Below are 72089 nucleotides of genomic sequence, written 5' to 3'. Positions count from 1 at the left end.
CCTGTGTATTTTTTGTTTTTGTTGTCCTGTTTCTATCTTAAAATGTTCAAAGCCTTCTATTCACTGTTTTATGGCCTCTGTGAATATCTTACATAGCATTGCCTGCTCTAGCCCTGTGCTAATTGGCTAATTACTCAGTATGACCAATTGGTGCTGGTCTATAGCAGACATTTCATTTCAAATATATTCAGCTCCGGCTCAGGATAGCACGCGTGCTGGGTCACGCGTGCAATAGATTTTAAGTACAATCTTTTAAAGTGCAGTTATACAATGGCATGAAGCTGATAATCCACTCTCCTCTCTTCTTCTTCTTCACACAGGTATTTAATTCATCCATCCGTTTGTGTGCTGTCTGATAAGTGTGAACAGAGTCATATTCTCTAGCAACATTTTTCAATGGTATTTAATTCATCCATCCGTTTGTGTGCTGTCTGATAAGTGTGAACAGAGTCATATTCTCTAGCAACATTTTTCAATGGTATTTAATTCATCCATCCATTTGTGTGCTGTCTGATAAGTGTTAACATAGTCATATTCTCTAGAAACATTTTTCAATGGTATTTAATTCATCCATCCGTTTGTGTTCTGTCTGATAATTGTGAACAGAGTCATATTCTCTAGCAACATTTTTCAATGGTATTTAATTCCTTGGTCCTGTGTATTTTTTGTTTTTGTTGTCCTGTTTCTATCTTAAAATGTTCAAAGCCTTCTATTCACTGTTTTATGGCCTCTGTGTTTATCTTACATAGCATTGCCTGCTCTAGCCCTGTGCTAATTGGCTAATTACTCAGTATGACCAATTGGTGCTGGTCTATAGCAGACATTTCATTTCATATATATTCAGCTCTGGCTCAGGATAGCACGCGTGCTGGGTCACGCGTGCAATAGATTTTAAGTACAATCTTTTAAAGTGCAGTTATACAATGGCACGAAGCTGATAATCCACTCTCCTCTCTTCTTCTTCTTCACACAGGTATTTAATTCATCCATCCGTTTGTGTGCTGTCTGATAAGTGTGAACAGAGTCATATTCTCTAGCAACATTTTTCAATGGTATTTAATTCATCCATCCGTTTGTGTGCTGTCTGATAAGTGTTAACATAGTCATATTCTCTAGCAACATTTTTCAATGGTATTTAATTCATCCATCCGTTTGTGTGCTGTCTGATAAGTGTTAACATAGTCATATTCTCTAGCAACATTTTTCAATGGTATTTAATTCATCCATCCGTTTGTGTGCTGTCTGATAAGTGTGAACAGAGTCATATTATCTAGCAACAATTTTCAATGGTATTTAATTCCTTGGTCCTGTGTATTTTTTGTTTTTGTTGTCCTGTTTCTATCTTAAAATGTTCAAAGCCTTCTATTCACTGTTTTATGGCCTCTGTGTATATCTTACATAGCATTGCCTGCTCTAGCCCTGTGCTAATGGCTAATTACTCAGTATGACCAATTGGTGCAGGTCTATAGCAGACATTTCATTTCATACATATTCAGCTCTGGCTCAGGATAGCACGCGTGCTGGGTCACGTGCAATAGATTTTAAGTGCAATCTTTTAAAGTGCAGTTATACAATGGCACGAAGCTGATAATCCACTCTCCTCTCGTCTTCTTCTTCACACAGGTATTTAATTTATCCATCCGTTTGTGTGCTGTCTGATAAGTGTGAACAGAGTCATATTCTCTAGCAACATTTTTCAATAGGATTTAATTCATCCATCCGTTTGTGTGCTGTCTGATAAGTGTGAACAGAGTCATATTCTCTAGCAACATTTTTCAATGGTATTTAATTCATCCATCCGTTTGTGTGCTGTCTGATAATTGTGAACAGAGTCATATTCTCTAGCAACATTTTTCAATGGTATTTAATTCATCCATCTGTTTGTGTGCTGTCTGATAAGTATGAACAGAGTCATATTCTCTAGCAACATTTTTCAATGGTATTTAATTCCTTGGTCATGTGTATTTTTGGTTTTTGTTGTCCTGTTTCTATCTTAAAATGTTCAAAGCCTTCTATTCACTGTTTTATGGCCTCTGTGTTTATCTTACATAGCATTGCCTGCTCTAGCCCTGTGCTAATTGGCTAATTACTCAGTATGACCAATTGGTGCTGGTCTATAGCAGACATTTCATTTCATGTATATTCAGCTCTGGCTCAGGATAGCACGCGTGCTGGGTCACGTGTGCAATAGATTTTAAGTGCAATCTATTAAAGTGCAGTTATACAATGGCACGAAGCTGATAATCCACTCTCCTTTTTTCTGCTTCTTCTTCTTCACACAGGTATTTAATTCATCCATCCGTTTATGTGCTGTCTGATAAGTGTGAACAGAGTCATATTCTCTAGCAACAATTTTCAATGGTATTTAATTCCTTGGTCCTGTGTATTTTTTGTTTTTGTTGTCCTGTTTCTATCTTAAAATGTTCAAAGCCTTCTATTCACTGTTTTATGGCCTCTGTGTATATCTTACATAGCATTGCCTGCTCTAGCCCTGTGCTAATTGGCTAATTACTCAGTATGACCAATTGGTGCTGGTCTATAGCAGACATTTCATTTCATATATATTCAGCTCTGGCTCAGGATAGCACGTGTGCTGGGTCACGCGTGCAATAGATTTTAAGTGCAATCTTTTAAAGTGCAGTTATACAATGGCATAAAGCTGATAATCCACTCTCCTCTCTTCTTCTTCTTCACACAGGTATTTAATTCATCCATCCGTTTGTGTGCTGTCTGTTAAGTGTTAACAGAGTCATATTCTCTAGCAACATTTTTCAATGGTATTTAATTCATCCATCCGTTTGTGTGCTGTCTGATAAGTGTGAACAGAGTCATATTCTCTAGCAACATTTTTCAATGGTATTTAATTCATCCATCCATTTGTGTGCTGTCTGATAATTGTGAACATAGTCATATTCTCTAGCAACATTTTTCAATAGGATTTAATTCATCCATCCGTTTGTGTGCTGTCTGATAAGTGTGAACAGAGTCATATTCTCTAGCAACATTTTTCAATGGTATTTAATTCATCCATCCGTTTGTGTGCTGTCTGATAAGTGTGAACAGAGTCATATTCTCTAGCAACAATTTTCAATGGTATTTAATTCCTTGGTCCTGTGTATTTTTTGTTTTTGTTGTCCTGTTTCTATCTTAAAATGTTCAAAGCCTTCTATTCACTGTTTTATGGCCTCTGTGTATATATTACAAGCATTCCCTGCTCTAGCCCTGTGCTAATTGGCTAATTACTCAGTATGACCAATTGGTGCTGGTCTATAGCAGACATTTCATTTCAAATATATTCAGCTCTGGCTCAGGATAGCACGCGTGCTGGGTCACGCGTGCAATAGATTTTAAGTACAATCTTTTAAAGTGCAGTTATACAATGGCACAAAGCTGATAATCCACTCTCCTCTCTTCTTCTTCACACAGGTATTTAATTCATCCATCCGTTTGTGTGCTGTCTGATAAGTGTGAACAGAGTCATATTCTCTAGCAACATTTTTCAATGGTATTTAATTCATCCATCCGTTTGTGTGCTGTCTGATAAATGTGAACAGAGTCATATTCTCTATCAACATTTTTCAATGGTATTTAATTCATCCATCCGTTTGTGTGCTGTCTGATAAGTGTGAACAGAGTCATATTCTCTAGCAACATTTTTCAATGGTATTTAATTCCTTGGTCCTGTGTATTTTTGGTTTTGCTGTCCTGTTTCTATCTTAAAATGTTCAAAGCCTTCTATTCACTGTTTTATGGCCTCTGTGTTTATCTTACATAGCATTGCCTGCTCTAGCCCTGTGCTAATTGGCTAATTACTCAGTATGACCAATTGGTGCTGGTCTATAGCAGACATTTCATTTCATATATATTCAGCTCTGGCTCAGGATAGCACGTGTGCTGGGTCACGCGTGCAATAGATTTTAAGTGCAATCTTTTAAAGTGCAGTTATACAATGGCAGTTGGACAGTGCAGGAGACAGGTAAGGTGCATGAGATATTCATACAAACATGCTTCTCGGTCAGTCACATTGCATTATGCATTTGTCTTAACAATCTGCTTTTTATTTGTTTCCACTTCTGCTTTCTCACAACTCACCCGCCCTTCAACACATTCTGTGCACTCACTCTATATCAGCCCCTCCTTTCTCCCCTCTCCCATGTATAACTCTAAGGCTCTACTGACATTCCTCACCCACTACAAACCATACTCTATACAGCACTCAAAACGTTCATACAAATCATTAGACCACCTGCTCTTTCTCTTCTTTCTCCTTTTACTAGTCGCACCCGACATCTCCCCCAACCCTGGGCCCCCCTCCACTAGCATACATTACTCTCCTCCAGCTGCATATAGAAACCCTGCTAATCTTATTAACGTTCAGTGCGTGCCCTCCCCTATTGATTTCCATTGTGCTCTCTGGAACGCACGGTCTGTGTGTAACAAACTAACTTACATCCATGATTTTTTCCTCTCTAATTCCCTTAACCTTCTTTCTATCACAGAAACCTGGATTCAGCAGCCAGACACCACTGCTGCTGCTGCTCTCTCGTTTGGTGGGCTGAAATTTTCACATACCGCCAGACCTGGCAACAGACAGGGTGGAGGTGTTGGTCTGCTCCTTTCCTCACAATGTGCTTTCCAGGTCATCCCCCCGGTTCCCTCACTTTTGTTTCCTTCCTTTGAAGTCCACACCGTCAGACTCTTTAAACCCTTCTCCCTGCGAGTGGCAGTTGTGTATCGCCCTCCAGGCTCCTCCCGCCAGTTCTTGGATCACTTTGCCACCTGGCTTCCTCACTTTCTATCCTCTGACGTCCCCACCCTCATCATGGGCGACTTTAACATCCCCATCGATGATCCCCTCTCCCAATCTGCCTCTCATCTACTTTCTCTAACTTCTTCATTCCGTCTCTCACAGTATACTAATTCTCCTACCCATGAAGACGGGAATACTCTGGACCTGTTTTTTTCCAGTCTCTGCTCGCTGGATGACTTTACCAACTCCCCTCTCCCGCTCTTGGACCACAACCTTCTTTCCTTCTCTGTTAAGAATTGTCTCCTCACCGGGGACACCCCCACTTACCACACTTATAGGAACACACGTACCATTAATACCCAGCAGCTTATGGACAATCTCCACACATCTTTAGCTCCCATCTCCTCCCTCTCCTGTCCAGACTTAGCATTGTCACACTACAATAATACACTGAAGAGTGCCCTAGATGAAGCTGCTCCTTCTACTCACAGAAAGACCCGACACAGACAATGGCAGCCCTGGCACACGATGCAAACACGTTTTCTTCAACGTTGCTCAAGGTGTGCTGAGCGTCAGTGGAGAAAATCTCTTTTAGCAGAAGACTTCATCCACTATAAATTCATGCTCAAAAGCTATAACTTTGCCCTTCATCTAGCCAAACAATCCTACTTCACCACCCTCATCATGTCAATGTCCAACAATCCAATACGACTTTTCGAAACCTTAAACTCCCTCCTGAAACCTAAAGCACAGGCCCCCACCACCAACCTCAGCGGGGAGGATTTGGCCTCTTATTTCTTTGAAAAAATCAACCACATCCATCAGGACATCTCAGCCCAATCTCCTCAGTGCCTGGATCCCCTTCCCTGCCGCACTTCAAGCTCACTTGCCATCTTTGAGCCTGTCACAGCAGAAGAAGTTACCCAGCTCCTCGCTTCTTCTCGGCCTACAACCTGCAACAGTGACCCCATTCCTTCACATCTCCTGCAGTCCCTCTCACCGGTGGTCACCACTCACGTGACTAAAATATTTAACCTCTCTCTTTCTTCAGGTATCTTTCCCTCCTCATTTAAACATGCCTTCATAACCCCTTTACTTAAAAAGCCATCCCTGGACCAGAACTGCCCTGCTAACTACAGACCTATCTCTAATCTTCCTTTCATCTCTAAACTCCTGGAACGCTTGGTCCACTCCGGTCTAATCCGCTATCTCTCAGATAACTCTCTCCTCGACCCTCTACAATCTGGTTTCCGCTCTTTACACTCCACTGAAACTGCCCTCACTAAAGTCTCTAATGATCTACTAACAGCCAAATACAAAGGTCACTGCTCCCTGCTGATTCTCCTAGATCTCTCTGCAGCATTTGACACTGTGGATCACCAGCTCCTCCTCACTATGCTCCGCTCTATAGGCCTCAAGACACCGTTCTCTCCTGGTTCTCCTCCTACCTCTCTGACCGCTCCTTCACTGTATCTTTTGTCGGCTCCTCTTCCTCTCCTCATCCCCTTACTATCCTGGTTCTGCAGGGCTCAGTCCTAGGCCCCCTCCTCTTCTCTCTATACACTGCCCCTATTGGACAAACAATCAGCAGATTTGGGTTCCAGTATCATCCTTATGCTGACGACACCCAATTATACACTTCTTCCCCTGACATCACCCCTACCCTAATACAAAATACCAAGGATTGTTTGTCTGCTGTGTCTCGCATCATGTCCTCCCTCTATCTTATACTGAATCTCTCCAAAACTGAACTTCTTGTGTTTCCCCTCACTACTAACCTAACTCTACCTAACATCGAAATTACCTTGGAGGGTTCAACCATAACTCCCAAGCAGCACGCCCGCTGCCTTGGGGTCATATTCGACACTAACCTTTCCTTTACTCCCTATATCCGATCACTCACTCGCTCTTGTCACCTGCATCTTAAAAACATCTCCAGAATCCGATCTTTTCTCACTTTTGAAACTGCTAAAACTCTTACTGTCGCTCTTATTCACTCTCGTCTGGACTACTGCAACTCTCTCCTGATCGGTCTCCCCCTTACCAAAATTTCCCCTCTCCAATCTGTCCTGAATGCGGCAGCCAGGGTCATATTTCTGACCAGCCGCTTCACCGATTCCTCCACCTTGTGCCAGTCATTACACTGGTTACTCATTCGCTACAGGGTCCAATATAAACTCATTGCTCTCACCCACAAAGCTCTCCACAGTTCTACACCACCTTATATCTCCTCTCTCATCTCAGTCTATCGTCCTACACGTGCCCTCCATTCCACAAATGAACTAAGACTAACATTCCCCATAATCCGAACCTCGCACCTCCGTCTCCAAGACTTCTCTCGTGCTGCACCAGTTCTCTGGAATGCTCTACCCCAGAAGATCCGATTGATGCCTAGCCCCGATGTCTTCAAGCGCGCTTTAAAAACCCATCTCTTTAAACAAGCCTACCTCCTCAGATACCCAGTAAACTAATTTTCCCCTGTTCCCTCCTAAATACTATTCAGAATGTGCTCCCTACTGTTCATCTGTCTCTACACCCTCCATGCACACAATAACTGCACTCTGTAATTGAGTATTGCACTTGAACATACAGGCTGATGACCGGATCATACAGCTTTATATGACAATCCCGACTTATTATAATTGCCTGACCTGAAATAACAAGCACTTTCCACCTATTGTGTCCCCCCATTTCCTTGTAGAATGTAAGCTTGCGAGCAGGGACCTCACTCCTGATGTAACTGTCAAACTGTCTCACCCTGTATTGAATTTATTGTTTGTACATGTCCCCGCTTAATTGTAAAGTGCTGCGGAATATGTTGGTGCTATATAAATAAAAATTATTATTATTATTATTATTATTATTATTATTATTATTATTATTATTATTATTATTATTATTATATAGGTGAGGATGGGCAGGCTGGAAACATGTGACCTAGGATGGATACATGGGGGTGAGGGGGGGCAGGCTGGACACATGGGGCCTAGGATGGATACATGGGGATGAGCTGGGGCAGGCTGGACACATGGGGCCTAGGATGGATACATGTAGGTGAGGGGGGACAGGCTGGACACATGGGGCCTAGGATGGATACATGGGTGTGAGGGGGGGCAGGCTGGACACATGGGGCCTAGGATGGATACATGGGGATGAGCTGGGGCAGGCTGGACACATGGGGCCTAGGATGGATACTTCGGGGCGAGGGGGGACAGGCTGGACACATGGGGCCTAGGATGGATACATGGGTGTGAGGGGGGCAGGCTGGACACATGGGGCCTAGGATGGATACATGGGGTTGAGGGGGGCAAGCTGGACACATGGGGGTGAGGGGGGGCAGGCTGGACACATGGGGCCTAGGATGGATTCATGGGGGTGAGGTGGGGCAGGCTGGATACATGGGGACCTGGATGGATATGTGTCGCCCCTGAGGGTTCAGTCGCCACAGAGGTACTGCATCTCACCCAGAGGTGTGGTATCTCACTCTCCGGTAAGGATGGAGTACTGCCCGGGACCCGAACACCTGCATTCATTACACTTCACTTCAGAGGGCAGGGCGAGATTGCTCCTAAGGGAGAGCACAGTCCCTGGTCCCTGGCTGGCGGCTGGAACCATGTAGTGGGTGTCGGTGGAGGACGTTGTTCAAGGGAGCACTTCAGTAGGAGTATATAAAGGGAAGCCATCTTGGGTGTGTCAGTCAGAACATGGGAGAACAGTGAGGAGAGAGTGAGAGGGAGCAGGAGCTCTGCAGGAGCTCTGCTCGGGCAGAGCGGGCCTAGTCTGAGAGGCCCAGGAGGTGAGACTGACTGAGGAGAGGAGAGGAGGAAGGAAAGCTCCAAGAAGGAAAGAGGGGATCCTAGGGGTACGGGAAGTGCTGGAGGCCACCTGTACACCCGAATCTACCAGGATTGGAGGGATCAAGCCGCAGAGGGGACCGGCCCCTAACTAGTGGAGAACTACAAGGCTCAGCTACAAACCCGTGGCCACAGAGGGTCCAGGGGACTGCAGGTCGCTGACAAGATCCGAGGCTACCGGCTTGGGCCACTGATTGTGAGGCGCAGGGCAGGAGGGTGAGAGCCAGCGCAGGAAGACGACTGAGAAAGGCACACAGAAAGGGGTCCCGTTAAGTGCTCCTGAATTATCTGAGGGATTGCTGAACCCCTCCCTGAGTAAACACAGGACGACGTGGGAGGTTATACACCGGTAACCGTAAACTGGAGTCTTGGCAAACTGTAAGTAAAACCTTCAAGACTGCACCCCACTGTCTCTGTGAATAATTACTGTGAATAATTACAGGCTGGAACATGGGGTTGAGGGAGGGCAGGCTGGACACATGGGGCCTATGATGGATACATGTAGGTGAGGTGGGGCAGGCTGGACACATGGGGGCAGGCTGGACACATGGGGGCAGGCTGGACACATGGCAAGCAGGCTGGACACATGGGGGGCAGGCTGGGCACATGGGGGGGGGGCAGGCTGGGCACATGGGGGGGGGGCAGGCTGGGCACATGGGGGGGGGGCAGGCTGGGCACATGGGGGGGCCAGGATGGACACATGGGAGGCAGGCTGGACACATGGGGAGGCCAAGCTGGACTCATGGGGGGGCCAGGCTGGACACATGGGGGGCCAGGCTGGACACATGGGGGGGCCAGGCTGGACACATGGGGGGGACCAGGCTAGACACATGGGGGGGCAGGCTGGACACATGGGGGGGCCAGGCTGGACACATGGGGGGGCCAGGCTGGACACATGGGGGGGCAGGCTGGACAAGGGACTTAATTACTGTTTGGGGGCCAGATTGAGGAACTTTATTAGTTTATGGTGGCGAGTGGGGAATATTATTACTTTAGAGTCCAATTAGGGAATTTATTACTTCTGTAATATAATTTACTTTTTAGGAAACTGTTTTCCATGGGAGGGAACAAAAGGGGCGTCCTGTTACTCTGCAAGGCGGCACTATGTCGCTTTTTTTATTCAACTTGTGTAGTGTAGAAGTCCGGGGAAAAGTGGGAATGTGCTCTGGAAGAAATCAGTTATTGATAACTGTCTGTTATTTTCTGCAGAGATGATTCCTGGCTGGAAGAAGTGATGGCGGTCTGTGCCAGATGAAGAAAAAAGCAAAGATGAAGAACTTCACCTAGAGACATCACTGGTGAGTCAATGTATTACATGTACACTTACACTATATAGTATATACAGATCTCCTGTGTATGTCACTGGTGACCACTGTATTACATGTACACTGTATACAGAGCTCCTGTGTATGTCACCGGTGATCACTGTATTACCTGTACCCTGACACTATATACAGTGCTCCTGTTTATAATGTCACTGGTTATCACTGTATTCTGTTTATAATGTCACTGGTTATCACTGTATTACCTGTACACAGACACTATATACATAGCTCATGTGTATAGTGACAGTGTTGTTAGTATTGTGGTTTGTACTTATGATCAGTATTGTATTATTTGGTCACTATGTGGTGGTAGTATGTGATCTGGTCATGTTGTGGCTGTATTTGTTCCTTGTATGTGGTATTGTTTGGTCACTTTGTGGTGGTAACATGTGGTCTGGTCATGGTGTGGCGATATTTGTCCCTTTTGTATGTGGTATTATTGGTGTTGGTATAGTGGATTATGTTGTACATGGCGGTCATTTGTTCTTGCTGATATTAACTAGGAAAAGATTTTTTTCCATAAGGCCACGGCCCCACTATCAGTATTTGGTCAGTATTTTTTCCTCAGGAGTGGGAGCCAAAACCATGAGTGGGTGATAAATGCAGAATTGGTGACTTGTTTATATTATAAGTTTTCTCTGATTGTTCCTCACCTGGTTTTGGCTCCCACTCCTGAGATTAAATACTTGGACTAGAGCGTCAGAGATGCACTTACAGGGGTTCTCCGGTGAAAACAAGTAATCACCTCTCCACAGGATAAGTGATAACTTATTGATTGGTGGGGGCCTGACCCCTGGGACCTGCACCGATCGGCAAACTGTGGAGCTTTTCTCCCAATTAGACAGGAGCAGCATGTGCGACTTGACCATTGATCCATTCCCACAAGTGACCCCATTTTGAAAACTACACCCCTCAAGGATTTTATCAAGGGGTATAGTGAACATTTTGAACCGAGAGGTACGACACAGAATTTGATAACTTCAATATGATGACCTAATGTTATCATTAGTCTTGAGTGCAAGTGCTCACTATTTGAGTTTGCATCGGGTGCTCAGGTATGCACCATGTATCATGGGTGCTCGAGTGACATGCTCGAGTCCCTGCCCCGCATGTTTCCTGGTTATTAGACACCCAAAAAAAAACATGCGGGGATCGCTCGTGCATGGCAGGCAATCCTCGCAAGTTTTTTTTGGCTGTATAACAGCTGCACCCAAGCACCCGATGCAAACTCAAGTAGCAAGCACTTGTGCTCAACATTAGTCGCCATATTGTCATCATTTTTTTTTCTTTACTTCTGAAAGAATCCCAACCCCAACCCTAACCCTAGCCCAACCCTTGCCCAACTCTAACCCTAGCCTAACCCAAACCTTAGCCTAACCCTCGCCTAACCCTAACCCAACCCTAACCCTAGCCCAACCCCAACCCTAGCCCAACCCCAACCCTAGCCCAACCCCAACCCTAACCCTAGCACAACCCTTACCCTAACCCTAGCACAACCCTAACCCTAGCACAACCCTAACTCTAAAGTTTATTTTTTACACCGTTCCTCGTGCGGTATAAGTGATTAGACGACTTTATTCTTCGGGTTTGTGCAATTACAGTGATGCCAGATTCATATCCGGTTTTTATGATTGACAGCTGTCACACACTAAAAGACGCATATTTTCGCTGACTAGTTTTTACATCGCCATATTTTGAGAGCTATAATTTTTCCATATTTCGGCCGACAGAGTCATGTAATGGCTTGTTTTTTGCGGGACAAGTTGACGTTTTTATTGGTACCATTTTCGGGCATGTGACATTTTTTGATCGCTTTCTATTCTGATTTTTAGAACGCAGAATAAACAAAAGCCAACAATTTAGGAATTGTTTTTTTGAGTTTTTTTTTATGCCGTTCTGCATAAAATTGATAAGGTAGCTTTATTCTTTGGGTCAGTACGTTTACAGCGGTACTACATTTATATATTTTTTTATATTTTGGTGCTTTTACACAATAAAAACTATTTTATAGAAAAAATTATTGTTTTTGCATCGCTTTATTCTGAGAGCTATAACTTTTTTATCTTTAGGCCGTTGGAGCTGCATGGCGGCTTGTTTTTTGTGGGACATGATGACGTTTTCAGCGGTACCATTTTTATTCATATTCGTTTTTTTATCGTGTTTTATTCCATTTTTTGTTTGGCGGTATGATGATAAACTTCCTGCCTCCTGGTGTTCCGGATGTTGTCATGATTACGTCGGGTCACCATGGCAACAGCCGGGACCAGACTCAGATGGCGCGAGACGCCGGCAGAGAAGGTAAATATTGCGCTTACCTCCTCTTGCCACCGGAATGCTGCGATCAATTTCAATCGCAGCATTTCGGGGTTAATGTGCCGGGAGCAGTGCGGGACCGCTCCTGGCACATAGCACCGGGTGTCAGCTGTAACAATCAGCTGACACCCGGCGGCGATCTCGCCCGCACCGCTTGTGTGCGGGCGAAATCGCCATGGCGTATTAATACGTATCAGGTCCATAAGGCTCAGGGCACAGATACGTACTAATACGCCCTGGGCCAGAAAGGGGTTAAGCTCAATTTTTTTATTTTAGCTAAACAGGTTCATTTAAATCTAGTATTTGTTTTAAATATTTATTAATTTTACCTTGGCATTATCTATATAAATGAAAATGTAAATGTTCGTTTGTTCAAAATCTTACATCTCCGAAAGTTCTTCACCGATTGCTTTGAAATTTTGACACAACTTTGCATTTGAATACATGCATGTTTTGATATACCTACTATGTTTTTATATACCAGCTGTTGGACATAAAAGCAACAGCAAGAGGGGGGTGTTACAAACTCGGTCCCAGGCTGATTCTCCCTGGCCGCCCGACATTCTCCCCTCTTAGTGACATCTCATTCATAAACCCTTCTCCCTCTCCTTCATTCGCCCAAGATGCTGCCTGTGCTGTGCTCCTTTTGTGTCCCCCAAGGGCGTTGGGGGGAAGGGGAATGACGAGACCGTCTGTTTGAGGCCAAAAAATGCTGCTGCTCATCACCACCACCGCTGCCTCTGCTCTCTGGCACCGCTGCTGCTTCTTCTCTGGCAGGTGAGTCTTATTTCCGACTGCGCAACAACAAGCGAGGGAGAAAGGGAAGGAGAGAGGCTGCATGGAGAGGCGCAGGCCACGGACTCCACTCTGGGCGCTGAGCTGGGCCTGAGCCTCGCAGCAGTGGGAGGATAGCAAACGAGTGCACCGGCGAGAGCCGCCCAGGACATGTCAAGCAGATCACCCCCTCCTCCCCTGCCGCCGCCTGCCTTCATCTCTGCACCCCCTCCTGTCACATTCCCTCTGTACTAGGGAATTGCATAACTAGAAATCCCTGACATGACCGGCTCCATTGTGACACCTGACAGCAAGTACCAACCTCTTTAGTGACCAGTGCAGAGTACAGACCTGCAGGGGTCACAGGGTACAGGCAGCAATTGATAAGTAACTTTGTTGAAGCAACAATCCTGACAGGACCTTTCAAAGGTGAAGATGTCCTCATTCCTCACATTCCTATGATTCCAATGGATATGCTATTTAAATTTAAGAGATTTCAATTCCCAATTTGATTGGCGTTTGCAATCCTCATCAACAAAGATCAGGGACAATCTTTAGAATTGTGTTGTTTAAATCTAGACACAGATTGCTTCTCACATGGACAATTATATGTTGCGTGTTCTACAGTTGGCAAACCAGACAATCTCTATATCTACACAGACAATGGAACAACAAAAAATATTGTATACCCACAAGCATTGTGAAATTAAATATTTTAGAAACGTGCTCTTTCTCTTTTCTTTCTTTTCCATTTAACCAGACTGAGCCACAGCAATGCTTGGCCGGTTACAGCTAGTTTTATTATATATTTCTTCCCTAAAGGTCAAGAAGAAAATGTACTTGCTCTTTATGGGTGTCTGCTGCATACTTCTCACAGTGGTTGATATGCTGCTATGCACATGCAGACACTGCAGTTAATTGTTAGTCACTAGTGATGAGCGAGCATGCTCGCTACTTCTCGGTGCTCGCCCGAGCATCTCACTGCTCTAGATGCTTGGCGCTCGACAAATATTTCCAGGGTTGCTCAGCGGGAGCTTGGGTCCCCTCCCTACATGTTTGGCGCTCTTTAGAGCGCCAATCAACATGCAGGGATTGTCTGCGACACACAGTAATGCCGCAGCCATGTTGGTTGTGGCATTACAGTGATTGGCTGGCCGCACAGCGTCATCAGGTCTATATCAGATCTGGCGCCTCCATGCTCGTCACAGTCTACCCCGCAGTCAGGCAGTGTAGGGAGAGGTGCTGTTGAGCTAGGGAGATATTTGGTTGTTTATTAGTTAGTGTAGGTATTCTACAAGATTCTCTACATATCCATCTCAACTAATAGTCCTTCTGAGGACTAATCCAGCTGCAGAGATATCAGTGCTAGGCAGGGTATATAGCATACTGCAGTGCACATAGCAAGAGGGTCCATTCCAGTTCTGTCTGCTGGTGCTCTTACTGATATTTGTAGAAATAGCCCCAGGTATCAGGGGCCAGGAACTATTTTTTTTATCTTAATCCTGATTATTTGCTTAAAAAGCAATCCAGAAAACACCGCTTTTCTGCACTATTTGCTTGTTGGCACTGCAGAATACATCCAGGTCCTTTCCATATTACAGCACTAAAAATCCAGCTATTTAAAACTGTGGTTTGTCCGTCATATGGATCACATATAATTGCACTGAAAATATTGCCATTTCTGGCCTCCATTGAAATTTTGTTGCAGTGTGTCAGCGAACTTATTGACACGAGATCGGTGCTGTTAAAAATAGTTACCTACAGGCCAGCTATTTAAAACTGTGATTTGTCCATCACACGGATCACATATAATTGCGCTGAAAATTCTGCCATTTCTGGCCTCCATTAAAATTTTGTTTCAGTGTGTCAGCGAAGTTATTGACACCAGTTTGCTGTTAAAAATAGTTACCTACAGGCCAGCTATTTAGAACTGTGGTTTGTCTGTCACACAGATCACATATAATTGCTCTGAAAATATTGCCATTTCTGGCTTCCATTGAAATTTTGTTGCAGTGTGTCAGTGAACATATTGACACGAGGTCGGCGCTGTTAAAATTAGTTACCTACAGGTCAGCTATTTAAAACTGTGGTTTGTCCATCACACGGATCACATATAAGTTCGCTCCAAATTCAGCCATTTGTAGTGAGCGTGGAACATATTGTCCTCCATTTAAAATTGGCAAGGCACGTGGCAAGGGACGGGGAACTGGACGTGGTGGTGATGGTGCATGCAGAGGCCGAGGCCGTGGGCAAAGTGAAATTGTGCCAGAACAAACACCCACATCTTCTTGCTCGACCTTCCTGTCCCAATTAATAGGGGACCGCAGAACATCACTATTGAACACAGAGCAGTGTGAAAAGGTTATTGGTTGGATAGCAGATAATGCTTCCAGTCACTTAGCCACCACCACCACCCTGTCTTCCACATGATCAAGTCTCAGTAGCCGTGAGACTGGACCGTATATTCCACACCCTGATCCTCCTTCCTTCCACCATGCCAAGTGCCCAGAGACAACTGATCCCACAGTTGGACACACCGAAGAGCTGTTCACTTTTCCATTTATAGATTCGGGCCTCTCGCCTGGTCCACTTAAAGCGGGGCAAGGAGATCGCATGTAGCGATGCCCAAATATTTGAGCAGCCACGGTCATACGGTGGGAAAGTGTCACAAGAGGTGGTTGATGATGAGACACAATTGCCCGAAAGTGAGGAGGAGGACGAGGGTGCGGAAGTGGAAGATGAGGTGGTGGATGATATAGTAACTGACCCAACCTGGCAGGAGGACATGCAGAGTGAGAACAGCAGCACACAAGGGGGAGGGAGGCAGAGCACCCTAACAGGCAGGAAGAAGCAGTGTGGTGGCCACAGACAGAAGGCGGGCAACTGTTCCCCGTAACACTAACACGATGGAAGTTGCCAGTACAACTGTTAGGTCTTCCCGAGTCTGGTTGTTTTTTAAAGACTCTGCCGATAACCCCAAAAAAGCCATTTGCACCACCTGCCAGGCTAGCATCAGCAGGGGTAACAAAACTAGCAGCCTAACCACCACCAGCATGATCAGGCACATGGTAGCAAAGCACCCAACTTTGTGAGCTGAACCCCAGGGTCCAGCAACAGTGTCTGCGGGTGACACCACTGCTTCTTCCGCTGCTGTGCATGCAAGCTAATCCCCTGTCCATAGTGAATGTGAAGATGCCTCCTGCCCTGCACCTGTCGTTGCACACTTTCAACTAGCGCCATCAGCAAGCACGTCCTTGTCCCAGTGCAGCTTTCAGTTGTCCATACCCCAGTCCTTGGAGCGCAAGCGCAAATATGCAGCCAGCGCCCCACAGGCCACACAACTAAATTTCCACATTTCACGACTGCATGCGCTTTAAATGTTGCCAGCCGCCACTATTTCTCTTGGTGTGCTGTCCCCGCATTACACAAACACGTGTCCCACAACATTAGCCGTGCCCTCAACAATGCAGTTACTGGGAAAGTCCACTTAACCACGGACACATGGACAAGTGCTTGTGGGCAGGGACGGTACATCTCGCTGACCGCACACTGGGTTAACATAGTGGAAGCCGGGACCCAGTCGGACCTTGGGACAGAACACATCCTCCCGACGCCAAGGATTGCGGGCCCTAGGTCAATCAGGGTTGCCCCCACAGTCTACAGCTCCTGCATCTCATCCTCCTCAGCCTCCTCCTCCTCTTCAGCCTCCTTCTCCGAAATGATCACATCAGTCACAAGCTCGAAGGGTGGCACCCCAGGAGTCCGGTTGCCACAGTGGCATTGCCTCCCTCACAAGAGGTGATGCCGTGCCTGGAAGCAAGCAGGGGTCCCCTAGTCAGGTACACTAGCATGCAACACTTTCCTGGCTCCAGACCAGCAAAGGGAGCTCCTCCCCTTAGCAACTGGAATACAGAGGCAGGGTTAGTTTGACTTAGTGTGAGGAGTAGTGTTGAGCATTCCGATACTGAAATATCGGGTATCGGCCGATATTCGCGGTATCGGAATTCCGATACTTAATCCCGATACTTATAGAATATCGGATACCGGAATCGGAAGTTCCCATAATGCAATGAGCCAGTTTCATTTTATTCAGCCAATGAGGATCCAAAGAAGTGTGGGCACATCCTGTTAGGCATGTAGTCATGTTAACTAATGGCATGGCAGTGATTGGCTGCTGAAATTATGTCATGATGCACTATAAAAGCTGCCACCGCCGCCATTTTGAGCTCACTCTGCTGTGAATTCAGTTAGGGATAGGACGCTGTTGTTCTGAAGGACAGTTTTAGCTACCTATTTGCTCTATTCTGCTTTACGCAAGCTACTTTATAAATTGCTATGCCTTGCAGCGCTAGTGCACAGTTCTCTGTGCTGTTCACCACTGTCTGCAAGGTCTCTGTGTGTGAGTGCAGCTCACACTGTAGTGTGTGCTTCAGCCAAGTCTGGTTGTAGTGCGCTCAGCGTGCGTCACTACCTCATACATTGTCCTTTTTTGCTAATTGATAATTTTTCCTGATTTCTCCTATTAGTGTGGTGGTTTCATCCATATTCAGCTAAATTGGTTCCAAACACACTATACAGGAGTAGATAGAGATTTTTTTTTTTGTCTTGCAGCGCTAGTGCACAGTGCTCTGCATCTGCACTGTTCACGCCTGTCTGCAAGGTCTCTGTGTGTGAGTGTGTGGCACCCCGAGGGCTCGGTTGCTACAGAGGTATTGCATCTCATCCAGATGTGTGATATCTCACTCTCAGGTAAGGATGGAGTGTGGATCAGGACCCCGACACCTGCATGCATTACACCACATTTCCGGGGGGCAGGGCGACCGATATGCTCCAAGCAGAGCACAACAGTCCCTGTCCCTGGCTGGAGTGGGGGGAGGGAACACCGAGGAAGGGGGAACCCTGTAGTGCAGGAGCAGGGAGGAAGTAGTTCCTGGGTGCACCTAGAGGGGGGTATAAAAGGTGGGCACCATCTTAGATCAGTGTTGAGTCTGAGGAGAAGTGACCGGGAGCAGAGGCTCTGCATGAGCTCTGCTTCAGAGGCGGGCCTAGTAACTGAGGCCCAAGCCTGGAGAGGAAGAGGAAGGAAGAGGAGCGGAGAAGGCTCCAGGAACAAGGAACGAAGGGACCCCAGGGGTGTGGACCAGCTGGTAGCCACCACACGCCCGAATCTACCTGCGTGGAGGGGTCAGGCCAAAGGGGGAGACCGGTCCCCGAAACTAGTGGAGGCGGGGAACTACCCTCAGCTAGAAACCGGAGGCTGTGACATTTTATGTGGCGCAGCCCCTTTCCATACCCGTTAGGAAGGCACCACATAGGGTCAGAGAAATGGAGGCCAACGTTTACCCGCCAAGGCCCGAGGCAGCCGGACAGAAGCGTGGTCACTGGTGGGGTATGACAGGCCAGAGGAAGGACACACAAAGGAGGTCCTGTGAAGCGCTCCAAAGTTATCTGGGAGTTGGCCGAGCCCCTTACCTGGTGAGCACAGTGCGACGCGGGACGTTATGACCAGCTGAAGTAACTTGGATAAAGAACTGTGAGTAAAGATCCTGAACTGCATTACAGAGACTCTGAGTCATTACTCCCGCGCACCATCACTCCCAACATCCCCACTTGCTGCCCTGAGGCTATACTCCGCCCGTGGGGAGTTATTCTACACTCTGCTGCGCCCACGACTCCAGCCTCGGCGGTCTGCACTGCAGCGGCGGTTCACTCTGACCGCAATCCACGGGTGGCGTAGTCGGACATTCAGAATGAATAGACTATCCCCTCTGGTTTTACCGCCCTGGGCATGGACCGGGTCTCAGCCATGAAGACTACAACCCCCAGCATCTCACTGAGGCCCGGCTCCGGGTATTCCCCTACACACACGGCCCAGGGGGCCCGTCAACTTGGGCGTAGTCGGCAGGATTTTGTGCCCGCCACCAACGGGTACTGTGTGCCTGAAAAGAGACTGTTTCACTGTATTAATTATGGCGCCCGCCCCAGCAGAACGGACGCCATAATGTGCGCGCCAAAAGACAACAAGAAGCCACCTCCCATCGTGGGCCAGGTCCCAGAATGGCGCCAAAGAAGGAGCCCACCCTCAATAGCCATGAGTGCGGCTGTAGAGATGTCCATCAACGTGGGGGGGCTGCCCCTGAGAGTGATTGTCAGCAGATTGCCCCGGGACCACCCCCAACAGGGGCAGAAAGAGAAGAAAACCGAGGGGCAGGGTGTGATTTGGAACAGTCTCACCAGACCACACCCGGAGATGGCGAGCAGCACCGACTCCAGCACCCTGACGGGTGGCTTGCTGCAGGCCATCGCGACCCCGTACAGCCTCAGGGAGCTGATGGCGCAGCTCCCTGGAGAAGACCCGGAGTTCCTCCGAACGGCGTTGGAGGATTTGGACCGGAGGATGGTCCAGGCGCAGCGAGAAGCTGTAACAGAGTGGAGAGAGGAGATGGCCCGGTGGGTCGCGGCCCAGCAGCACAGGACATCGCCAGCACCGGCCAGCGAGTCAGTTCCTGAGGACGAGGAGCGGAGGCCGGAAGCTGAGAGCAGCGCAGCCCTGGAAGCAGGTAAGGGGGACACCCCTGCCACCAGCCATAATGCCACCAACCAGCCTCTGGACCCTGTCACGGAGCCAGACATTCCAGGCGTCGCTGCGCCTCCCCCGCTCCCGCCGCCGGTATGCAGGCCCCAAGCTGTGAGCACCGTCGCCGGATCAAGCCCCAGGCCGTGCCCCCTGACCCCGTGTGCGGTCGGAAGCGGCCCGCTCCTGGCCTGGTCGCGAGGCCTGGCCTCCCCAGGCGCCTCCAAACCGCGTGCGCCCCAGGTCCCGAAGCCACCACCCCTTGGGACCGACCTGTACAGCCAGCTCGCCGGACCCGATGGAGAGCCGGTCCCTGTGCCAGAGGGATGGGTTTACCCCAGTCAGCGAGAGAGCCTGTCCGCAAAGGCCGGGGCCCTGCTTGCTCCGCTCCTGCCCGTACCACAGCCAGTCGCCATCCCCCAGCTCCCGGAGGAAGAGGTCCCGATCGAATGGGACCAGATCGGGGAGGAACTGATGGGATTTGCGCAGGAGACGTGGGTGGCCGCAGCTCGCAGGCAGGAGTTCTGTGAGCAGCTTGAAAAGGAGGAGCGGGCGCGGCGCCAGAATAGGGAGCAGCTGCAGGCACGGAGCGCGGAGGAGAAGAAACAAACCCGCCGAAACCCCCAAGCTGCACGTGTTCCTAAAACTGCTGGGACCATAGTAAAGTTCCACCAAGAGAAAGGGTGGGGGTTTATCCGGGACTCTACTACAGTCACAGACCTCTATGTTGACAGGAGGGATGTGGAGGGTCACCTACCAGCGGGTCACCCGAAACGGGAGTTGTTCCCGGGAGATCGGGTAATATACACCTGGCATCGAGGCCTGAAAGGGTGGTATGCCCTCAATGTCCAGAGGGTAGAGGAAGAGCACTACCGTGAGCACTGCTATTCAGAGGACCCAGACGGGTCTGAAGAATCCTATGAGGAGGAAGAAGGTGCGAAAGGAGGACACCGCTACTAATGAGCGGCAGCGTACAATGTACATAGTTACCCGTCAGGGTAAAGAGAAAAAGTTGGCTACTGTTACCTGACTGTTGTCTGACTGTTACCTGTTGTTCTACCTAAAGTTACCCGGAAACGGGTCAGTTAAAGCCAGCTGAGGACTGGGAGCAGCCAATTTCTTCTGTTTTATCCGACCGAGGACTGGGAGTGGTCAACCCTGTAAATAGTTGCGCTTCTTAAAGCGCCCCCTACTGGTTTTATAAAGTACTACAACAACTGACCTCAGAACAAAAACCCGTTTGGCGTGGCAGAAGACGTGGTCCAGCTACCGGATCACCAATGCCCTGCAGCCATGCCCAGGGCCTACGTTGAGGATTTACGAACGGGTCCCTCCTGTTAAAAGTTTTACATATAGAATTGTTATATATGCTGCTAGAAGAGTTACATGATAGTAAAAATGTTGTATATGATGTCTACCAAAAGAGTTCCGGTGATATTAAAATGCACTAAAATGTTGAGTAAAGAAAAGTGGCTGAAAATGTTGAAAAAGAGAAAGTGTTTCCCATAAAGGGAATTGTATAATGTCGGCTGTTTTCAAAAAAAAAAAAAAGTTTTTGCATGTCTTGTAAATCAAATGTCTTTTACTCTGTTCCAGCCCGTGGACGTGCTGTGATTTACCAGGGGGGAATGTGGCACCCCGAGGGCTCGGTTGCTACAGAGGTATTGCATCTCATCCAGATGTGTGATATCTCACTCTCAGGTAAGGATGGAGTGTGGATCAGGACCCCGACACCTGCATGCATTACACCACATTTCCGGGGGGCAGGGCAACCGATATGCTCCAAGCAGAGCACGACAGTCCCTGTCCCTGGCTGGAGTGGTGGGGGGGAGGGAACACCGAGGAAGGGGGAACCTTGTAGTGCAGGAGCAGGGAGGAAGTAGTTCCTGGGTGCACCTAGAGGGGGGTATAAAAGGTGGGCACCATCTTAGATCAGTGTTGAGTCTGAGGAGAAGTGACCGGGAGCAGAGGCTCTGCATGAGCTCTGCTCCAGAGGCGGGCCTAGTAACTGAGGCCCAAGCCTGGAGAGGAAGAGGAAGGAAGAGGAGCGGAGAAGGCTCCAGGAACAAGGAACGAAGGGACCCCAGGGGTGTGGACCGGCTGGTAGCCACCACACACCCGAATCTACCTGCGTGGAGGGGTCAGGCCAAAGGGGGAGACCGGTCCCCGAAACTAGTGGAGGCGGGGAACTACCCTCAGCTAGAAACCGGAGGCTGTGACATTTTATGTGGCGCAGCCCCTTTCCATACCCGTTAGGAAGGCACCACATAGGGTCAGGGAAATGGAGGCCAACGTTTACCCGCCAAGGCCCGAGGCAGCCGGACAGAAGCGTGGTCACTGGTGGGGTATGACAGGCCAGAGGAAGGACACACAAAGGAGGTCCTGTGAAGCGCTCCAAAGTTATCTGGGAGTTGGCCGAGCCCCTTACCTGGTGAGCACAGTGCGACGCGGGACGTTATGACCAGCTGAAGTAACTTGGATAAAGAACTGTGAGTAAAGATCCTGAACTGCATTACAGAGACTCTGAGTCATTACTCTCGCGCACCATCACTCCCAACATCCCCACTTTTTGCCCTGAGGCTATACTCCGCCCGTGGGGAGTTATACTACACTCTGCTGCGCCCACGACACCAGCCTCAGCGGTCTGCACTGCAGCGGCGGTTCATTCTGACCACAATCCACGGGTGGCGTAGTCGGACATTCAGAACAAATAGACTATCCCCTCTGGTTTGACCGCCCTGGGCACGGACCGGGTCACCGCCACGAAGACTACAACCCCCCGCATCTCACTGAGGCCCGGCTCCGAGTATTCCCCTACACACACGGCCCAGGGGGTGCGTCAAGTGCAGCTCACGCTGTAGTGTGTGCTTCAGTCACGTCTGGTTGTAGTGCGCTCAGCGTGCGTCACTGCCTCATACATTGTCCTTTTTTGATAATTGATCATATTTCCTGATTTCTCCTATTAGTGTGGTGGTTCCATCCGTATTCAGCTAAATTGGTTCCAAACACACTATATAGGAGTAGATAGAGAATTTTTTTTTGTCTTGCAGCGCTAGTGCACAGTGCTCTGCATCTGCACTGTTCACGCCTGTCTGCAAGGTCTCTGTGTGTGAGTGAGTGCAGCTCACGCTGTAGTGTGTGCTTCAGCCACGTCTGGTTGTAGTGCGCTCAGCGTGCGTCACTGCCTCATACATTGTCCTTTTTTGATAATTGATCATATTTCCTGATTTCTCCTATTAGTGTGGTGGTTCCATCCGTATTCAGCTAAATTGGTTCCAAACACACTATATAGGAGTAGATAGAGAATTTTTTTTTGTCTTGCAGCGCTAGTGCACAGTGCTCTGCATCTGCACTGTTCACGCCTGTCTGCAAGGTCTCTGTGTGTGTGTGAGTGCAGCTCACGCTGTAGTGTGTGCTTCAGCCACGTCTGGTTGTAGTGCGCTCAGCGTGCGTCACTGCCTCATACATTGTCCTTTTTTGCTAATTGATCATTTTTCCTGATTTCTCCTATTAGTGTGGTGGTTCCATCTGTATTCAGCTACATTGGTTCGAAACACACTATATAGGAGTAGATAGAGGAGCCTTTCTGCAGCATTGTGCCCTGCAGCCCCAGCCAGATTAGTATTAGCCTATTTTTTGTAGCCTCATCTATTGCATTGTAGGTTACCTTCCTGCATTGTAATAGCTACAAAAAGTTTGTGATACTATCGGTAATACATCTTTGGGCACATCCAGTGTCTTTTTGTGACAAAAAAACCCTAAATAAAGTTCACCAAACACTCCACTTTACAGTTGTGTAGGCCACATTAGCTCATATTAAAGTCTAGTCCACACTTTATGAAATTAGTGTTTCTTATACCTGTTAGCAGCTGTTCAGGAATAAGCACACTAAGCCCTTAGTACTTTTCTGCCTATCTTTATCAATCTACCAAGATGAAGAAGGCAGGGAGTAAGGGATGTGGTCGTGGAGTTTCTGCAGGGAGAGGACGTGGGGATTCTGTGCTTGCTGCGGGCACCAGTGACTCAGCATCCCCGAGTTTTACCAGGGAACAGTCCTTTATGCGCAGCTTTGTAGGAGCTAGCCGTGCCCCACTGCTGCGAGAGGACCAAATTGAAGCTGTTGTCGGATGGATGGCAGCTAACGCATCGACTTCAATTAGTTCCAGATCCTCTCAGGTCCTGAGCACTGAAGTGCACCCATCTGTCTCTTCACCACCTGCCAAATTGCCCAGGCAGTCAGAGAGTCCTGGACAGGGGCCATCTCTACTTCTGTTCTCTGAATCTCTTGGCTTGGAAAGAGGGGGCCAGACAAGCAGAATTCGAGAATTTGAAGAAGAGGTAGTATGCAGTGATGCGCAACTGTTTTGTCTCTCTGAATCTGAAGAGGCAGGTGGGCCAGTGCCTATGGTCAGCAGCACACCTCAGTACGCATCTGATGATGAGACTCAGGTGCCACTTTCTGGAGCGTACAGTACTGTCGAGACTACCCAGGAGAAACAGTTGTTTGAAGAGGGTGGTGTAGATGATGAGGTCCTTGACCCATCATGGCGTGAGGGACAGGAAGGTGGTGGGAGCAGCTCTGAGGAAGAGATTCCCCGAACGGCCCAAAAAGGAGGGAGAGGGAGGGGGCAGACTTGGTTGCCTGTAGCCTCCACTTCAGCACCTATTAGGAGCATGGCTCTTCCAAAATCCAAAGAGGGCCAACCTACAGTGCCACCTACCACCTCTTCAGCTCGTGTTCTAGCCTCTTCCTCCCGCTCACACACAGCTGTTTCGGCTTCCTCACAGGATCGCCATGGAAGAACCTCTGGCACTGTTTTTCAGAGACACAGTGTAATTCCACCCACAGCACCACTTTCCCAGTCATCCTCACACTCCCAGGCCAGTCTACAGCCATCGTTAGCACAGGCATGGGACAAAAGGCGCCCATACTCGGCAAACCACCCCCGAGCACAGGCTCTGAATGCTGGCATTGCAAAACTACTGGCCCTTGAAATGCTATCATTCAGGCTGGTGGAGACTGACACCTTCCCTAACTTTATTGCATTGGCAGTCCCACAATACAATGTGCCCAGCCGCTTTTATTTCAGCAGGCAAGCCGTCCCTGCCGTGCAACAGCATGTGGAGTGAAAAATTAAACATGCGCTACAAAACGCCGTCAGTAGCAAGGTCCACCTGACCACCGATGCGTGGACCAGTAAGCATGGACAGGGACGATAACTTTCCCTCACTGCCCATTGGGTAAATGTTGTGGAGCCAGGTACAGATCTTGAGAGTGGCGCTGTACGTGTTCTGCCAACTCCAAGGATTGCAGGAATCCAGTCTGTACACATTGACTCCTCCTCATACTCCAGTTCCTCTGAATCAGTGCTGCAGGAGCCGTCACGGTCTACCTCCACATCGACCCGCGAACGATTACCTGTTATGATGACCGATATGAGCACAGCCGTGGCCAAACGTCAACAGGCCGTATTAAAATTAATTTCTTTGGGGAATCGAAGCCACACAGCACAGGAGCTCTGGAATGCCATCAAGCAGCAGAGTGATGTGTGGTTTGTGCCAGCGAATCTCCAGCCAGGCATGGTAGTGTGTGACAATGGCCGAAATCCGGTGGCAGCTCTGGGCCTAGGCAACCTCACTCACATCCCATGTCTGGCACATGTGCTCAACTTGGTCGTGCAGAGTTTTTTGAGGGACTATCTGGATCTTGATGCACTGCTTCACAAGGTCTGCATAGAGTGCGCTCACTTGCGGCGTTCTAGCAACGCGAGATCGCGCATTGCAGCTCTGCAGCGCCGATTACGTCTTCCGGAACATCGCATCATATGTGACCTACCCACCAGGTGGAATTCAACGTTACATATGTTGGAGAGGTTGTGTGAGCAGTAGGCAACAGTAATGGAGTACCAGCTGCAGCAGGCGCAAACAAGTCGCAGTGCACGCCGTTCACACTTCACCACGACTGAGTGGGCCTCTATGAAGGACATTTGCCACGTTTTGCGTGCCTTCGATTATTCCACGCGGATGGCGAGTGCAGATGATGCACTAGTCAGCATGACTATCCCCCTTATCTGCCTGCTTGATAAAACATTGCAAGCACTAAGGGAGGAGGTTTTGGAAGAGGTGGAGGATGAGGAGTCACAAATGCCATCTGCTTCTGTACAGTCTGCGCAACGTGGTTCCTCACAAAGGCCTAGGCAGGGGACACTTTGTGAGGAGGATGCGGAGGAGTCAGTGGAGGAGGAAGACATCTGTCCAGAGGAGGGAGGTACACAATGCTCTAGTAGTCAGTATCTAGAGTGAGGGTGGGGTGATACAGAGCAGGCAGAGATCACGCCTCAAGCAGGGGACAGCGTTTCTTGGCCAGTTGGCAATCTGCAGCACATGGTTGATTTCATGCTGCAGTGCCTGAGAAACGAACGCCGCATCGCCCACATTCTCAACACTGCTGATTATTGGGTGTCCACCCTCCTAGATCCTCGCTACCGGGACAACTTACAAAGCCTCATAACACCGTTGAACCGGGAGCGTAAAATGCGGGAGTACCAAGACTCACTGGTGCATTCCATCATGTTCTCCATGCCAACCGAGAGCAGTGCTGCTAGTGCTTTACAAAGCAGCTCAGTGCGTCGAGGCAGTGGAGGAAGCTCTGCACAAAGAGGGAGCAGAAGCAGCGCCTCAGCACAAGGCATGACTAGTATGGCCGAAATGTGGCAAAGTTTTGTGTCCCCGCCGCCACAAATGTCTACACCATCACAGACGGCTCCAGTCAGCAGGAGGCAACGTTTCCGTCAGATGGTGACAGACTACATGTCTTGCCCTCTGAGTGTACTCCCAGACGGCTCTTCCCCCTTCAAGTTTTGGGTCTCTAAGCTGGATACATGGCCAGAGCTTAGCCAGTATGCATTGGAGGTGCTGTCTTGCCCTGCTGCTAGTGTATTATCGGAACGCGTCTTTAGTGCCGCAGGTGGTGTACTAACAGTCCGTCGCATGCGCCTATCCTCTGATAACGTTGACTGGCTTACTTTTCTGAAAATGAACAAGGCCTGGATCTCGCATGAATTTGCCAGTAATCTTCCAGAATAAATAATTGGTTGGCAACAGTATCCAGGTCTCCTGTTGTGTTCATGTTTCTACCACCTGAACTGTAATCCCTGAGCTCCAACACCGCCAGTTGCTGCTCATAAGTGCTGTCTGCACAGTCAACGCTTGCTCCAGTGTTATTGGGGTTCAGTAACGTCAGCTGATCCCCAGCTGTGTGTCCGGCAAATTCTCCTGCTCTGTCCACATCCACTGTACTACTAATTTAAAACTAGCTCCAATTACACCTCTGGCTCCTCTGTTTTTGGTATTTACCCTGGGCTCCAACACCGCTAGTTGCTGCTCAGAAGGGCCGTCTGCACAGTCAACACTTGCTCCATTGTTATTGGGGTTCAGTAACGTCAGCTGATCCCCAGCTGTGTGTCCGGCAAATTCTCCTGCTCTGTCCACATCCACTGTACTACTAATTGAAAGCTTGCAACAATTACACCTCTGGCTCCTCTGTTATTAGTATTTACCCTGGGCTCCAACACTGCTAGTTGCTGCTCAGAAGTGCCGTCTGCACAGTCAACGCTTGCTCCAGTGTTATTGGGGTTCTGTAACGTCAGCTGATCCCCAGCTGTGTGTCCGGCAAATTCTCCTGCTCTGTCCACATCCACTGTACTACTAATTTAAAACTTGCTCCAATTACACCTCTGGCTCCTCTGTTTTTAGTATTTACCCTGGGCTCCAACACCGCTAGTTGCTGCTCAGAAGTGCAGTCTGCACAGTCAACGCTTACTCCAGTGTAATTGGGGATCAGTAACGTCAGCTGATCCCCAGCTGTGTGTCCGGCAAATTCTCCTGCTGTGTCCACATCCTCTGTACTACTAATTTAAAACTTGCTCCAATTACACCTCTGGCTCCTCTGTTTTTAGTATTTACCCTGGGCTCCAACACCGCTAGTGTTAGAACCTTGCTCTTAGGTTTTTTCTATTGCTGGTCACATGACCTTGTTGGCCTATTTAGTCTTGCTCCGCCCTTCTGGCTTTGCTGGACTTCATTGTATTACTACTCTTTAGCTAGCCAGTGCTCAGTATCTAACTCTGTTAGTTTGCTTGGTCTTCGGACCTCTGTGTTCTATATTGTTTGTTTGCTCGTCTGTCTGCTACTATTTCTGTTAGGAGGTGTCCATTTTGCTCCCAGTCCCTAGTACTTGTAGGGATTCCTTCCCCACATCTATAGGTCTCCGTACAGACTAGCTGAGGACTTTAGCAGGTCTGATCGCAGGATCAGGTTCCCTGTTACATCGTAGGGATCAAGCTGAGTTCTATCGTAGGGACAGATCTCCTCTCTTTCCTTAGCTCTGGTAGCAGAACATAACAGCTAGTTGCTGCTCAGAAGTGCCGTCTGCACAGTCAACACTTGCTGCCGTGTTATTGGGGTTCAGTAACGTCAGCTGTTCCTCTGCTGTGTGTACGGCAATTTCTCCTGCTCTGTCCACATTCACACTACTACAGATTTTAAAGTTGCTCCAATTACGCCTCTGGCTCCTCTGTTTTCAGTATTATCCCTGAGCTCCAACACCGCCAGTTGGCGCTCAGAACTGCCGTCTGCACAGTCAACACTTGCTGCCATGTTATTGGGGTTCAGTAACGTCAGCTGATCCCCTGCTGTGTGTGCGGCAAATTCTCCTGCTCTGTCCACATCCACTCTACTACTAATTTAAAACTTGCTCCATTTACACCTCTGGCTCCTCTGTTTTCAGTATTATCCCTGTGCTCCAACACCGCCAGTTGGCGCTCAGAAGTGCCGTCTGCACAGTCAACACTTGCTGACGTGTTATTGGGGTTCAGTAAAGTCAGCTGTTCCCCTGCTGTGCGTACGGCAATTTCTCCTGCTCTGTCCACATTCACACTACTACAGATTTTAAAGTTGCTCCAATTACACCTCTGGCTCCTCTGTTTTCAGTATTATCCCTGTGCTCCAACACCGCCAGTTGGCGCTCAGAAGTGCCGTCTGCACAGTCAACACTTGCTGCCGTGTTATTGGGGTTCAGTAACGTCAGCTGTTCCCCTGCTGTGCGTACGGCAATTTCTCCTGCTCTGTCCACATTCACACTACTACAGATTTTAAAGTTGCTCCAAATACACCTCTGGCTCCTCTGTTTTCAGTATTATCCCTGAGCTCCAACACCGCCAGTTGGCGCTCAGAAGTGCCATCTGCACAGTCAACACTTGCTGCCGTGTTATTGGGGTTCAGTAACGTCAGCTGTTCCCCTGCTGTGCGTACGGCAATTTCTCCTGCTCTGTCCACATTCACACTACTACAGATTTTAAAGTTGCTCCAATTACACCTCTGGCTCCTCTGTTTTCAGTATTATCCCTGAGCTCCAACACCGCCAGTTGGCGCTCAGAAGTGTGGTCTGCACAGTCAACACTTGCTGCCGTGTTATTGGGGTTCAGTAACGTCAGCTGTTCCCCTGCTGTGTGTACGGCAATTTCTCCTGCTCTGTCCACATTCACACTACTAGTCTACTACTGATTTTAAAGTTGCTCCAATTAGGCCTCTGGCTCTACTCTGTTTTTAGTATTTACCCTGGGTTCCAGCACCGGCAGCTGTTTCCCAGCAGTGTCTTTGGCACGTGTACTCCCTCCTGCCCAGCCTTGTTCCAGCACGCCAGCTGTTTCCGGGTAGTGTCAGCGACACTTTGCCTCCAATGCGTTGTCCTGTCGTGTTGCGGTCGGGTTAGCCGACTCTATGGTGCCTGCAGTTTAGGTGACTCCTATGTGGGCTGCGGGATCTGGCAATGAAGGCTGGTTCCATAGTGCCAATAGGACAAGCACCCCCTGTAGGACTGTGGGTTTCGGTAACTGCGGCCGGCTCGCGGCCTTGCAACTTTTTTTTTCATGGGTACCTTCTGTTACCTATCCGAGTTCCAGTACCGTCAGCTGGTTCTCGGCAGTGCCTTTGGCTTAGGTGCCTCCTTCTCGGTATCCAAGTTCCACCAACGTCTGCTGGTCCTTGGTAGTGCTTTCTGGCACAGGTACCTCCTGCCTAGTAACCGAGTTCCAGTACCGTCAGCTGGTTCTCGGTAGTTCCATTGGCTCTTGTACCTTCAGCCACCCATCCGGGTTCCAGTACCGTCAGCTGGTTCTCGGCAGTGCCTTTGGCTTAGGTGCCTCCTTCTCGGTATCCAAGTTCCACCAACGTCTGCTGGTCCTTGGTAGTGATTTCTGGCACAGGTACCTCCTGCTGAGTAACCGGGTTCCAGTACCATCAGCTGGTCCTCGGTAGTTCCATTGGCTCTTGTACCTTCTGCTACCCATCCGGGTTCCAGTACCGTCAGCTGGTTCTCGGCAGTGCCTTTGGCTTAGGTGCCTCCTTCTCAGTATCCAAGTTCCACCAACGTCTGCTGGTCTTTGGTAGTGCTTTCTGGCACAGGTACCTCCTGCTTAGTAACAGAGTTCCAGTACCGTCAGCTGGTCCTCGGTAGTTCCATTGGCTCTTGTACCTTCTGCTACCCATCCGAGTTCCAGTACCGTCAGCTGGTTCTCGGCAGTTCCTCAGCCTTCTTGTACCTTCTGCTACATTTCCAAGTTCAAGCTTTTTGAAATGGTTCTTGGTAATCACTTTGGATCTCCCTGACGAGGACTCTGAAGACCACCCCGAAGAAGACGAGGACCCCGAAGACGAGGACCCCGAAGAAGAGGACCCTGAAGACCACACCGGAGAAGACGAGGACCCCGAAGACGACGACCCTGAAGACGAGGACCCTGAAGACCACCCCGAAGAAGACAAGGACCCCAAAGACGACGACCCTGAGCACGAGGACCCTGAAGACCACCCCGAAAAAGACGAGGACCCCGAAGACGACGACCCTGAAGACGAGGACCCTGGAGACCACCCCGAAGAATACGAGGACCCCAAAGACGACAACCCTGAAGACGAAGACCCTGAAGACCACCCCGAAGAAGACCAAGAAGATGACCCTGAAGAAGATGACCAAGAGGACAAAGAACAAGAACACAACCACCAAGATACAGAAGAACAAGAGACAGAAAACCAAGAAGCAGAAGTACAAGAAGCTGCAGAACAAAAAGCAGAAGAACATTAAGCATAATACTAAAAATCAGATCTAAATTATAAGCAGAAGAAGACTAAGCAGTGTATGGGGGTGAGTCCGTTCCTCCTCGTGGTGCCCCTGGAAAAGACCTGCTGCTGCAGGCCAAACTGAACGCGGACAAATCCTGTTGTAAATCTTTTGTGACGGGCAGAATGAAAGGTGTAATGTTCAAACTTTTATAGATAACAACTACAGGAATGCCTGTCACAAATAAGAATATGATGAAGAAGAAGAGTATGAAGACGATGAAGAAGTAGAATATGAAGAAGAATAATAGTTGAATAAAAAGAATATGAAGAATGTAAAAAAAAGGAATAATACGAAGAAGGTGAAGAAGAAGAAGATGAAGAAGTTGATGAAAAAGATGCTGATGCTGAGGATGATGAAGGAGAAAGTGTGGGAGAAGTAAAGAAGAAGATGAAGAGCATGGAAGTGGTGAAACATAAATATCTGACAAAATATAAAAAACTTAACAGTCAATATTTCTGTAACTCAGAACGTCTTAAAAAATATATATTAATTCCTGCTATTCCATTTGATTGGGCTAAACCTCTATGCCTTTCTTGTCTCCCCCACCTCCCACAATACATTCTACATTATTCTTAGTTGTTTTCCTTCACGTAGAATTAACCTACAAGGAAAAAAAGGGTTTATTTTTATTCCGATATTTGTGTCCCATTGACTTGCATTGGTTTCCGGTATCGGAATCGGCGATATCCGATATTTTTTGGGTATCGGTCCGATACAATCCGATCTGATATTTCTCGATATCGGAAGGCATCGGTCAATACTAGTGAGGAGTTGAAGTCAGGACTAGAGATGAGCGTTGTTCTACTCGAACTGTTCGCCAATCTCAAATTCGAGCTGTTTTGGGCGGTGTTCGAGCCGGTCGGCGAACACGAACAATTTGAGAAAAATTCGGCTGTTCGAGGTTATGTTCGATAACTGTTCGTGCACCAAAATCATAACTGGATTTTTTCTCAGTAATGATGAAAATTAATGTTAATACGCAGTTTGAGTGTACAGCGGGGCGGGGGGAGGGGCAGGGGATGGATCTCTGCAGGAACAATGAAGATCTCCATTTTTTTTTCTCTTTCCCGCATTTGCAGTGGGGAGGTGCAATCTGTCAGCCTATCAGCAGCGCACACACGGAGCGAAGTGCTTTTTTTCACACAAGCAAGGGCATGTGTGATTGGCAGTGTATGTCACATGTCCTTGCCCTATAAGACCAAGCCATTTTCCCCGTCGCCACCATTTTCTCACTGCTGCAGCTGCGTGTTAGACGGCACCGCTGTTGCTGTGTGCGCTATACCTTGTTAATTTCAAGCCAATTTTCGCACAAATATACAGATAGCTTGGGAGTAGGGAATAGTTGTGATTGCAGTCCTTTTAAGGACTAGGTTACAGCATTTCCTACGACTTTTATCAAGCAGGTCTGTGCTCTTAAATAGATAGATTGTGGGAGTAAAGACTAATTGTAATTGGAGTCCTTTTCAGGACTAGGTTACATCAGTTCCTATCAGTTTTTGCCAGGCAGGTCTGTGCCAGTGCTGTGCAAGTTTTTTTCACAGCATTTGGCTGAATCTAGCAAAGCTAATCCTTTTTGGCCTATTGCAGAGTGTGTTAGTCAGTGGAGTAGCCTATCTGTGTTGCAAGATATACCACCTGTGTATAGAATACCAATTTTTTTACTGCACCTAGTGAAGTAAAATCTTTTGGGCATAGCATCATTCTATTAGTCCATCTATACTGACCTCCATCAGGTTGCAAACTGAATATAATTTTTTTCTGCATCTAGCTCTGAAAAAATATTTGGGCTTCTAGCAGTGTGTGGGACTTGGTCTATTAGTCCATCTATACTGACCTCCATCAGGTTGCAAATTAAAAATAATTTTTTTCTTCATTTAGCTCTGAAAAAATATTTGGGCTTCTAGCAGTGTGTGGGACTTGTTCTATTAGTCCTTCTATACTGACCTCCAGCAGGTTGCAAATTGAATATAATTTTTTTCTGCATCTAGCTCTGAAAAAATATTTGGGCTTCTAGCGGTGTGTGGGACTTGGTCTATTAGTCCATCTATACTGACCTCCATCAGGTTGCAAATTAAAAATAATTTTTTTCTGCATCTACCTCTGAAAAAATATTTGGGCTTCTAGCAGTGTGTGGGACTTGGTCTATTAGTCCATCTATACTGACCTCCATCAGGTTGCAAATTAAAAATAATTTTTTTCTTCATTTATCTCTGAAAAAATATTTGGGCTTCTAGGAGCGTGTGGGACTTGTTCTATTAGTCCATCTATACTGACCTCCATCAGGTTGCAAATTAAAAATAATTTTTTTCTGCATCTAGCTCTGAAAAAATATTTGGGCTTCTAGCAGTGTGTGGGACTTGGTCTATTAGTCCATCTATACTGACCTCCATCAGGTTGCAAGTTGAATAAAAAAATTTTCTGCATCTAGCTCTGAAAAAATATTTGGGCTTCTAGCGGTGTGTGGGACTTGGTCTATTAGTCCATCTATACTGACCTCCATCAGGTTGCAAATTAAAAATAATTTTTTTCTGCATCTAGCTCTGAAAAAATATTTGGGCTTCTAGCAGTGTGTGGGACTTGGTCTATTAGTCCATCTATACTGACCTCCATCAGGTTGCAAGTTGAATAAAAAAATTTTCTGCATCTAGCTCTGAAAAAATATTTGGGCTTCTAGCGGTGTGTGGGACTTGGTCTATTAGTCCATCTATACTGACCTCCATCAGGTTGCAAATTAAAAATAATTTTTTTCTGCATCTAACCCAGTCAATAGTTTTGGCCTAATACCACAGTTTGGCCACTCAGCTCTGCTCGGTTACCATCCATTGTTTTTTTGTGCAAACAACTCCAGAGTTGTGAATTAGCTAACCACCAAAATGAGTGGAAAAAGGCCTGCTGCTGGTGGAAAGGGGAATAGGCGTGTTGGAAAGGGGAAAAAAGGTTGTGTCCGTGGGGTAGGTGCAGAAGAAAGACCATCTTCCAGCCAAACTAAAATGTCTACTTCTTTTAGCGGACAATGTGATAAGATCCCTTTCTTACGGCCACGCCAATCGCTACAAATTCCAGATGAGGCACAAAAACAGCAGGTGCTTCAACGGATATCAAGTGCTCCTTTAAGTGGGCTCTCCTCCACATCAACTTCAAAATCACAAATACTCCAGTCCTCAAAGGTGTCACCCAAATCGCACTTGCTTCCTCACAGCTCCCAAATCTCCAGCTGCCCGTCTGAGTATGAGGTAGAACAGATGGTTGAGTCTGCAGAGCTGTTTACTCATACTATAGCCTGGGAATCAGAGGTCGACTCCAGCGCTTCTGTGAATCCAGACGAGGAAATGATCTGCACTGATGCCCAGAATCTTTATGAGTCGGATCCAGGACCAGACACAGAAGGTTCTGACCATAATGTAGACCCTCATTCCCAAACTGTAACTCCTGTTGGTGGAGACAATGAGGAAGACGATGATAAGACTCAAATACCTGATTGGAGCGACAACTTTAGTTTTTTGTCAGGGCAGGAACAGGTTGGCTCTGAGGACGACGGGTGTGATAACGCACAGGGTGATGATGATGAGGTCGGAGATCCCACTTACTGTCAACCCACAGTCAGCCAAGAGATGAGGTCAGCAGAGGAGGTGGAGGAAGATGCTAGTGACGACGAGGTCAGGTTGCGCCTTCCTGGACAGAGACGTAGTACTGGAAGCACGTCAACAACTGTATCCTCAAACACAACTCTGCCTCTCACCACAAGTCGTGGTGGCTCTTCAGGTCGCATGGGTGCTAAGCCTTGCATAGCCTGGGCATTTTTTCAGATCGATAAAGATGACCCAACTCGTGTTATCTGTAACATTTGTCAGCAAAAGCTAAGTAGAGGCCAAAAAATACATAGTTTGAGTACTTCATGCATGAACCGGCACATGGACATGAAGCATAAGTTGCAGTGGGAAGCTCAGTGTGCTACAATGCGGCCTAGCCGGCCGGGCCAACCACCGTCTGCCATATCTTGTGCATCCGCGGCCTCTTCATCCTCTGTGACTGGGGGGACAGCAGTCACACCTGTTTTGGGGCGCAGACCTGCCACCTCTTTACCCGCAACAGCCAGCGTGATTGGCAGGTCATCATTTTCTTTGGAGGTGGTAACACCAGCTGGTCTTGAGCGCTGTCCGACATCGATAGCACCACCTTTGGATCAAGGCAACCTAACATGTCCGCCTGCATCTTCCTCACAGACCGGCAGTTTGCCGGGGACACCCTTATCAACCCCGTCTAAGCACAATAGCCAGCCCTCGGTCCCTCAGATGTGGACAAGTAAAAGACCATTTCCTCCTAGCCATGAGAAAGCTAAGAGGTTGAATTTCACCATCTGCAAGCTCTTGGCTACAGAAATGCTGCCTTTCCGCCTGGTGGACACAGAGGATTTTCGAGACCTTATGTCCGTCGCAGTGCCCCAGTACCAGATGCCCAGTCGGCACTACTTCTCAAAGAAAGGTGTGCCTGCGCTCCACCAGCATGTCGCACACAACATCACCGCTTCTTTGAGAAACTCTGTGTGTGACAGGGTGCATTTCACCACAGACACTTGGACGAGTAGGCATGGACAGGGGCGTTACATGTCGCTGACTGGGCACTGGGTAACTATGGTGACAGCAGGACAAGGGGCTGCTGTCCAAGTCTTGCCGTCCCCACGAGTTGTGCGTCAATCCTCTTTATGTCAAAGTTCCTCCACTGCTTCTGCCTCCTCAACCTCCTCTCGGTCTTCCACCTGCACCCAAAGCCTGTCTGGTCATGCCACAAGCTTTCTAACTGCGCAGAAGGGATCCTGCACACCTCCTTACTATGCTGGCAGTAGGGCTCAACGTCATCAGGCGGTTTTTACTTTGAAATGTCTGGGAAATGTGAGTCACACAGCTGAGGAGTTGTGGTCAGCTCTGGAGAACCAATTTCATGAATGGTTGTCTCCACTGGACCTGAAACCAGGGAAGGCCGTGTGCGACAATGCTGCAAACCTGGGTGCGGCCCTTCGCTGGGGCAATGTCACACACGTACCTTGTATGGCTCACGTGTTGAACCTGGTTGTCCAGCAATTTTTAGCCCGCTATCCCAGACTAGATGGCCTTCTGCAGAGGGCACGGTCGCTGTGTGCTGACTTCCGCCGTTCGCATCCCGCAGCTCAGCGACTTACATCTCTACAGAAGTCGTTGGGCCTGCCACTTCACCGGCTAAAATGCGATGTGCCTACCCGGTGGAATTCAACTCTGCACATGTTGCAGCGACTGTGGCAGCACCGACAAGCCCTGGTGCAACGAGACGTATAGCCTGGGCCAACGAGATCCAGAAGTGGGGCAAATCACGCTGGAGGAGTGGTCTCAGATCAGGGACCTATGCACCCTTCTGCACAGTTTTGAAATGGCGACGAAGATGTTTAGTGCTGACGATGCCATTATCAGCATGACTATTCCGGTGACTTACATGCTGGAGCACATGTTAAACAGAATTCGGAGTCAGGTGGTGGCACAAGAGGAGGTGGAGGAAGTAGAGGAGGAGGAGTTGTATGCGGAAGGGCTAACATCTGCAAGGTCCAGACGGTCGGCAGCACCAAGGCAGCAGGCATGTGTGGGTGGGGGAGATGGTTTTACCAGGGCGCATGGTAGCAGCCAAACTAGTGAGGAAGGTGCAGGAGCCCAGGAAGAAGTGGAGGACGAACTGATGGAAGACTCATCAGATGAGGGAGACCTTGATCACATTTCTGTTGTGCGAGGTTGGGGGGAGAGGACAGAGGAAGGAAGCATGATTGTTACCTCGCCACCAACACAACAGGGACTTGGTGCTCCTGGATGCGCAACACACATGAGTGCCTTCTTGCTGCACTACCTGCAACATGACCCTCGAATTGGGAGAATTAGAAATAATCCTGACTACTGGGTTGCCACACTGTTAGATCCCCGGTACAAAAGTAAATTTGCAGAAATTATTCCTGCCATAGAAAGGGATGCACGCATGCAGGAGTATCAGCAGAGACTGTTGCAGAATCTTACATGTGCTTTTCCACAAAACACCAGTGGTGCACGTAGTGAATCTCACAGTTCCAACTTGCCAACCGTGGGACCGTCAAGTGTTCAGCACTCAAACCATAACAGAACCACAGTATCTGCTGGTAACATCAATTTTGCGCAATCATTTCACCACTTTTTTAGCCCATCCTTTGCAAGGCCACAGGAGACAAGAAGTCTGACACATAGTCAACGCCTAGAGACGATGGTACAGGAGTATCTCCAAGTAAACATTGAAGCCATGACTGTGTCACTGGACCCTTGCTCTTTTTGGGCTTCCAATCTGGATAAATGGCCGGAGCTAGCCACTTACGCCTTGGAGATCTTGTCATGCCCCGCAGCCAGCGTTCTGTCTGAACGTGTGTTCAGCGCTGCTGGTGGTGTGCTGACAGATAAGCGCACGCGGCTCTCCACTGATATTGTAGACAGACTCACGTTTATAAAGATGAACAAATCATGGATCCGAAACGACTTTTCTACCCCTGTGTCATCCTGGGGAGAGTAAAAGATGGATGATTGGTTAAAATCACCCTACCAACCGTTTTAAGCTTTCAAATTACTAATCATGTTTATCTGTATCTTGGCTGGAAAATAATTTGGGCTTTGTAGCAGTGTGCAGCACTGATTCTATTAGGCCATCTATAATAAGCTCCACCAGATTTAAAATTACTAATCATGTTTATCTGTATCTTGGCTGGAAAATAATTTGGGCTTTGTAGCAGTGTGCAGCACTGATCCTATTAGGCCATCTATACTAAGCTACACCAGATTTAAAATTAATAATAATTTTTAGCTGCATCTAGCCCGGAAAATAATTTTGGGGCTCCGAGATGCGCAAGACACATAAGTGCCTTCTTGCTGCACTACCTGCAACATGACCCTCATATTGTCAGAATTCGAAGTAATCATGACTACTGGGTTGCCACACTCTTAGATCCGCCAAACTTTTCGATCAACCTTTTCATTTTAATAAAGACCAAAAAAATGGTCATTTTTGAAATTCTAAGCATTAGCAGGTTATTAGAAACTGAAATCAAACAGTTTTCAACTCAAAACTTTATTCTAGGTGATGTTACATTTTCACATAGGACCCCTTGTTCGAAAGGAGCTTCTGAACTCTCTCGTCCATTGAATTTGTCAGGTTTTGGATGGTTTCTGCTTCAATTGTTTTGCATGAGGACAGAATACCCTCCCAGAGCTGTTGCTTAGATGTGAACTGCCTCCCGCCATCATAGACACTCTTTTTGATGATGCTCCAGAGGTTCTGAATGGGGTAGAGGTCAGGGGAGCATGGGGGTCACACCATAAGTTTGTCCCCTTTTATGCCCATATCAGCCAGAGATGCAGATGTTTTATGTGCAGCATGAGATGGTGCATTATCATGCAAAAAAATGATCTTGCTGTGAAATACACGGTTCTTCTTCTTGAACCATGGCAGGAAGTGCTGTTTGAGAAAATCCACATACATTATGGAGTTCATCTTTAGCGCCTTCAGGGATCCTAAGGGGGCCGACAATCTCTCTCCCCATGATTCCAGCCCAAAACATTACTCCACCTCCTCCTTGTTGGCGCTGTAGCCGTGTTTGCGTGGGGTGTCCATCAACCAGCCATCCTCCACTCCATCCATCTGGACCATCGAGCGCTGCACGGCACTCATCCGTGAACAAAACAGTTTTGAAATCAGTCTTCATGTAATGTTTGGCCCACTGGAGCCGTTTCTGCTTGTGTGAAGTGGATAGAGGAGGTCGACAGGATGGCGTATGCACAGCTGCAAACCTCTGAAGGACCCTGCATCTTGTTGTTCGGGGGACGTTGGAGGCACCAGCAGCTTCAAAAACTTGTCTGCTGCTATGACAAGGCTTTTTTGCCGCTGCTCTTTTAACCTGACGTAATTGCTTGTAGGAAAGAGTCCTCAATTTGCCCTTATCAGCACGCACACGTGTGTACTGTGAATCAGCTACATACTTCTTGATTGCCAAGACACTTCATCCTGATCATCGCACAATGTTGATTGTAGTCATGCCTTGACCTAAACACTCCACAATTTGTTGCTTCTCAGCAGCCGACACATCCTTTTTCTTTCCCATTTTGGCAGAAAATGTAGGCTGCTTAATAATGTGAGACAGCCTTCTTAAGTAGTCTTGCCTTTCATTGGACACACCTGCCAAACTAATTAGCACAGGTGTCTGCAATTGCTTACAGTGATATAAAGAGCCCTGACACACATCACCATCAATGAGTTTAACTGACAAACAAACAAATTCTTCCCTTATCACTCCTAAACACTTTTTGCATAATAATTTGGAATACAGTGTACATGTGCTTTTCCAAAAAACACCAGTGGTTCACGTAGTGAATCTTACAGTTCTAACTTGCCAACCGTGGTCTGTATGGAGTTGTTCAATAAAGGGCCCAAAATTAAGATAACATAGATGGGAGAGGTCTCTATGAATAGGAATTCCTAAGTATTTAATACCCTGTGAGGGCCAGGCAAAGGGAAAGTTGGACTGGATGGAATCCTATATGGATTTGGGGAGGGAGACATCGAGGGCCTCAGACTTCGCTGCATTGATTTTAAAATTTGACCATGTAACAAAGTGATCTATTTCAGCCATAACAGCATGGATGGATATATGTGATTGAGTGATATATACTAGGACATCATCAGCAAATAAAGAGCACTTGTACTCGGTGCCTCCCACCTCAATCCACCTAATATTGGGGTTATGGCGAATTGATGAGAGCAGGTGCTCCGTCACTAGGATGTATAAGAGAGGGGACAGAGAACATCCCTGCCTTGTCCCATTGGTGATTGTGAAAGGTGATGAAAATGTTCTGACGCGCCCCGTGGGCCTTGGGACACCCGGAGCCGGACCCTTTTTGGTGGATGCTGGTGGTTGTAGTCTCCGTGGCGGCGACCCGGTTCCGTGGCTCAGGGCGGTCAAACCAGTGGCGGAACTATTTATGTGGTTTTGATGTTTAAATGTTCGACTACGCCACCCGTGGATTGCGGTCAGAGTGAACCGCCGCTCCAGGGCAGACCGCTGAGGCTGGTGTTGTGGGTGCAGCAGAGCGTAGCATAACTCCCCACGGGAGGAGTATAGCCTCAGGGCAGTGTATGCGGAGGATGGGGGTGATGGTGCAGGGCAGCAGCAGTAACGACACGGAGTCAGTGATGCAGTCCAGGGCCTTTACTCACAGTTCTTATTATCCAGACCACGTCTGCAGGTAACGGCTGCCCACGTCGTACTGTGCTCACCAGGTGAGGGGCTCAGACAACTCCCAGATAACTTTGGAGCGCTTCACTGGACCCCCTTTGTGTGTCCTTTGTCTGGCCTTTCTTACCAACCCTTCTGTCCGGCTGCCTCGGGCCTCCTCTTGGTAAACTTGGCGCCAGTTTCCCTGACCCTATGTGGTGCCTTCCTAGTGGGTGTAGCGAGGGGCTGCGCCACATAAAATGTCACAGCCTCCGGTTTCTATTTGAGGGTCGTTTCCTGCCTCCACTAGTTTCGGGGACCGGTCTCCCCCTTTGGCCTGACCCCTCCACACAGGTGGATTCGGGCGTGCGGTGGCGACTCGCCCGTCCGCACCCCTGGGATCCCTTCATTCCTCGTTCCTGGAGCCTTCTCCGCTCCTCTTCCTTCCTTCTCCCTCTTCCAGGCCTGGGCCTCTGTTACTAGGCCCGCCTCCGGAGCAGAGCTCATGCAGAGCCCCTGCTCCCTGCCACTTCTGCTCAGACTTCTCTGCACTGAACTAAGATCGTGCCCACCTTTTATACTCCCTTCTCAATGCACCCAGGAACTGCTTCCTCCCTGCTCCTGCACTACAGGGTTCCCCTTCCTCAGTGTTCCCTCCCCCCACTCCAGCCAGGGACAGGGACTGTCGTGCCCATCTCAGGGGCATATTGGTCGCCCTGCCCCACGGCAATGTGGTGCAATGCATGCAGGTGTCGGGTCCTGATCCACACTCCATCCTTACCTGAGAGTGAGATATCACACCTCTGGGTGAGGTGCAATACCTCTGTAGCAACCGAGCCCTCAGGGTAATACAGTTCCATTTATCTTCAGCCTAGGTGACGTATTGCGATACAGGGACGTGATTTTGGCTATAAAAGGGTCCCCTAGACCCCTACCCCAAGCTTTTTAAGAGAATCATATATGGCGTGCCAGGAGACTCTATGGAATGCTTTCTCAGCATCCAACGAGAGTATCTAATTACAAATTTTTAACTGCATCTAGCCCAGGAAATACTTTGTGCCTAGTAGCAGTGTCTGCTAGTCAGCGGATTATCCCGGCTGTTAAGCAAGCTACACCACCTGTAGTTTTGACACTTAATTTTTTCAAAGGAAATGCTTCGGGACCACGGGATACTCAGTGAAGAGCATCAGGAGGCACCCCAAGGCATAAGGGCTGGGACTGGCAGTAGGATGCCTTGCGGTGGACAGCCGAGCTCGATCCTTATAAAAGCTTTTTAACTGCAGCAGCTTTAGTGGACGCTACTGGAGCTGGAATTACACGGCTGCTGGCATGAGACTTGCCCTCCAATAGATCCTTGTAAATGGATTTAAAGTGTATTCATTCAAATTAGAGAGACAATTTAAATTAAAAAGCTTAGAGCTGCCTCCACCACAGGGGGGCTCACTCGACCCACCAGCGGACAGGCACCAGTATTGGGAGAGGGGGGCTGGCCGTCAGGGTTCACCGCGGCTCTGGCACAAACCCAGCGACACGGAGGTGGCACGGGCAGGAGCGGACTGAGCGTGTCGGCTTCTCACTTTTTGGATTTTAGAAGGGCATGACATGCCTATATCTGTGTCTCCCCCTCCTTTTACTCCTCCACCTCTTTTCTTTTCGCATGAGTATATGTACTTGTCACTTTTCCATGTGTTAGTTGTGTCTTCAGAGCAGTTTGTCAGCTTTTGGACACCTTTGAAGGTGTTTTCTATGTGTTTCTATGTGTTTTTGTTTGCCTGCCATTGGTTTTAACGGTGTTCGAAGGTGTTCGACGAACAGTTCGACGAACAGTTCGGCGAACACACGGGTGTTCGACGAACCGAACCGAACTCGAACACTACGGGGGTGGCTCAACACTAGTGAAGACCAGGCCAAACGACAGAGTGCCCTGAAGCCACGCCCAGGGACGATACACAAAGTGGGTTGATGCGGTTCCCACCAGCCAAATTTCAGTTATCCGGACTGTGGCGTAAAGACTCTGCACCGCAGTGATTGCTATACGTTTTAGGTTGGGTTTTTGTAATTTTTGACTCTGTAACCTATTTGTAATGTGAATTGTTATTGTTAATTGTTAATTTTAAAAGGTATCCTCAGTCCGGGAGTACTGAAGTTAACTAAGGGGGAATGTGGCACCCCAGGAGTCTGGTTGCCACAGTGGCATTGTCTCCCTCACAAGAGGTGATGCCATGCCTGGAAGCAAGCAGGGGTCCCCTAGTCAGGTACATTAGCATGCAACACTTTCCTGGCTCCAGACCAGCAAGGGGAGCTCCTCCCCTTATCAACTGGAATCTGGAGGCGGGGTTAGTTAGACTTAGTGTGAGGAGTTGAAGTCAGGACGTCGACAAGGAAAGACCTAGGGAGTGGAGCTGCGCAGCAGTTCACCCCTGAGGACAGGAGCACAGAAGAACCGGACACCGGAGTCCGAGGTTGTGGGGCACTGAAGGCCCAGCAGCAGAAACTGGAGGGCAGGAGATCCCAGGTCTCCTGGCCCCATCAGACGCCCGGAGGCACAGCAGCACTGCAGGGCCCAGCACCGCCACGTGGGAGTGGCACTCCAGGAAGGCCCGAGCTGCCTGCCATACGGCACAAAGACGTTGTACTCAGGGACGAGGGCCACCGCACAGCTACAAGCAGCAGGGCCAAAGAGATTAGTGAAAAGGGATGGCCTCCAACTTCACCTGGCGAGGTGGATTCCTTACTTGCTTCCAGGCTGCCCGGACTTCCACTTCTAGCCAGTAGTAGAGTCCCGGTTTGCCTGATCACTAGTGTTGAGCATTCCGATACTGAAATATCGGGTATCGGCCGATATTCGCGGTATCGGAATTCCGATACTTAATTCCGATACTTTTGCAATATCGTATACCGGAATCGGAAGTTCCCATAATGCAATGAGACATTTTCATTTTATTCAGCCAATGAGGATCCTAAGAAGTGTGGGCACATCCTGTTAGGCATGTAGGCATCTTAACTAATGGCATGGCTGTGATTGGCTGCTGAAATGATGTCATGATGCACTATAAAAGCCACCGCCGCCATTTTGAGCTCACTCTGCTGTGAATTCAGTTAGGGATAGGACGCTGTTGTTCTGAGGGACAGTTTTAGCTACCTATTTGCTCTATACTGCTTTACCCAAGCTACTTTCTAAATCACTGTGCCTTGCAGTGCTAGTGCACAGTTCCCTGTGCTGTTCACCGCTGTCTGCAAGGTCTGTGTGTGTGAGTGCAGCTCACCCTGTAGTGTGTGCTTCAGCCAAGTCTGGTTGTAGTGCACTCAGTGTGTGTCACTGCCTCATACATTGTCCTTTTTTGCCAATTCATAATTTTTCCTGATATCTCCTATTAGTGTGGTGGTTTCATCTGTATTCAGCTAAATTGGTTCCAAACACACTATATAGGAGTAGATAGAGACATTTTTTTCCGTCTTGCAGCACTAGTGCACAGTGCTCTGCATCTGTACTGTTCACCGCTGTCTGCAAGGTCTGGTGTGTGAGTGCAGCTCACCCTGTAGTGTGTGCTTCAACCCCGTCTGGTTGTAGTGCACTCAGTGTGTGTCACTGCCTCATACATTGTCCTTTTTTGCCAATTCATAATTTTTCCTGATATCTCCTATTAGTGTGGTGGTTCCATCCGTATTCAGCTAAATTGGTTCCAAACACACTATATAGGAGTAGATAGAGAAATTTTTTTGGTCTTGCAGCGCTAGTGCACAGTGCTCTGCATCTGTACTGTTCACCGCTGTCTGCAAGGTCTGGTGTGTGAGTGCAGCTCACCCTGTAGTGTGTGCTTCAACCCCGTCTGGTTGTAGTGCACTCAGTGTGTGTCACTGCCTCATACATTGTCCTTTTTTGCCAATTCATAATTTTTCCTGATATCTCCTATTAGTGTGGTGGTTCCATCCGTATTCAGCTAAATTGGTTCCAAACACACTATATAGGAGTAGATAGAGAAATTTTTTTGGTCTTGCAGCGCTAGTGCACAGTGCTCTGCATCTGTACTGTTCACCGCTGTCTGCAAGGTCTGGTGTGTGAGTGCAGCTCACCCTGTAGTGTGCGCTTCAACCCCGTCTGGTTGTAGTGCACTCAGTGTGTGTCACTGCCTCATACATTGTCCTTTTTTGCCAATTCATAATTTTTCCTGATATCTCCTATTAGTGTGGTGGTTCCATCCGTATTCAGCTAAATTGATTCCAAACACACTATATAGGAGTAGATAGAGGAGCCTTTCTGCAGCCTTGGGCCCTGCAGCCCCAGCCAGATTAGTATTAGCCTATTTTTTGCAGCCTCATCTATTGCATTGTAGGTTACCTTCCTACATTGTAATAGCTACAAAAAGTTTGTGATACTATCGTTATTACATCTTTAGGCACATCCAGTGTCTTTTTGTGACAAAAAAAAACCTAAATAAAGTTCACCAAACACTCCACTTTACAGTTGTGTAGGCCACATTAGCTCATATTAAAGTCTAGTCCACACTTTATAAAATTAGTGTTTCTTATACCTGTTAGCAGCTGTTCAGGAATAAGCACACTAAGCCCTTAGTACTTTTCTGCCTATCTTTATCAGTCTACCAAGATGAAGAAGGCAGGGAGTAAGGCATGTGGTCGTGGGCGTGGGCGTGGGCGTGGAGTTTCTGCAGGGAGAGGACGTGAGGATTCTGTGCCTGCAGGGAGAGGACGTGGGGATTCTGTGCCTGCTGCGGGCACCAGTGACTCAGCATCCCCCAGTTTTACCAGGGAACAGTCCTTTATGCGCAGCTTTGTAGGAGCTAGCCGTACCCCACTGCTGCGCGAGGACCAAATTGAAGCCGTTGTCGGATGGATGGCAGCTAACGCATCGACTTCAATTAGTTCCAGATCCTCTCAGGTCCTGAGCACTGAAGAGCACCCATCTGTCTCTTCACCACCTGCCAAATTGCCCAGGCAGTCAGAGAGCCCTGGACAGGAGCCATCTCTACTTCTGTTCTCTGAATCTCTTGGCTTGGAAAGAGGGGGCCAGCCAAGCAGAATTCGAGAATTTGAAGAAGAGGTAGTATGCAGTGATGCGCAACCGTTTTGTCTCTCTGAATCTGAAGAGGCGGGTGGGCCAGTGCCTATGGTCAGCAGCACACCTCAGTACGCATCTGATGATGAGACTCAGGTGCCACTTTCTGGTGCGTACTGTGCTGTCGAGACTACCCAGGAGAAGCAGTTGTTTGAAGAGGGTGGTGTAGATGATGAGGTCCTTGACCCATCATGGCGTGAGGGACAGGAAGGTGGTGGGAGCAGCTCTGAGGAAGAGATTCACCGAACGGCCCAAAAAGGAGGGAGAGGGAGGGGGCAGACTTGGTTGCCTGTAGCCTCCACTTCGGCACCCATTAGGAGCATGGCTCTTCCAAAATCCAAAGCGGGCGCTCCCAAGACTTGCAGTGCCTGGTCCTTTTTTGACACAGTTGCAGATGACATTTGCTTTGTCAAATGCAAGCTGTGTAATCAGAAGGTGAAAAGAGGGAAAAGTGTCAGCAACCTCAATACCACAAATATGTGGAAACATGTGCGGACCAAGCACGTGGTGGAGTTACACAAACACACTGAAGACCTAGGCCAACCTACAGCGCCACTTACCACTGTCACGCTGTCTCTGTATACTGGAGGTAGGGGGCCTAAGCTGACCCTAAGCTGGGGCCCTGACTAATCCCTCAACCTGGAGGTACTGTTAAAGGTACAGAGGTCCAGGCCACCAGCGTAACCCCTACCTCCTGAAGATCCCTGCACCTCAGTAATCTAGTCCTGAGAAGGACCCCGATCACAACCAAAGGGAACAAGAAATAATATGCCCAAACACAGTATTTAGACGAACGAGACAGTACAAGGGAAAAACCAAAACCACCTTGCATACAAACAACTTCTCAACTACAACAGAGGGAAAACCAACGGGAAAGGAGATAAATGATAAAGCGAGGAAAGGGAAAAAACACTTCCAAATACACTTATCTCAGCAACTCCAAACACCACGATCCGCTCTGTCAGTCTGAATGAAATGCTTTCACCGACACCTCCCAAACAGACCAGCAGGTATATGAAGGAGTCTCACTACAGAAGTATTGATTGCAGCTGGGCGAGGCTGGACCTCATCTAGCCCAGAGATAGAGAGAGAATTAACTCCCTCACTGCCGAGAAACACAAAGCACCAACAAGTCAGCTGCAAGAAGTCAGGCTGTGTACTCGTGACGATCTTCGTGGCAACACACCCGTGACAGTACCCCCCCTTCTACGAGGGGCCTCCGGACCCTCAGGGCCAGGTTTATCCGGGTGAGTCGTGTGGAAGGCCCGAACTAATCGGTCTGCGTTAATATCCGACGCAGGAACCCACATCCTCTCCTCAGGACCATACCCCTTCCAATGAACCAGGTACTGAAGGGACCGGCGATTAAAGCGTGAATCAATGACCCTCGATACCTGGAACTCCAAGTTACCATTGACAACCACTGGAGGGGGAGGTAAAAGTGACGGTACCACCGGCGCCACATACCTCTTAAGCAATGATCTGTGAAACACGTTGTGAATTTTAAACGTAGGGGGGAGGTCAAGACGGAATGCCACCGGATTAATAATAGAACTGATTCTGTACGGCCCGATGAACCTGGGACCCAGTTTCCAGGAGGGAATCTTAAGTTTTATATTCCTGGTAGACAACCATACCCGATCGTTCACACTTAGGTCCGGACCAGACACTCTCCTCCTATCAGCCATACGTTTGTATCGGTTCCCCATAGTATTCAGATTCTTCAGCACCCCTCTCCATACTGAAGCGAGTGATGAGGAAAATCGTTCCTCCTCAGGAACCCCCGAAGAGCCCCCCCCACTGAAAGTACAAAACTGGGGGTGAAAACCATATGCCCCAAAAAACGGGGACTTACCAGTGGACTCGCTCCGCCTATTATTAAGAGCAAACTCTGCCAGAGGTAAGAAAGAAGCCCAGTCCTCCTGGTTCTCTGACACAAAACACCGGAGATATGTCTCCAAGCTCTGGTTCATACGTTCCGTCTGACCATTGGTCTGAGGATGAAAAGCCGATGAGAATGACAACTGCATCCCCCGCCGTGCACAAAACGCCTTCCAGAACTTAGACACAAACTGAGACCCCCGATCAGACACCACCTCGGAGGGTACCCCGTGAAGCCTCACAATCTCCCCAATGAACACCTGCGCAAGAGTTTTAGCATTAGGGAGAGCCGGAAGAGCGATAAAATGTGCCATCTTGCTGAACCTGTCCACTACAATGAGTATGACCGTTTTACCCGAAGACGGAGGGAGGTCCGTAATAAAGTCCATAGACAGATGAGTCCAAGGACGCTCCGGGATCTTCAAAGGTAAGAGGGCCCCAGACGGACGGGTATGTGAGGTCTTAGAGCGCGCACAAACCCCACAGGACGCGACAAAAGTTACCACCTCCTTATGTAAATTAGGCCACCAAAACCGACGCGAGAGGAGATCCACAGTAGCTTTACTCCCCGGGTGTCCTGCAAAAACTGAGTTATGGTGTGCCTCGATCACCTTTTGTCGCAACTGATCTGGAACAAACAATCTCCCTGGAGGTCCAACAGGGGCGTCCCCCTGAGCCTCCAATACCTCCTCCTCCAGCTCAGAGCATACTGCCGAAACCACCACCCCCTCCTGAAGGATAGGAATCGGGTCGTCCGTATTCCCGGCCCCCGGGAAACTACGAGATAAGGCATCCGCCTTTACATTTTTTGACCCAGGACGATATGTAACGACAAAATTAAACCTGGTAAAAAACAATGACCACCTAGCTTGTCTGGGATTCAGACGTTTCGCGGACTCCAGATATAGCAGGTTCTTGTGATCGGTGATGACGGTGACCGGATGAACAGCCCCCTCCAGAAAATGGCGCCACTCCTCAAAAGCTAACTTAATGGCCAAGAGTTCCCTATTGCCGACATCGTAATTCCTCTCAGCGGACGACAATTTTTTAGAGAAAAAGGCGCACGGATGCCACTTACCAGGGGACGAACCCTGTGACAATACTGCTCCCACCCCTACCTCGGAAGCGTCTACCTCTACAATGAATGGCTGAGACGCATCAGGTTGAATGAGTATGGGCGCCGAGGCAAAACATTTTTTCAAAGAGGAGAATGCTTGACAAGCCTTGTCAGACCACCTAGAAAAATCCGTCCCCTTTTTAGTCATGTCAGTGAGAGGCTTAACCATGGACGAGAAATTACGAATGAACTTCCGGTAATAATTAGCAAACCCCAGGAAACGTTGTAGTGCCTTAAGATTCTCTGGCCGATCCCACTCAAGAACTGCCCGCACTTTCCCAGGGTCCATACGAAAACCGGACGCTGAAACCAGGAAGCCTAAAAACTGGAGTTCCTGTACGGCGAACACACACTTTTCCCACTTGGCATACAGTTTATTATCCCGCAAGATCTGTAACACCTGCCTAACGTGCTCCTGATGAGACACCAGATCCGGCGAGTAAATTAGGATATCATCCAGATATATGACAACAAACTGTCCCACCAAGCGGCGAAAAATGTCATTAACAAAGTGTTGGAACACCGCCGGGGCATTAGTCAGACCGAATGGCATGACAAGGTTCTCATAATGCCCCTCCGGAGTGTTAAACGCCGTCTTCCACTCATCCCCCTCCTTCATCCTAATCAGATTGTACGCCCCCCTGAGATCCAACTTAGAAAACCATTTGGCGCCCACGATCTGATTAAAGAGATCGGGAATAAGTGGGAGCGGATACGGATCTCGGACCGTAATCCGATTAAGTTCACGGAAATCCAGGCAAGGGCGTAGGCCTCCATCTTTCTTCTTAACAAAGAAGAACCCCGCAGCCACCGGTGAAGATGAAGGTCTAATATGCCCCTTAGCCAGACTTTCTGAGATATAATCCTTCATGGCCTGCCTCTCAGGACCAGAAAGGTTATACAACCTAGCTTTAGGTAACTTGGCCTCAGGGAGCAGTTTTACAGAACAGTCATACACGCGATGAGGAGGTAGTTCCTGACACCCTTTCTCCGAGAATACATCCTCAAAGTCCGCCAGAAATGGAGGTAAGACCCAAGGAGTAACCGCACCAATGACCGTGTTCATGCAGTTTTTATTACAGAATTTACTCCATTGGCTTATCTCCCTGGTTTGCCAATTAATAACCGGGTTATGCTTAGCTAACCAAGGAAGGCCCAACACAATAGGAGTGGGAAGACCCTCCAACACGTAGCAAGACAACAGTTCTTTATGTATTGCCCCCACTTGAAGTTTTACGTCATGCACAACTTGCAAAAAACTTCCCTGCCCGAGAGGCCTGGCATCGATCGAGAATATGGGGATGGGTTTAGCCAACTCACTCAACCGCATACCTTGAACCCGGGCAAACCGAGCATCAACCAGATTAGCCCCGGCCCCACTATCCAGAAGAACAGATATCCTCTCAGTTCTCGTACCCACCACCACCTCCGCCGGTACGAGAAACTGAGACGAACCTAGGGACGAAATACCTACTCCCAGATTGCCGTCCACCACACAACCTGGGATCAACAGTTTTCCGACGACTCTTCACTCTGCAAGGGACGGGATGGACACCCCCCAATAAAATGTCCCTTTCTCCCGCAGAAGAAACACCTTCCTGCCTTATGGCGCACCACCGGTCCCCTCCCCCGAAATGATGTCCCTCCTAATTGCATAGGCTCCTCTGGACTGACCAGGGGAACCACCATATGAGGGGACCTTGTAGGAGGTGGAGTCATCACAGGGGGTAGAGTTATCCCGCACCTCTCCCGAAGCCGTCTGTCCACGCGAATAGCGAGGGCCATAGCGGCTTCCAGAGACACGGGAGAGTCATACTGTGCCAACACATCCTGTAATTTGTCGGATAAACCATGACAAAACTGGCTCCTAAGAGCCGGGTCATTCCACTGGGTGTCCGTGGCCCACCTACGGAACTCCGAACAGAATTCCTCCGCCGGACGATCTCCCTGCTGGATCCTACGTAACTTAGACTCAGCAAGGGAGATCCGATCTGGGTCATCATATACGAGTCCCAGGGCAGCGAAAAACCTATCCACTGACTGGAGAGCCGGGGAACCCGGGGGAAGAGAGAACGCCCAAGATTGTGGGTCCCCTTGTAGGAGCGAGATGACAATTCCCACCCTTTGTTCTTCACTCCCCGATGACCGAGGCCGCAGCCGAAAGTACAATTTACATGCCTCCCGGAAAACAAAAAACTTGTCCCGCCCCCCAGTGAACCTATCAGGGAGAGCTACTTTAGGTTCTGGTCCGGCTTGCTCCTGAGGATGCCAAACCTTGGACCTAACGTCCGCCAGCTCCATGGACAAACTCTGCAATTGCCGAGCTAGACCGGCTACTGGATCCATAGTAGCTGGAGAAAAACTAAGTGGTCGGTGAAAATGTCACGCTGTCTCTGTATACTGGAGGTAGGGGGCCTAAGCTGACCCTAAGCTGGGGCCCTGACTAATCCCTCAACCTGGAGGTACTGTTAAAGGTACAGAGGTCCAGGCCACCAGCGTAACCCCTACCTCCTGAAGATCCCTGCACCTCAGTAATCTAGTCCTGAGAAGGACCCCGATCACAACCAAAGGGAACAAGAAATAATATGCCCAAACACAGTATTTAGACGAACGAGACAGTACAAGGGAAAAACCAAAACCACCTTGCATACAAACAACTTCTCAACTACAACAGAGGGAAAACCAACGGGAAAGGAGATAAATGATAAAGCGAGGAAAGGGAAAAAACACTTCCAAATACACTTATCTCAGCAACTCCAAACACCACGATCCGCTCTGTCAGTCTGAATGAAATGCTTTCACCGACACCTCCCAAACAGACCAGCAGGTATATGAAGGAGTCTCACTACAGAAGTATTGATTGCAGCTGGGCGAGGCTGGACCTCATCTAGCCCAGAGAGAGAGAGAGAATTAACTCCCTCACTGCCGAGAAACACAAAGCACCAACAAGTCAGCTGCGAGAAGTCAGGCTGTGTACTCGTGACGATCTTCGTGGCAACACACCCGTGACAACCACCTCTTCAGCTCGTGTTGTAGCCTTTTCCTCCAGCTCACACACAGCTGGTTCGGCTTCCTCACAGGATCGCCATGGAAGAATCTCTGGCACTGTTGTACAGAGACACAGTGTAATTCCACCCACAGCACCACTTTCCCAGTCATCCTCACACTCCCAGGCCAGTCTACAGCCATCGTTAGCACAGGCATGGGAGAAAAGGCGCCCATACTCGGCAAACCACCCCCGAGCACAGGCTCTGAATGCTGGCATTGCTAAACTACTGGCCCTTGAAATGCTATCATTCAGGCTGGTGGAGACTGACACATTCCGTAACTTTATGGCATTGGCAGTCCCACAATACAACGTGCCCAGCCGCTTTTATTTCAGCAGGCAAGCCGTCCCTGCCCTGCAACATCATGTGGAGGGAAAAATTAAACATGCGCTACAAAACGCCGTCAGTAGCAAGGTCCACCTGACCACTGATGCGTGGACCAGTAAGCATGGACAGGGACGATACCTTTCCCTCACTGCCCATTGGGTAAATGTTGTGGAGCCGGGTACAGATCTTGAGAGTGGCGCTGTACGAGTTCTGCCAACTCCAAGGATTGCAGGAATCCAGTCTGTACACATTGACTCCTCCTCATACTCCAGTTCCTCTGAATCAGCGCTGCAGGAGCCGTCACGGTCTACCTCCACATCGACCCGTGAACGGTTACCTGTTATGATGACCGATATGAGCACAGCCGTGGCCAAACGTCAACAGGCCGTATTAAAATTAATTTCTTTGGGGAATCGAAGCCACACAGCGCAGGAGCTCTGGAATGCCATCAAGCAGCAGAGTGACGTGTGGTTTGTGCCAGCGAATCTCCAGCCAGGCATGGTAGTGTGTGACAATGGCCGAAATCTGGTGGCAGCTCTGGGCCTAGGCAACCTCACTCACATCCCATGTCTGGCACATGTGCTCAACTTGGTCGTGCAGAGTTCTTTGAGGGACTATCCGGATCTTGATGCACTGCTTCACAAGGTCCGCATAGAGTGCGCTCACTTGCGGTGTTCCAGCAATGCAAGATCACGCATTGCAGCTCTGCAGCGCCGATTATGTCTTCCGGAACATCGCATCATATGTGACCTACCCACCAGGTGGAATTCAACGTTACATATGTTGGAGAGGTTGTGTGAGCAGCAGGCAGCAGTAATGGAGTACCAGCTGCAGCAGGCGCAAACAAGTCGCAGTGCGCGCCGTTCACACTTCACCACCACTGAGTGGGCCTCTATGAAGGACATTTGCCACGTTTTGCGTGCCTTCGATTATTCCACGCGGATGGCGAGTGCAGATGATGCACTAGTCAGCATGACTATCCCCCTTATCTGCCTGCTTGAAAAAACACTGCAAGCACTAAGGGACGAGGTTTTGGAAGAGGTGGAGGATGAGGAGTCACAAATGCCATCTGCTTCTCTACAGTCTGCGCAACGTGGTTCCTCACAAAGGCCTAGGCAGGGGACACTTTGTGAGGAGGATGAGGAGGAGTCAATGGATGAGGAAGACATCTGTCCAGAGGAGGGAGGTACACAATGCTCTAGTAGTCAGTATCTAGAGCGAGGGTGGGGTGATGCAGAGCAGGCAGAGATCACGCCTCAAGCAGGGGACAGCGTTTCTTGGCCAGTTGGCAGTCTGCAGCACATGGTTGATTTCATGCTGCAGTGCCTGAGAAACGACCGCCGCATCGCCCACATTCTCAACACGGCTGATTATTGGGTGTCCACCCTCCTAGATCCTCGCTACCGGGACAACTTACAAAGCCTCATAACACCGTTGAACCGGGAGCGTAAAATGCGGGAGTACCAAGACGCACTGGTGCATTCCATCATGTTCTCCATTCCAACCGAGAGCAGTGCTGCTAGTGCTTTACAAAGCAGCTCAGTGCGTCGAGGCAGTGGAGGAAGCTCTGCACAAAGAGGGAGCAGAAGCAGTGCCTCAGCACAAGGCAAGACCAGTATGGCCGAAATGTGGCAAAGTTTTGTGTCCCCGCCGCCACAAATGTCTACACCATCACAGACGGCTCCAGTCAGCAGGAGGCAACGTTTCCGTCAGATGGTGACAGACTACATGTCTTGCCCTCTTAGTGTACTCCCAGACGGCTCTTCTCCCTTCAAGTTTTGGGTCTGTAAGCTGGATACATGGCCAGAGCTTAGTCAGTATGCACTGGAGGTGCTAGCTTGCCCTGCTGCTAGTGTATTATCGGAACGCGTCTTTAGTGCCGCAGGTGGTGTACTAACAAACCGTCGCATGCGACTATCCTCCGATAACGTTGACCGGCTTACTTTTCTCAAAATGAACAAGGCCTGGATCTCTCATGAATTTGCCAGTCCTCTTCCAGAATAAATAATTGGTTGGCAACAGTATCCAGGTCTCCTGTTCTGTTCATGTTTCTACCACCTGAACTGTAATCCCTGAGCTCCAACACCGCCAGTTGGCGCTCGGAAGTGCCGTCTGCACAGTCAACACTTGCTGCCGTGTTATTGGGGTTCAGTAACGTCAGCTGTTCCCCTGCTGTGCGGACGGCAATTTCTCCTGCTCTGTCCACATCCACTGTACTACTGATTTAAAACCTCCTCCAAATACACCTCTGGCTCCTCTGTTTTCAGTATTATCCCTGAGCTCCAACACCGCCAGTTGGCGCTCGGAAGTGCCGTCTGCACAGTCAACACTTGCTACCATGTTATTGGGGTTCAGTAACGTCAGCTGTTCCCCTGCTGTGCGGATGGCAATTTCTCCTGCTCTGTCCACATTCTCACTACTACAGATTTTAAAGTTGTTCCAATTACACCTCTGGCTCCTCTGTTTTCAGTATTATCCCTGAGCTCCAACACCGCCAGTTGGCGCTCGGAAGTGCCGTCTGCACAGTCAACACTTGCTGCCGTGTTATTGGGGTTCAGTAACGTCAGCTGTTCCCCTGCTGTGCGGACGGCAATTTCTCCTGCTCTGTCCACATCCACTGTACTACTGATTTAAAACCTCCTCCAAATACACCTCTGGCTCCTCTGTTTTCAGTATTATCCCTGAGCTCCAACACCGCCAGTTGGCGCTCGGAAGTTCCATCTGCACAGTCAACACTTGCTACCATGTTATTGGGGTTCAGTAACGTCAGCTGTTCCCCTGCTGTGCGGACGGCAATTTCTCCTGCTCTGTCCACATTCTCACTACTACAGATTTTAAAGTTGCTCCAATTACACCTCTGGCTCCTCTGTTTTCAGTATTATCCCTGAGCTCCAACACCGCCAGTTGGCGCACGGAAGTGCCATCTGCACAGTCAACACTTGCTGCCGTGTTATTGGGGTTCAGTAACGTCAGCTGTTCCCCTGCTGTGCGGACGGCAATTTCTCCTGCTTTGTCCACATCCACTGTACTACACATTTTAAAGTTGCTCCAATTACACCTCTGGCTCCTCTGTTTTCATTCTTATCCCTGGGCTCCAACACCGCCAGTTGGCGCTCGGAAGTGCCGTCTGCACAGTCAACACTTGCTGCGGTGTTATTGGGGTTCGGTAACGTCAGCTGTTCCCCTGCTGTGTTCACGGCAATTTCTCCTGCTCTGTCCATATTCACTGTGCTACTTATTTAAAACTTGCTCCAATTACACCTCTGGCTCCTCTCTATTTTTATTCTTATCCCTGGGCTCCAGCACCGCCAGTTGGCGCTCGGAAGTGCTGTCTGCACAGTCAACACTTGCTGCGGTGTTATTGGGGTTCGGTAACGTCAGCTGTTCCCCTGCTGTGTTCACGGCAATTTCTCCTGCTCTGTCCATATTCACTGTGCTACTTATTTAAAACTTGCTCCAATTACACCTCTGGCTCCTCTCTATTTTTATTCTTATCCCTGGGCTCCAGCACCGCCAGTTGGCGCTCGGAAGTGCTCTCTGCACAGTCAACACTTGCTGCCATGTTATTGGGGTTCGGTAACGTCAGCTGTTCCCCTGCTGTACGGACGGCAATTTCTCCTGCTTTGTCCACATCCACTGTACTACACATTTTAAAGTTGCTCCAATTACACCTCTGGCTCCTCTGTTTTCATTCTTATCCCTGGGCTCCAGCACCGCCAGTTGGCGCTCGGAAGTGCCGTCTGCACAGTCAACACTTGCTGCGGTGTTATTGGGGTTCGGTAACGTCAGCTGTTCCCCTGCTGTGTTCACGGCAATTTCTCCTGCTCTGTCCATATTCACTGTGCTACTTATTTAAAACTTGCTCCAATTACACCTCTGGCTCCTCCGTTTTTAGTATTTACCCTGGGATCCAATACCGCTAGTTGCTGCTCAGAAGTGCCGTCTGCACAGTCAACGCTTGCTCCAGTGTTATTGGGGTTCAGTAACGTCAGCTGATCCCCAGCTGTGTGTTCGGCAAATTCTCCTGCTTTGTCCACATCCACTGTACTACGGATTTAAAACCTCCTCCAAATACACCTCTTGCTCCTCTGTTTTTAGTATTTACCCTGGGCTCCAGCACCGCCAGTTGGCGCACGGAAGTGCCATCTGCACAGTCAACACTTGCTGCCGTGTTATTGGGGTTCAGTAACGTCAGCTGTTCCCCTGCTGTGCGGACGGCAATTTCTCCTGCTTTGTCCACATCCACTGTACTACACATTTTAAAGTTGCTCCAATTACACCTCTGGCTCCTTTGTTTTCATTCTTATCCCTGGGCTCCAACACCGCCAGTTGGCGCTCGGAAGTGCCGTCTGCACAGTCAACACTTGCTGCGGTGTTATTGGGGTTCGGTAACGTCAGCTGTTCCCCTGCTGTGTTCACGGCAATTTCTCCTGCTCTGTCCATATTCACTGTGCTACTTATTTAAAACTTGCTCCAATTACACCTCTGGCTCCTCTCTATTTTTATTCTTATCCCTGGGCTCCAGCACCGCCAGTTGGCGCTCGGAAGTGCTGTCTGCACAGTCAACACTTGCTACCGTGTTATTGGGGTTCGGTAACGTCAGCTGTTCCCCTGCTGTGTTCACGGCAATTTCTCCTGCTCTGTCCATATTCACTGTGCTACTTATTTAAAACTTGCTCCAATTACACCTCTGGCTCCTCTCTATTTTTATTCTTATCCCTGGGCTCCAGCACCGCCAGTTGGCGCTCGGAAGTGCTGTCTGCACAGTCAACACTTGCTGCCGTGTTATTGGAGTTCGGTAACGTCAGCTGTTCCCCTGCTGTACGGACGGCAATTTCTCCTGCTTTGTCCACATCCACTGTACTACACATTTTAAAGTTGCTCCAATTACACCTCTGGCTCCTCTGTTTTCATTCTTATCCCTGGGCTCCAGCACCGCCAGTTGGCGCTCGGAAGTGCCGTCTGCACAGTCAACACTTGCTGCGGTGTTATTGGGGTTTGGTAACGTCAGCTGTTCCCCTGCTGTGTTCATGGCAATTTCTCCTGCTCTGTCCATATTCACTGTGCTACTTATTTAAAACTTGCTCCAATTACACCTCTGGCTCCTCCGTTTTTAGTATTTACCCTGGGCTCCAATACCGCTAGTTGCTGCTCAGATGTGCCGTCTGCACAGTCAACGCTTGCTCCAGTGTTATTGGGGTTCAGTAACGTCAGCTGATCCCCAGCTGTGTGTCCGGCAAATTCTCCTGCTTTGTCCACATCCACTGTACTACGGATTTAAAACCTCCTCCAAATACACCTCTGGCTCCTCTGTTTTTAGTATTTACCCTGGGCTCCAGCACCGCCAGCTGGTTCTCGGCAGTTCCATTGGCTCTTGTACCTTCTGCTACCCATCCGGGTTCCAGTACCGTCAGCTGGTCCTCGGTAGTTCCATTTGCTCTTGTATCTTCTGCTACCCATCCGGGTTCCAGTACCGTCAGCTGGTTCTCGGCAGTGTCTTTGGCACGGGTACTCCCTCCTGCCCAGCCTGGTTCCAGCACGCCAGCTGTTTCCGGGTAGTGTCAACGTCACTTTGCCTCCAATGCGTTGTCCTGTCGTGTTGCGGTCGGGTTAGCCGACTCTATGGTGCCTGCAGTTTAGGTGACTCCTATGTGGGCTGCGGGATCTGGCAATGAAGGCTGGTTCCATAGTGCCAATAGGACAAGCACCCCCTGTAGGACTGTGGGTTTTGGTAACTGCGGCCGGCTCGCGGCCTTGAACTTTTTTTTACATGGGTACCTTCTGCTACCCATCCGGGTTCCAGTACCGTCAGCTGGTTCTCGGCAGTGCCTTTGGATTAGGTGCCTCCTTCTCGGTATCCAAGTTCCACCAACGTCTGCTGGTCCTTGGTAGTGCTTTCTGGCACAGGTACCTCCTGCTTAGTAACCGAGTTCCAGTAACATCAGCTGGTCCTCGGTAGTTCCATTGGCTCTTGTACCTTCTGCTACCCATCCGGGTTCCAGTACCGTCAGCTGGTCCTCGGTAGTTCCATTTGCTCTTGTATCTTCTGCTACCCATCCGGGTTCCAGTACCGTCAGCTGGTTCTCGGCAGTGTCTTTGGCACGGGTACTCCCTCCTGCCCAGCCTGGTTCCAGGACGCCAGCTGTTTCCGGGTAGTGTCAACGTCACTTTGCCTCCAATGCGTTGTCCTGTCGTGTTGCGGTCGGGTTAGCCGACTCTATGGTGCCTGCAGTTTAGGTGACTCCTATGTGAGCTGCGGGATCTGGCAATGAAGGCTGGTTCCATAGTGCCAATAGGACAAGCACCCCCTGTAGGACTGTGGGTTTTGGTAACTGCGGCCGGCTCGCGGCCATGAACTTTTTTTTACATGGGTACCTTCTGCTACCCATCCGGGTTCCAGTACCGTCAGCTGGTTCTCGGCAGTGCCTTTGGATTAGGTGCCTCCTTCTCGGTATCCAAGTTCCACCAACGTCTGCTGGTCCTTGGTAGTGCTTTCTGGCACAGGTACCTCCTGCTTAGTAACCGAGTTCCAGTAACATCAGCTGGTCCTCGGTAGTTCCATTGGCTCTTGTACCTTCTGCTACCCATCCGGGTTCCAGTACCGTCAGCTGGTCCTCGGTAGTTCCATTTGCTCTTGTATCTTCTGCTACCCATCCGGGTTCCAGTACCGTCAGCTGGTTCTCGGCAGTGTCTTTGGCACGGGTACTCCCTCCTGCCCAGCCTGGTTCCAGCACGCCAGCTGTTTCCGGGTAGTGTCAACGTCACTTTGCCTCCAATGCGTTGTCCTGTCGTGTTGCGGTCGGGTTAGCCGACTCTATGGTGCCTGCAGTTTAGGTGACTCCTATGTGGGCTGCGGGATCTGGCAATGAAGGCTGGTTCCATAGTGCCAATAGGACAAGCACCCCCTGTAGGACTGTGGGTTTTGGTAACTGCGGCCGGCTCGCGGCCTTGAACTTTTTTTTACATGGGTACCTTCTGCTACCCATCCGGGTTCCAGTACCGTCAGCTGGTTCTCGGCAGTGCCTTTGGATTAGGTGCCTCCTTCTCGGTATCCAAGTTCCACCAACGTCTGCTGGTCCTTGGTAGTGCTTTCTGGCACAGGTACCTCCTGCTTAGTAACCGAGTTCCAGTAACATCAGCTGGTCCTCGGTAGTTCCATTGGCTCTTGTACCTTCTGCTACCCATCCGGGTTCCAGTACCGTCAGCTGGTCCTCGGTAGTTCCTCAGCTTTCTTGTACCTTCTGCTACATTTCCAAGTTCAAGCTTTTTGAAATGGTTCTTGGTAATCACTCTGGATCTCCCTGACGAGGACCCTGAAGACGAGGACCCTGAAGACCAACCCTAAGAAGACGAGGACCCCGAAGACAATGACCCTGAAGACGAGGACCCTGAAGACCACCCCGAAGAAGACGAGGACCCTGAAGACCACCCCGAAGAAGACGAGGACCCTGAAGACCACCCCGAAGAAGACGAGGACCCCGAAGACGAGGACCCAGAAGACCAACCCGAAGAAGACGAGGACCCCGAAGATGAGGACCCCCGAAGACGACGACCCTGAAGACCACCCCGAAGAAGACCAAGAAGATGACCCTGAAGAAGTTGACCAAGAAGACAAACAAGAGAAGACAAGCACCAAGATACAGAAGAACAAGAGACAGAAAACCAAGAAGCAGAAATACAAGAAGCTGCAGAACAAAAAGCGGAAGAACATTAAGCATAAGACTAAAAATCAGAGCAAAAGATAATATCTAAATTATAAGCAGAAGATGACTAAGCAGTGTATGGGGGTGAGTCCGTTCCTCCTCGTGGTGCCCCTGGAAAAGACCTGCTGCTGCAGGCCAAACTGAACGCGGACAAATCCTGTTGTAAATCTTTTGTGACGGGCAGAACGAAAGGTGTAATGTCCAACCTTTTATAGATAACAACTAGAGGAATGCCTGTCACAAATAAGAATATGATGAAGAAGAAGAATATGAAGAAGATGAAGAAGTAGAATATGAAGAATGTAAAAGAAAGAATAATACGAAGAAGGTGAAGAAGAAGAAGGTGAAGAAGAAGTGGATGAAAAAGATGCTGAGGATGATGAAGGAGAAAGTGTGGGAGAAGTAAAAAAGAAGGTGAAGAGCATGGAAGTAGTGAAACATAAATATCTGACAAAATATCAAAATACTTAACATAGTTAATATTTCCGTAACTCAGAACATAATAAAAAAATAGTAATTCCTGCTATTCCATTTGACTGGGCTAAACCTCTATGCCTTTATTGTCTCCCCCACCTCCCCCAATACATTCTACATTATTCTTAGTTGTTTTCCTTCATGTAGAAATAACCTACAAGGAAAGAAAGGGTTTATTTTAATTCCGATATTTATGTCCCATTGACTTGCATTGGTTTCCGGTATCGGAATCGGCGATATCCGATACTTTTTCGGTATCGGTCCGATCCAATCCGATCCGATATTTCCCGATATCGGAAGGTATCGCTCAACACTACTGATCACCGCAAGTAAAGATAAGAGGAAACCGCCATTAAATTGTGGACTGATTATTAACCGTGCCATCCCCTGCACTACACTGCACAGCGACATCCATTACAGCACAACTTTCTGCCCTGGAGCTAAGCTTTACCTGTGGAGAGCCAAACCAACTCTGCTGCATTAAACACCAGCTCCAGAGGACCTGCTCTGCAGCGGCGGCTCCACATAGCCGCATAACACAGGTGGCGTCACGAACTTTAAATACAAAAACTTTATCCCCTTTTCTATAAATTCCCCTTTTATTGACCGCCCTGGGTCACGGACCGGGTCACCGTCACTGTGACATCTCTCCTAGCGACGACAGGCCCGGCTACCGAGTACCCCTCGGCCCAGGTGGTGCGTCAGAAGCACTGCAGCACTGCCTCAGCCAAGCTGCAGCAAGCTGTACTGAAGCTAATATGCCGCACAATGCTGAAGAGTTGTGGACACTTCTGAAAGAGCAGGCAGATCTGTGGCTGACACCGCTGAACCTACAGCCAAGCATGGTTGTGTGTGACAATGGCCAGAACCTGGTGGCGGCTCTGAGGCGAGGCGAGCTGACACATGTACCATGCCTGGCCCATGTGCTTAACCTCATGGTTCTCAAAACCTACCCAAAGCTGCCGGATCTGCTTGTCAAAGTACGCCACCTGTGTGCCCATTTTAGAAAGTCAGCTACAGCTTCCGCCGCCCTTGCCGTGCTTCAGCAGCGTTTGCAGCTTCCCGCTCACCAACTGGTGTGTGATGTCCTCACGCGTTGGAACTCTACACTGCATATGTTGAGAAGCATTTGTGAGCAGAAGAGGGCAGTTGTTGACTACCAGAATCAACAGGGCCGTCGGTATTCAGCTCAGACTCCACACATAAGACCTCAGGAGTGGACATGGATGTCAGACATATGTACCAACCTCCCAGACTTTGAGGACTGCACCAAAATGATGAGCGGTAATGATGCCATAATTAGCATCACCATCCTGCTTCTCTGTCTTCTGAAACGCGCTCTGCTCACAATCAAAGAGGAGGCATTGCAGGCGGCGCACAATGAGATGGAGCAAGGAACCATACACAGCCCAGCCTCATCTCATCCCAACGTGGATTGGGTGACAATGAGGAAGAGGAGGAGGAGGAGCTAGTTTCATGCGCTGTAGCCGGTACTACCTGCACAACTGTCATACCTTCTGTTCAGTGTGAATGGCCTGAGGACAGGGAGGAGGAGGAGGAGGAGAGCATGGTCAGTCGTCCTCTTGGTGAGGACACGGAAGTCTTGCCTGTTAGCAGTCTGGCATGCATGGCTGAGTTTATGTCACGCTGCCTTTCCCGTGCCCCTTCCATTCTCAAAAGTTTGGGTGACAGTCATTACTGGTTGGTGACACTTCTAGACCCACACTACATTCTCTCTTATTCCTGAGGCAGACAAGTCTACAAAAATGGGGCAGTACCAGAAGACCCTTGTTGCGGAACTATTAAAAAAATTCCCATCTGAAAATGCTGGCGGCAGAGGTCACAGTTCATTGGACAACCAAGGAGTACAGGCGAGAGAGACACAACTCTAATTCAGCAGAGGCAGGGGAACACTGTCAAAGTTCTGAGAGAGTTTTCTCAGCCCCTCCCATCGCACAGGCCCTGAGGCGCGGGGTACTCTCACAAGGAGTGTAAAGTTTGGGAAGATGCTGAGGGAGTACCTTGCTGACCGTACCAACGTCCTCCGTGATTCCTCTGTGCCTTATAATTATTGAGTATCTACGCCTTGGAGGTCCTGGCCTGCCCTGCCGCTAGCGTTTTATTAGTGCCGCTGGTGGAATTATAACTGATAAGCGCATCTGCCTATCAACTGAAAATGCTGACAGGCTGACTATTATAAAAATGAACAAGTGCTGGATTGGGCCAGACTTGTCAACACCACTGAATGTTAGCAGAGTAACAAACTCAAATCCAGCGTCTTTTTAAGCAGAATTGGATGTTACTGAGTAAAAATTAAAAATCTGCCATTATAGTGCCCGTACATGACAGTGCCCAGTACATTGTAGTGCCAAGTACATTATGCTCAGCTCATGCTTCTGGAGATATGGATCCCGTAAATTAAGTGGGCTCTCATCACTGCAGAAAGGCCAAACATGTGAAAGCTAAATGTGGTTTAGGCACACTGGGCTTGCATTTGGGAGTGCAGAATCCACTGGATTTCTTTTAACCCCTTCACACCCCAGCCTGTTTTCACCTTCATGACCAGGGCAAATTTTTCAATTCTGACCAGTGTCACGCTTCAACGGATCCCAGTGATTCTGAGATTGTTTTTTCGTGTCATATTGTACTTCATGAGAGTAGTAAAATTTGTTTGATATGACTTGCGTTTATTTGTGAAAATTTCACAATTTTCAAACTTTTACTTTTTATGCTCTTAAACCAGAGAGTCATGTCACACAAAATAGTTAATAAATCACATTTACCACATGTCTACTTTACATCTGCACAATTTTCGAAACATGATTTTTTTTGTTAGGAAGTTAGAAAGGTTAAAGTAGTGATGAGCGAACGCTAAAATGCTTGGGTATCTGTTGTTCGAGTCGAGCAAATTGGAATGCTCGAGTGCTCGGACCGAGTAACGAGCCAATGTAAGTCTATGGGAAACTCGAGCATTTTTCTGGCGGCTCCCCCCGGCGGTCTGCAGAGGGCCTAAAAATTGCCCAAATCGATGGGAACAGTGCTCAAATTACATGGGATCAGCATGGGGAAGACCCCTGGAAGCATTTCGGATGCCCAGGTTACTGCTGTCAACAATGTTGTCAGAGGTATTACGCCAATTTTACGGACTCACAATAAAACATGAAAAAACGAAACCAAAATGGATTTCCTTGGGAAAAATGTTAAGGAACATCCTTTCCAGGATAGTGACTTGTATATAAGCCAAAATAACCAAATTCAAAAATGCTCCTCCACTCATTGGGCTATGTTCACACGTAGCGTTTTTGATGCGTTTTTGCACTTTTGCATTGCTTTCAACCAAGACAAATGCATTCACTGGGAAATGTAATTTTAACATTTTACAACCTTATCTGGCCATGTGGTTTGTGACACATCATTAGACACATGCATACGGTGCTGAAAAGACATGGAAACAGCATGGGGAAGACCCCTGGAAGCATCTCTGCCTAAAAGTGTGCCCATCATAAGTCATCCTTGGCGCATGCGAAGATGCCTCCCACCATGCACCTGTCGTTGCAGACTTGCAACAATCATCGTCCACCTCCTTGTCATAGCGCAGCGTTCAGTTGTCCCTACCCCATTGCTTGAAATGCAAGCACAAGTATGCAGCCAGCCACCCACCCACCCGCAGGCTGCAATACTAAACTGCAAAATTTTCGACAGCTGCTTGCACTTGAAATGTGGCCTTTTAGGCTCTTGGAGGCGTAGGCTGTCCACACCCTCATGGCGGCGGACAGGTGTCTAGACTCTGTCCCCAGCCACCACTATTCCTCCCAGTGTCGTCTCCGCCTTCCACAAGCAGGGGTCCCACAACATTACCCGTGCCCTCCCCAGTGCACTTAGGTGGAAAGTACCGCCTAACCACAAGCAAGTGGACAGGTGAATGTGGCCAGGAATGGTACGGAGCCAGTCCACATTAAAAATGCAGCCATAGAGTGTCCGTGAACCTTCCCAAACACATTTCTTAGCCAAGGCTGCTTCTCGGCAGGGTTAGAAGGGCCCACCAGAGAATCCTCCGGTGGGCCCTGGCTTCTTCATCAGGAGAGTTCATGATAGGCGCAAACTTTGCAGCTGCTATGGGGCTTTTAAGTGGGGGACAAAGGTGGGCCCTCAGACTTAAATCCTCTGGTGGGCCCAATGTTTTTCAGTCTGACACTGCTTCTCAGTGACAGTTGTATTTCACCACAGCCATATTCTTTAGCTTTGTGAAAGGATTGGCATAGAGGAAAACCGTATCTACTCCAGCTGTAATTTCTCCCAGGAAATCCTCTTAAGCAGCTTGTCACATAAGCAATGGCAGCCAGTCCAACATCAGCTCGCACTTGTCGGTGGTGCTTCGACACTCAAACCTCTTTCTTTGCGCCTTTAATTTCATGACTACAGAGTTGGGCAATGGCCTGATCTGCAATGTGGTTTGAGAAATAACATGCATAAGCACGTACAATCCACATTAAAAAAGCAGCTATAAAGTGTCTGAGAACCTTCCCACACCCACACACTTTTCTTAGCCAGGGCTGCTTCTCGGCAGGGTTGGACGGGCCCACCAGAGAACCGGAGACTCCTCCGGTGGTCCCTGGCTTCTACTTCAGGAGAGTTCATAGTGCCGAGGTGAGGCCATGATGATGATAGATGCCACCATTTGCTTAGTTTTCTGTTACTTGGAATGTAAGCGCAAGTGTGCAGCCATAAGTCCACAATAGTAAACTGACAGATTTCTGGGCAGCTTCTTGCACTTGAAATGTGGCCTTTTAGGCTCATGGAGGCGGAAGCTTTTCAAAACCTCATGGCGGCGCCAGGTGTCCATACTCGGTCCCCAACCACCACTATTTCTCCCGGTATCGTCTCCGCCTTCCACAAGCGCTGGTCCCAGAACATTACCCGTTCCCTCCCCAGTGCACTTACTGGGAAGGACCGCCTAACCACAAACACGTGGACAGGTGAATGTGGCCAGGGACAGTACAGAGCCAGTCCACAGCTTGTCGGTGAGAGTTGTATTTCACCACAGCCATATTCTTTAGCTCGGTGAAAGGACTTCGGAAACCATATCTACTCCAGCTGTAATTTCTCCCAGGAAGTCCTCTAAAGCTGCTTTCACTTGAAATGTGGCCTTTTAGGTTTGTGGAGGCGGAAGCTTTTCATAACTTCATGTCGGCGGTGGCCAGGTGTCCATACTCGGTCCCCAGCCGCCACTATTTCTCCTGGTATCGTCTACGCCTTCCACAAGCACGGGTCTTCACAACATTACCCGTGCCCTCCCCAGTGCACTTACTGGGGAGGACCGCGTAACCACAAACACGTGGACAAGTGAATGTGGCCAGGGACGGTTCGGAGCCAGTCCACAGCTTGTGAGTGAGAGTTGTATTTCACCACAGCCATATTTTTTAGCTCGATGAAAGGACTGACTTCGGAAACCGTATCTACTCCAGCTGTAATTTCTCCCAGGAAGTCCTCTAATGAAGCTTGTCGCATCAGCAATGGCAGCCCGTCCAACATCAGCTCACACTTGTCGGTGGTGCTTCGACACACAAACATATTTCTTTGCGCCTTTAATTTCATGACTACACAGTTGGGCAATGGCCTGATCTGCAATGCGGTTTGAGAAATAACATGCATAAGCACGAAAAATCCACATTAAAAAAGCAGCCATAAAGTGTCTGGGAATCTTCCCACACCCACACACTTTTCTTAGCCAGGGCTGCTTCTCGGCAGGGTTGGACTTGCCCACCAGAGAACCGGAGACTACTACAGTGGGCCCTGGCTTCTCCTTCAGGAGAGTAAATAGTACCGAGGTGAGGCCATGATGATGATAGATGCCACCATTTGCTTAGTTTTCTGTTACTTGGAATGCAAGCGCAAGTATGCAGCCAGCCACCCACCCACAGGCCGCAATAGTAAACTGCCAGATTTCTGGGCAGCTGCTTGCACTTGAAATGTGGCCTTTTAGGCTCGTGGAGGTGGAAGCTTTTCACAACCTCATGGCGGTGGCGGCCAGGTGTCCATACTCTGTCCCCACTATTTCTCCAGGTATCGTCTTCACCTTCCACAAGCAAGGGTCCCTAAACATTACTGCTGGTACTCTATCTGTGGGAATCGGCTTGCCTCTTACCAGCCTGTAATATTGCCAGTGAACTATGTTACGATGCCATGGTATTAGCACTGCCCCCAGTACCAGAAGCGAAGCCATCCCCAATTTCCTTCTCAGGAATTCTATTTGGTAGACTGAGTCACTGCCCAAATACATTAGTTTCTCACAAAGGAGCTAAAGATAGAGTGGCAGTAGGTGCAAGTTTCTCCAGCCTGTTAGATATCATAGGGTGAACGGCAGCACATTGGCTCAGTGGTTAGCACTGAAGCCTTCCACCGCTGGGATTCTGGGTTCAAATCCCAGCAAGGACAACATCTGCAAGGATTTTGTATGTTCTCCTCATGTTTGCATGGGTCAGTAAAAAAGGAGCCACAGAGTGTCCGGAAACCTTCCCACACACTTTTCTTAGCCAGGACTGCTTCTCAGCAGGGTTGGATGGTCCCACCAGAGAATCCTTGGGTGGGCCCTGGCTTCTCCATCAGGAGAGTTCATGATAGCGCAAACTTTGCAGCAGCCATGGGGCTCTTGAACTGGGGAGAAAGGTGAGCCCTCAGAATCAAATCCTCTGGTGGGCCCAATGTTTTTCAGTTTGAAACTGCTTCTCAGTGGGAGTTGTATTTCATCAGAGCCATATTCTTTAGCTTGGTGAAAGGACTGGCATAGAGGGAAACCATATCTACTTCTGTTGTCATTTCTCCGTCGCCAGGTTCTGCCCATTGTCACACACAACCATGCATGGCTGTATGTTCAGCAGTGAGAGCCACAGATCAGGCTGCTGTGTTACAGCTTTCAACAACTCTCCAGTGGTGAGTGGTTTGTCACCTAAGCATTAAGCATGTTATCTTCAGCACAGCCTGTTGCCGCTTGGCCAAGGCCATGCCACAGTGCTTTCAGCTTGTGACTGATGTGGTCATTTCAGAGATGGAGGCCAAACTGGAGGAGGAGGTGCAGGAGCTGAACAATGTGATTACATTGAGGCTACATTGGGAAGTCTGGTTTTTATACTAATCAAAGGTCCTACTGTGTTTCTATTTATTTATTTTTTTTACGTTATTTTTTAAAACAAATGCATTCATCGGGAAAAGTCATTTTAACATTTTACAACCTTATCTGGCCATGTGGTGTGTGACACATCATCAGACTCATCCTGCTTCATTTATGATGGAGGGACTCTGAAAGTCACAAAGCCTATTTTTATAGGGCCATCAGGCGGCCTTTACTATTTTTAAAGGGCCAGCAGTTGGCCCTCGCTATTGTTAGAGAGCCATTAGGCGGCTATGCTTTCTTGTTCCCATTATTAACTGTTATTGCATATGGAGTGACTGCAAGGGCTGCCAAAAATTTGGACGCAACCCAATACCCCTTTGAAGAGACATAGAGAAGGGTCTCAGTAAAAAAAAATTTTCCCATTATAAAGGAGCTGGTCTCCTATAGTGGTAATGCCCATGCTGTGACTGCAAGGGCTGCCAAAATTTGGGAAAAACCCCACTAACAATTTAAAGACATATAGAGCTGGGCCACAGTAATGACATGTTCCCATTAGAATTGAGAGGGTCTGCTATACAGTTAAAGGGTATGCAATGAATGTAACGGCTGCTAACAATTTGGAGGAACTCCAATGCCCCTTGCAAAAGACGTAGAGGTCAGAGGGCCTCCTAAAAAAACAATGTTCCCATTATTAGGAAGTGTGTCTCCCATACTGTTTGCCTATGCAGTGAAGCAACGGCTGCCAAAAATTTGGAGGAACTCCAATGCCCCTTGCAAGAGACATACTCCTTGGTTGTCCAACAAACTGTGACCTCTGCCACCAACGTTTTCAGATGTGAATTTTTTTTAATAATTCCAAAACAAGGCCTTCTCACACTGCATCATTTTATTAGGCCTGTCCTGCAAGGGAATAAGAGACATAAAGTTCTCCCTGTAGCATGGGTCTAGAAGCATTACCAACCAGTAATGACTGTCACCCAAAATTTGGAAAACGCGAGGGTCACGGGAAAGGCAGCGTAAACACAGCCATGTGTGCCAGACTGCAAAGAGGCAAGACTTCCATGTTCTCACCAAGAGGACGACTGTCCATGCTCTCCTCCTCATCCTCCTCCTCTTCCTCCTCCTCCCTGTCCTCAGGTCATCCACGCTGAACAGATGGTATGACAGTTGTGCAGGTAGTACCGTCTATAGCGCAGGAAACTATCTCCTGTTCTTCCTCTTCCTCTTCCTCATTGTCACCCAATCCACGTTGGGATGAGATGAGGCTGGGCTGTGGGTAATCACCCCTGTATGGTTCCTTGCTCCATCTCATCGTGCATCCTCTTTAATTGAGAGCAGAGAGCGTTTCAAAAGACAGAGAAGCGGGATGGTGACGCTAATTATGGCGTCATCGCCGCTAACCATCTTGGTGGAGTCTTCAAAGTTTTGGAGGATGGTACAGATGTCTGACATCCATGTCCATTCCTGAGGTTTTATGTGTGGAGTCTGACCTGAATACCGACGGCCTTGTTGATGTTGGTAGTCAACAACTGCCCTCTTCTGCTCACAAATCCTTCCCAACATCTGCAGTGTAGAGTTCCAATGCGTGGGGACATCGCAGATCAGTCGGTGAGCTGGACGCTGCAAACGGTGCTGAAGCAGGGCAAGAGCGGCGGAAGCTGTAGCTGACTTTCTAAAATGGGCACACAGGCGGCGTACTTTGACAAGCAGATCCAGCAGATCCAGGTAGAATTTGAGAAACCGCTGAACCACGAGGTTAAGCACATGGGCCTCAGAGCTGCCACCATATTCCGGCCATTGTCACACATGACCATGCCTGGCTGTAGGGTCAGCGGTGTCAGACACAGATCTGCCTGCTCTTTCAGAGCTGTCCACAACTTTTCAGCATTGAAATGTATGATTTTTGAAGTCTTTTCGGTGATATGTCTGACAGAGAACAACGGCTTTAAATTGTAGGCCTGTAACTTACTAATATTATTCTACACTGTGACCTAGTGTGATTAGCTTCACCGACACACTGCAACAGAATGGAAAAGGAGGCCAATATTTTCCACGTTCAGTTCAAATTTCTGGATTTTTATCTCTGTAATATGGAACAGATCTGGCTTTATTCTGCAGTGAGCAGAAAAATGATGTACTCTGGATTGCTTTTAAAGCAAATAACCAGGAATAAGATAAAAAAAAAATTGCCCCTGATATCTGGGGCTGTGTCTAGAAATATCTGTAATTATTACAGCAGCAGCAGACAGGACGTTCAATGGACCCTCTGTATCATACACTGCAGTCTGCCACATGCACTGCCTGCCTACCTAGCTCTGATTATATGCAGCTGGATTAGTCCTCAGAAGGACTGTTAGTTCAGATAGATATAGATATATGTAAAGATATAAATTCGCGCTAATGGTAGTGAGATTGGAGAAAGAAGGGGAGAGATGCTTGGTTAAAAGAATTAGACTTTTATTGAGATACACAGGCGATATAAAATTGCGTGTAAAATAAGGGAATAGTTTAAAAATTGGTGTTAAGTATCACCAAGCTAAATACACACAACGCAGCGTACAATAGTTACGGAGGCCTGTTTGTGCCTCCTGTGCTGGGTCTAGGATTGCTGCGTACCACGTGACTCCCAGACACGCTGCTCCTCTCGCGCGCCTTCCACGAGAAGCGCGTCGTCTTTCTCCTCCCTAACTCTCCCTCCCGCAACCCGGAAGTAGGTGAGCACGCGGCAGTCACCGGCCGGGACTCCCCTCTCGCCCCGGATCCCTGACACCTTCTGACACCACTGCTGGACAACTCACTGTAAGTAGGATCGGGCCAAGGCCCCACCGGAACCGCCAGACCTATAGCCATAGAATACCCCTTATTTCTCCCCAACAGAACCTGCAGACGGACTCTGCAGTTCAACCCTACAATTTAAGCACAGCTACCGCTAGTCCTATCCGACACAGACGTGTCAGCCAGAGCTTCCTGCTGCACCCCCCTCTGGAATTCTACACCAAGACAGGAACCTAGCCAATACTAACAGCCAGCTAATAGTGACCACTGACCACTCTGTCTATAATAATACAACTACCACCTTAGCTTACAGACGCCGACCCTCTGGCACAGCCTGAGCGTCCTACTGCAGCCAGAGCCTCGTATTGCATCCACCTAACGGGTACTACTATCAGAAACCCTAGCTATCCTGAGACATCCCTGAGCCCTCTCTGGACCACCCCTGCAAACCTACCTGGCAGGTAACTCTAGGCACATAGTGTGCCAACCCTGTCACTACTGTGCTAACCTTGATATTAGTCCCTACTACTGCTACTATTATTTATCTTTCTTCCAGAACCGCTCTGGACAAGCATCCAGATCCTCCTGGTGCATCTACTTAAAATAGGACAAAACCAAATCTGTAACACCTACCACGGAGCCCACCTTCTAACTACTGGACCCTCACAGGTACCCCCTACAGCTTACCTATAGGTAGCCAATTACCCTCCATAGCTCCTACAACTGGGCATTATCCCACTTGTCTCTCCTAGACTAATCTCTGTAAAGAGCCATACAGGACCACTGTCCAAGCAAGGCACCGTCTACATCATCCACCACCTGCTGATTGCCACACCAATAGCAGGTAAGTCGCTAACCAATATACAGTTCGGCCAATATCTTAAACACCGAACATTCAATTCCACAACCTTAATTACCTTTTCCCGTAGATACCACCATAGGTGAGCGTCTACCTACTGCAAGGACGACATCACCACTGGACCTACAGCCTGCTGATTGCCTTATGAATAGCAGGTAACTCCATTGGTATATCACTGACCACTGGTCACTCACTCACCCACCCCCCAAAAAAAACCTAACCAGCTTGTCTTCATCCCAGGTACCACTACCTTTAACCTCACTCCGCCTACCACAAGGAGCCACCAATCGAGTATAGCGGATCTACGTACCTCTGCCTCCTAAAATCAACCACTCATATTGAGCACCTTGACAACTTGAAAAGCAAGACACTATCCAACTATCCAACTATCTATTTACCTATTTTTATTTATTATTTATTAATACCTTTTTATCCATTGTGTGTATTTAGCTTGGTGATACTTAACACCAATTTTTAAACTATTCCCTTATTTTACACGCAATTTTATATCGCCTGTGTATCTCAATAAAAGTCTAATTCTTTTAACCAAGCATCTCTCCCCTTCTTTCTCCAATCTCACTACCATTAACGCGAATTTATATCTTTACATTTTTACCTTGACTTAGTTCAAACTCGGACATTCATGGTTCCCTGTCCACAAATTCGCTGCCATTTCTAGTGACTAGCTTTACAGCGCCTCCTACACCCAATGCCAGATATAGATATATGTTGTGGAATACCTATACTAACTATGAACAAGCAAATCTCTCCCTGACGCAGCAGCACCTCTCCCTACTCTACCTGTTTCCGGAGTAGATTGTGACGAGCATGGCGTTGCCCGGTCTTATATACACCTGATGATGCTGTGCAGCCAGCCAATCACTGTAATGCCCACAACCAACATGGCTACAGCATTACAGTGCATGGCAGGCAATCCCTTCATGTTCATTGGCTCTCTAAAGAGCGCCAAACATGCAGGGAGGGGACCCGAGTTCCCGCCCGAGCAACCTAGAAATACTCGCCGAGCTCGTAGATCACAGTGATGCTTGGGCGAGTACCGAGCAGTGTCGAGCGCGTTCGCTCATCACTAGTTAAAAGTTATCAACAATTTCTCATTTTTCCAACAAAATTTACAAAACCATTTTTTAGGGACCTCATCACATTAGAAGTGACTTTGAGGGACCTATATGACAGAAAATACCCAAAAGTGACACCATTCTAAAATCTACACCCCTTAAAGTGGCCAAAACTACATTCAAGATGTATATTAACCCTTCAGGTGCTCCACAGGAATTAAAACAATGTGGAAGGAAAAAATTTACATTTTACTTTTTTTCACAAAATTGTTAATTTAGCCCTAAGGGGTAATGTTTCTCCTTATAGAGAGTGACACACCAGCTCTGGCACCTCAAGGTAAGGAGGCTTATTCACCATGCAATGCTCCTCTGGGAAATTTAATATGCAAATTGCCTCTTCAGAGAAAAAGAGGACTTGTACTCTATAGCGCCACCTATTGGAAGCAGCCCCAAATTTTTTATTTTCACAAGGGTAACAGAAGAAAATTGCCCTCAAAATGTGTTGTGCAATTTCTCCTGAGTACGCCGATACCCCATATGTGGGGAAAACTACTGTTTGGGTGCATGGTAGGGCTCGGAAGGGAAGGAGCACCATTTGACTTTTTGAACGCAAAATTGGTTGGAATCGAGAAGGCACG

This window comes from Phyllobates terribilis, unplaced genomic scaffold (genome assembly GCF_046119375.1).
Source record: "Phyllobates terribilis strain yellow unplaced genomic scaffold, ASM4611937v1 Scaffold_8__6_contigs__length_399053987, whole genome shotgun sequence".
In the NCBI taxonomy this organism is placed as follows: domain Eukaryota; kingdom Metazoa; phylum Chordata; class Amphibia; order Anura; family Dendrobatidae; genus Phyllobates; species Phyllobates terribilis.
The sequence above is the reverse complement of the archived record's forward strand: the minus strand, read 5'-3'. Positions refer to the sequence as shown.